The following is a 69979-nucleotide window of genomic DNA, read 5'->3' on the forward strand; positions in this document are numbered from 1 at the left end:
ATTAGACCTTTAAACCCAGTAGGAACACAGACAAAATTCAGAAACTCAGAAGCATTCTACTACTTGTAAAAGGCATTATGACCGAAAAGCCAAGGTCTGCTCGCCGATACCGCACAAGCTTTAGTCCAGAACACCTGGGAATTACTGAAGGATACATTTTTTTTTTTTTTTTAAACTACAATCTTTTTTTTTTTTATAATATATTTTATTGATTTTTCACAGAGAGGAAGAGAGAGGGATAGAGAGTTAGAAACATCGATCAGCTGCCTCCTGCACAACCCCCACTGGGGATGTGCCCGCAACCAAGGCACATGCCCTCGACCGGAATCGAACCTGGGACCTTCCAGTCCGCAGGCTGACGCTCTATCCACTGAGCCAAACCGGTTTCGGCTGAAGGATACATTTTAAAAGACCATGTACATTGGAATACGATGGCAGAGCTTACTCCAGCCACTCAACTTGATGAGCTAGTAATCAAGACTTGGTTCAAGAACCAGCGGGGTCAAAGGAGGAAACAGCTGCTATAAAGTCAGCCAAGTCTGGCACTAGAAGCACCAAACCAAACCATTTCAGCAAAGGAGGGGACTCCTTTACCTGTACCTTCTACAAACACTCGTCCCCTGAGTCCCAGCATTGTGAATGCTTACGACCATGAACCACCTAAGACTTCTAGTACCCAGCAACCTGGAGGGACTGGTGCCTCTGTGTAGAATGCATCATGGGGTTTCAGACTCATGACCTACAACAGATACGTCTGGGGGTCTCTTATCCTCATGGGCCTCCAATCCCTATGACACAGATCAGTTTGTAGAACTATAAGCCATACCTGGGAAGGATCGCCCCAGCAGTCTAGATCAGTACCTCTTCCCCAAGTGACCTGATTGAGGGGATATGGTTGGGATTGATCATCAGTGTGATGGCTGATTCATCCACAGATTTTAAGGTTTATGATCCAAAATCTTGTCAAAGAGACGTTCCCAAATACTTTAATGGGTCAACTCCAGTCTAAACAGACCCGTTATTTCTTTTTCTATAAGAAGAAATCCCTCTTCCTTTTTTATTTTTTTTTAATCCTCACCCGAGGATATTTTTCCAGTGACTTTTAGAGAGAGTAGAAGGAAAGGAGACAGACATACAGATAGAGGAACATCGATGTAAGAGAGACATCAATTGGCTGCTTCATGCATGTGCCCTGGATCAAACTTGCAACCCATGCACGTGCCCTTGACCGGGATCCTTCAGTTCACAGGCGGATGCTCTATCCACTGAACCAAACAGGATAAGGTAGAAATCTACCTTTCATCGCTGCCTAAAATTTCTGTCCTCTGAATCTCCTGAGCCAAATGTCAGTATGAAGGACAGTATTGGTGCCTTTGGAGGAAGCAGAATCAGCTAGTTTTCCTTGGATCCTCGCCTCTCCCAGTTAGCTTAGCACCATGAAAGCACCCCAGCTAAAGTCAATACCATTTAAAAATTCCTATTCCCCAATGACAATCATTTCTTAAACAAAAGAAAGAAACAACATTTTGATGCATATCATCAGCAAGATTGGTGGACTAGGAGGTCCTAGCATTTGTATCTTCTAGAAAAACAATGATTACCACTGCTTACTGATAAAAATAGCTCAGGGAGCTCTGGAGTACAATGCAGGAGCTACTGTAACCCAGTGGAACACAGATATCAAAGATGGTCACATAGAAAATCATAGGCAACATTTCCCTGTGTCAGCCCACCCCCAGTCCCATATGGCTTGTGATCCACAGGGATCCCCTCAGCTGTAACCTCCCATTTTGGAAGAAAAGGAGGACTGAAGACCCTAGCTAACTTCACCATCAACAAGCCAAGCAGGCCTCCTGGCTGTTAGGAACCCCAAAGCTATTGCCACTAAGGACTCTCTCAGTCTTTGCTTATGCTAATCTCAGCTGATGAACCTGCCCAGAATTTATGCCACTGAACCACCCAGAGAAGGAGCCCATGCTCAGACCCCAACCACAGTGGCCATCAATGGTTAGATATGAATAAAATGGACAATGATGGGGTTCAAGCAAAGGTTTGAATACAGTACTACCCAAGGTGGTGCAGGGCAAAAGGACCCCCCGACTGAACCCCCATACAAATCTGCTCTATTTGTCCTTGTTCAAAGATATGAGAAATCTAACCGGGGATTGCTTTGAGCAATGTCTAGGCCAGTGGTCGGCAAACTCATTAGTCAGCAGAGCCAAATATCAACAGTACAACGATTGAAATTTCTTTTGCGAGCCAAATTTTTTAAACTTAAACTTCTTCTAACACCACTTCTTCAATATAGACTTGCCCAGGCCATGGTATTTTGTGGAAGAGCCATACTCAAGGGGCCAAAGAGCCGCATGTGGCTTGCGAGCCGCAGTTTGCCGACCACTGGTCTAAGGAGATCAAGATGAAGGCTGACCAAAACAAAACAAAAAAAAACCAGAGTCCCTTGACTCAACCCCTCACTGGGGATCCTAAGCCTTTGCACCAGAGTGGGTAAAATGGTCAGGAGGTAGAGAAGTTTCTGGACTCCTTGACATGGGAGCCTCACAAACTGTGGTACCAAAACCATTTGTGAAGCCCTAGTTTGGGCCAGAATTAGACTGAGAGAACATAAAGGTTGCTCACCTAAAGGTTGCTCCCATAAAAGGTTTGATGGGATTATGAATGTGGGGATGTTTAAGCAGGTTTATGCAAATAATTTGTCTTTTTTATCTGAATGTTTTATGGGAATGGATAGTCTGTCAGTCAGGAGAATGCTTACCCTACCAAATGTTGTAAAACCAAAAACTGTTAATAAAGTCAGAATGGAGGCTGGGCGGGTGGGGGGGGGGGCAGGGGAGCCCCTTCCACATCCCGCGTGGTTCAGGGTTCCTGTTCAGGGTTCTGTGTTCTGGAGAAGGCCGCACACAAATGAAAAGAGACTGGAAAAGAGTTAATTTGGGAAATGGGGGGCCAGGCAGGAGCCCACCTCTAGTGGGAGGACTACCACTGCTCTGGCCTTGCTATCCCTTTTATTGAGGCTATGGGAAACACCCATATCCTTTAGGCAGGAAATTCCAATAATAGCCAATCAGCAAGAATTTACATATGATTAACAAGTGGAGCCGAAACCGGTTTGGCTCAGTGGACAGAGCATAGGCCTGCGGACTGAAAGGTCCCAGGTTCTATTCCCGTCAAGGGCATGTACCTTGGTTGTGGGCACATCCCCAGGTGGGGGTGTGCAGGAGGCAGCTGTTCGATGTTTCTCTCTCATCAATGTTTCTAGCTCTCTATCCCTCTCCTTTCCTCTCTGTAAAAAATCAATAAAAATATATTTTAAAAAAACAAACAAGTGGAGATTGCTTTAACTACCAATGTCTCAACTAAACAGAGTGAATAGCTCCGACCATTCAGAGCAATTAAGGTTGACCAGCCTTCCGGATTCCCTTTTCACATTTCTCTATTAGTGACAATGTTCGGTTTCCGGCAGCGGGGAGGAATTGTCAGAAAGCTACTGTACAGCAAGCCTCCACCATGACCAAGAGCAGGCACAGAAAACATGAAGAAGAAAACAGGTAGAACACAATGTTAATATCAAACCATCACCAGGAAGTGTAAGTCCACCCTCAGTGTGACATACCTAAGTGGCCTGCCTGCTCAGAGCACAGTCCACAGTGCACATGATGTGAAGGGTCATTCTTTAAAAAGGTCTACTTTCCAGAGGGCAAGATGACAAAAAGGAAGGAGGGGCACTGTTTGGCAATTGATCATTTTTTTCACTCATCACATCAGACTAAGGCATCCATTTAAGAGAAGAAGGTGCAAGCATGAGCCATGGCATGGAATGTGCTGATTACATCATATCTCCATCACTAGTCAGCTGATGGCTCAGTGAATTTGATGCTTCGAACACACCTTTGGCAGGCCATCTCAGAGGCGATGCTCTAAGGATGGGATGCCATCCTCCAGGATTAAGGATACATTTTGATTCCAGTACTTTCATGTGACACTAATCAAAAGAATGCCTGGAACCAAGGGACACACACAGGAGTAGCTCCACTTGCCATCACTCCCCCAAAAACACTCGAGGAACGTGTGCTTTCCATTCATGCACCTGTAGGGACCAGGAGCTCTCCTCCTGCAGAGCCCAGGTGAATGCTCCTTCCAGGAGACATTTGGGATTCTTTGTATCCTGAAACCAGTAGGCAAGAAGAGTCACAATCTTGTCATAGGAATTTGATCAGCAAGAAACTGTAGGGCTATTGCTCTTGCTTCAACAGTGTTTGGACGGCACAGGCCCAGGGACGCCCCTTCTTCCAGCCTCCAACCACCCTCCAACCTCTTTTCCAGTCTCCACCTTCAGAAACACCACAGCTATCCTCAACCTCTGAGACTAGCCAACACTGTTTTTCTCCTTAGTTTCTTATTGTGGAACAACCATGAGCTCCCAAATTCTCCAGAATTATTCCACCAAGGTGGAGGCTGCTGTCAACCGCCTAGCCAACCTGCGTCTGTGGGTCTCCTACCTGTCTCTGGGCTTCTATTTAGGCCACGACTATGTGGCTCTGGAGGGTGTTGGCCACTTCCTCCAGTTGGCTGAGGAGAAGTACAAGGGAACCAGGTGTCTTTTAAAGACGCAAAATCAGCAGGCGGCCACACCCTCCTCCAGGATGTGCAGAAGCCCTCCTAAGAGGAGTGTGGCAAAACCCAAGATGCCACGGAAGCCACTATAGTTCTAGCGAAGAACCTGACTCTTGGATCTGCGCACTCTGGTTCTCCCCACATAGACCCTCAGCTCTGTGACTTCCTGGAGAGCCACTTCCTGGGTGAGCAGGTGAGACTCATCAAGAAGATGAGGGTGACACCTGATTCATCTCCCATGGCTAGCTGGCCCCGACGGCAGAAATCTCCCATGTCCAGCTGTCCAAACACCGTGGGTCCCCTTTTGCCCTTGTCCTTCTGGCATGGACAAGGTTTTCAGGGATCACTATGCCCTAACTTATGCCCTGAGAGAGACATCTGGTTGACAGACCATACCTACAGGTTTGAGACTGAGTCAGCACAAACAGTGGCCAATGTTGGAAATTGGGGCGGGGGGGGGGGGGGGGGAGGGTTGGGGGGGGGGGGCAGAGTGTTTTTGTACAACTAACTGTACTTTTCTAAGTTTGAGAATTCAAGTCTTCATCAATTTTCTGAGTATTGTCACAAGTTGTTCAAGGACAGCTATTAGCAACGAGGTGGTTATGGTTCAGAGCAGTCAATTCGTGCCACTTCTTGGGCTACATGTCACCGTGGCATCAATAGGACAAGTGTGTTTCCCACTCGCTTGGCAGGGGCATGGGCTCTGGGATGGACACCTTGCTCATCAGCATGATCTGTGAAGAGTGTCTCGACTGCATCATGACCACCTCCAACGTGGTACCTTCACCCAAAGTGTCCGACACCGTGTCTGAGCCCCACAGCACCACCCTCTCTGTCCATCAGTTGGTGGAGAATACTGGCGAGACCTACACTGTGTTGACAATGAGGCCCTCTGACATCTTCCCACCCTTAAGCTGAGCACGCCAACCTTCAGGGACCTGAACCACCTTGTCTCAACCACCATGAGCGGTGTCGCCACCTGCCTCCGCTTCCCCAGCCAGCTCAGTGCCGACCTCTGCAAGCCGGTGCACAACACAGTGCCCTCCCCACACCTCCGCTTCTTCATGCCTGGCTTTGCTCCTCTAACCAGCCCTGGGGGCCAGCAGTATAGGGCCCTCACTGTGCCCGAACTCACCCAGCAGGTATTTTGATGGCACCTCACCGTGGCTGCTGCCTTCCATGGACAGATGTCCATGAAAGAGGGGGATAAGCAGATGCTCAATGTGTGAATAGGAATAGCACCTACTTTGTGAAACGGATCCCCAACAATGTCAAGACAGCTGTCTGACACCCGCTCTGTGGCCTGGAGATAGCGGTCACCTTCACTGGCAACAGCACAGCCATCCAAGGGGCTGTTCAAGTGCATCTCAGAGAAGCTCACTGCCATGTTCAGCCAGAAGGCCTTCCTCCACTGGTGCACGGGTGAGGGCATGGACGAGATGGAGTTCACCGAGGCTGAGAGCAGCACGAAGGACTGTCTTCGAGGACCAGCCATACCAGGCTGCCACCGCAGAAGAGGGGGAAGATTCGGTGAGGAGGCTGAAGGCCATGCCTGTCACTCGGGCTTCTTGGTTCCCTCAGCTGCCCTTCCCTCTCCTTCTAACTTACATCTTCTGCCTCTAATTTTTAGGGATGTTCTAGAACCGTGAATGGCACATAATAGGTACTCAATAAATATTCGTTGTTTATTGACTGTCTCCTCTCTTTCCCCTCCGGGAAACCTATATTTCTGCCACTCATTGCATTTCCTTCTTGTGCCCATTCCTCCTACCTGTCCAGTTAATATTTCCTCCTGTTTTTAACATAGTTTCCAAGATGTGGGGGTCTCGTCCAGATCCTATCTGGGGCTGTGCGTGAAAACCACATCCAAGTCCACATAGCAGCCCAGGGCAAGGGCACTGTGCTGGCTCCAGCCGGTAGAGGTCTCTACGGGATGGGTGGGATTTCCCGTTCCAGAGCAGTTGTGGATTCAGGCTGTTGAAGACCTGGTTCCAGGTATGTTTTCCTGCTCCTTCTGTTAAGAGTATTCTCTCAATTTCAGTCTCTCTCCAAGCTCTGTCCTGAGCTGTTTCCTTTGCAGCGTGTGCCCCACTCTATCAGGTGAGGTCCTGCCCTCCTGCACGTTACCTCCCTCTCACATGGAACCGCTTCCTTTCTCTGGATGGAGCGGGGGGATAAGGAGTAGAGTGACCAGCCTTGGTCCCTAAGCCTCAAGAAAGGCCCTCCCCATCTCTACCTTTTCTTACCCTAAAAGCAATCACAGTCCTGTCTAAATAAAACATTTGCATAAAATCCTAATATGCAAATAGACCAAACAGTGGAACAACCGAACAACTGGTCGCTATGACTTGTGCTGACCACCAGGGGGCACGCATGAAACATGGTGGGAGTCAGCAGCAGAGTGTGGGATATGGCAGGCATCAGCTGCGGTGGGATGGTGGAGCAGGTGAGCAGGGGCGCCAGACCAAGGCAGGGCACTGGTCACTGTCATTGGGGGAAGCCTCTGGTGGTTACTGAAAATTCTTTGCTCCCACGTGCCACAGAACCGCTGGGCACTTGCACCTGCTGCTGGTGCCCAGCGCCAATCCTGATCACTCAGCCTTGTCAGCAGGTGTGAGTGGCGGCTGCTGGCCCTGGTCACCCCTGAGGGCTTCTTCACCTCCCCCTGCTCCTGCGGGGGGATCGGGGCAGCCCATGTGAGCAGGGCTGGTGCCATCAGCTCATCAGAGCAGCAGTGGCAGGAACAGGGCTGCCAGCAGACAGGGGACCTGGGGCCGAGGCGGGAGGGGTGCGGAGGATGGGCTGAGACCCGCCCCTGTGCCCACTGCAGCCTCGCAGTCCACAGTTCCTTTTAAGGTGCACAAATTCATGCACTGGGCCCCTAGTATGTCTATAGAAAGGTAGATGCTGCCACCTAGATGGTGGGAGTCATTCCCGGAGGAGAGGGGACAGGACACTCCCCGTCTTTTGGCAACGCCCCTTTTCTTCTTTTGCTATTGCCTTTCCCCCCTACCCTTGGTTTTGTCCTCTGCTACACTTCAAGTGTCTGTTTTGTATTGAATTTGCTCTTTTTCATATTGAAAAAGACATTGCCCCAAGAGCCAAAAATAAATGGGAATTAGAAAAAAAAAAAGAAAACCTGTCACCAGATCAAAGCAGCAGCGAAGCGGAGTGTGGAACGGGAGGGAGGGAACCTTCTTAGAGCCACAAATGAGGAGTTTTAAGCATCCTATAAAGACACTATTTGAACGCCTTTTTGCTTGTCTGTATGACCTTTGGTCCTTATTCTGTCCTTACCTGGCTCACATGTGTATTTGGGGTGCCCTCTGGCACCACCTGGTGGCCGTGGCGCATCACAGCAGCAGACTGTGGATGTTGAACATTCCGGTCCTGACTCCACCAGGGAGACCCTGGCACCCTCAGACCTTAATCTCCACAGCTGAACGGATCCTTCCAGGAAAGGCACACAGACCGCCCACCATTCGCAGGGAAAAGGAACTGAAGTTGAGTTGTGAGAACGAGGCAGTGTGGCCACACAGGGGCAGCACGGGGAGGCAGGCTCTGGCTGTGGCTGCTCACGATGTAAGGGACGCACTTCTCATACCCTGGTCGCGGGGGGGGGGGGGGGGGGGGGGGGGGGGGGGGGGGGGGGTTGCCTCTGTCCTGATTGGTGAAGGAGATACTAAAACACCTACAATGAGGGGCCGGGGAGACTGATGCTCCAGGGTGGAGCCTCGCGCTCCCGATCTGCCCTCAGGCTCCAGCTCACTAAGAAGGCGCTGGGAGGCAGCCAGCACTGCCTCGCTGAGCAGGTTTCTCTGGGTAAATTCCATGCTCAGAGGTCACCGAGTCTCTCAGTGGGGTCAACCTCTGCAGGGCTCTGCACACGCGCGCGGCCGAATGGCCAGCAGCTCTCTGCTCCCCTCCCGTGCCCTCGGGTATCTTAACGTGTCTGAGTTTTCCCACTGAGCATGGCCCCAGCAAGAGGAGGCCGGCCAGAGGCACCTCGAGAACTGGGCCAGGGCAAGTGAGCAGCTGGGCTCCCCTCTGGGCCCCACACGCTGGTGTGGTGTCCCGGCTTCCCCCCCCCCCCGCCCCCACCCTAAGCCCCTTCAGAGCCCCGGAAAGAAGCCGGTCAGACCCTGACGTCTGCTGAGACTGAGGGTGCAGACAAGTGGCTTCGTGCATGGAGATGAGCCGCTTCAAACCCAGCTGGGCCTGTGCTCACCCAGGCTCCTCCGTTAGAGGTTCCCGCCCTCTACCTCCCGACCCCTCCAAGTAACCCAACTTCCCTCGCCTGGGCAGTCAGTCTCCAGCGCTAGGCCCCTGGTGGTCCCCACACCGCCTAAGAGCTACAAACAAGGACTGGGCCATCGGACAGTGCCGGGCCAATAACACAGATAACGACTGGTAAGACCAAGCCTACCTCAATTCGAGTCACGTGTGCACGGATGACTCAAAGCAGCAGCTGGCTATCAAGAAGTGCTGCTCACTTGGGTGGCTAGTATGTAGCGCGTCAAAGTAATGTGCGTCTCGGTAGTGATTTCATGGGCCACGTCTATGTTTTGACAGACAGATATCCCCGTATGTCTCCAGCTAACTTCCCAGCACGGAAGTTTATGTCCTTTCCCAGCACGATTAGCTCAGCCAACCCCCATTACACGAAGCCTAACTCAGCTCATTGGTGTCACTACCCGGCTAGGCACAGAGGGAACTGGCTGATTTCCGACGCAGTTAGATAGAGCTTTAGGGGACATGCCCTGGGGACTCCAAGTCCTCTTCAGCTTTAACTAGGGCTCAAGGCAGTTCTTTCTGCCCAGGTCGGGAGGGTTAGAGAGGCAGCTGTGCATTCTACATGCAGATGTTTGCATTGAGTGGGGACAACGCAAGACAGAGGGTGCTTGAGAGACTGCTCCATAGGGTGATGGCGGCCGGCCCGGGCCAGAGCAGAGATCGCTTCCCGTGAGCCCTCGTGGGGACCGATCTTCAGCAACATTCATCCTGACCCGTCAGCACCCGCTCCCAGCCTCCCACTGAGCCCCGGTTCCCCATCTGCTCAGCACGTGTGAGTCCCCGTAGGGTAGCCTTCAGGGACTCGCCCAGGACTATCTCCCCTCCACCCTGTGTCATTCGTTGGTGTCTGGAAGTGGTGCGGGGATCCCTCTCATCCTACAGTCACAGGAAGCTGCACGTTTCCCGTCATAAGCTGCCCATGGCCAGACTGCAGGGCCTGCGCTTCCTCGGGTCTCTCTCTGCCCTCCCCTTACCGAGGTAGGATTTCAGGCCTGGCCCTTCCCCCGGGTCTGCTGCGAATATGAGCACTTTGCAAGCCAGCCAGGGGACAGAAGCGATGGGCCTTGGAAGAGAGGCATCCGCAGGGGGAGTCCAGGGTTGGCCACCTGCATGTATGTGGGGAGGGGTGGCCCGGATGCTGGATCCAGTGGGCTGCCGCGGGAGTGTGGGGAGACCCTGAGAATGCGAGACGGCCTCGTACACTTGAGGAACTGTGCATTGCACGCCGCAACGAGAAGGAAGTTCACGGCCTGGCCCCTCTGGTGGGCGACTCAGGTGGCCACCCTCAGCCCTCCGGTGCGAGGCAGAAGCCAGGGGCAGAACAGAAGAACTGAAACTCCAAGAAATGATGCTGAGATGTCTACAGCTCTGTTAGCATCGGGACTGGCTGATAGAGTGGGGAAGCAAGACTAGCTGGAAACCGTAGCTTATCACTCTGCCAAACTGGGAGGGCGCAAGCCGCCACCACCTAAGGTCTGGACACTCGTGACTAAGCCAGGCTGGGACACAAAGCGACAGAACACAGAGAGTAAAGACAGCGAGGAAGAGGAAGGACATCGCCCTGAGCCATCCAACCTTGGATTCAGAAAAGGCAGCAACCGCCCCAGGAAGGGCAGGGCAGCCTCCACCCGGCACAGGAGACTTACATACCCAACTAGTCGACATAGCGGCCACTGGGAATAGCTGGCATACCTTTGGGAACAGCTGGCATCTATTTTAGTTTCCAACAAGGTTTGGAGTCTCATTCTGGGCAAGTCTGCCCCATTGAAACCCTAAATATCTCTGCTGTAGCTGAGTTCTCAGGAAGCTGGAAGTCTGTGTGACCTAGTGAGGGATTCCCCAAACTGGGGGGTGGTGCAGCGCGGGCCACAGCAGGTTTACCGCCGTGGGAGCGTGGGTCCTCAGGGGAGGCCGCCCTGCAGGGTAGAGATGACGAAGGCTGGGCGGCACCATTTGTGCACATCGGCCACGCTCCCAGTTCCTGCCTGGCGTGTGCTGATTGTTGAACAAATGACTCTTAGTCACTGCACCACAAGGAATCAACGGGAGGAGGTTAATTCCAAGAGTTGTGGAGTATTCGACACACAAAAAAAACTTTAAAATGTTTTTATTGGTTTCAGAGAGGAAGGGAGAGGGAAAGAGAGATAGAAACAGCAATGATGAGAAAGAATCATTGATCGGCTGCCTCCTGCATACCTCACACTAGGGATCAAGCTCATACTAGGGATCGGGCCCGAAACCTAGAAATGTGCCCTGACTGGGAATTGAACCTGTGACCTCCTGGTTCATAGGTTGAGGCTCAACCACTGAGCCATGCTGACCAGGCCACAAATACTTCTTGACCATCACACACACACTCCCTCAGGCTTCCACTCCAGTCATTTCTCCTATAGAACAGTGCCGGGGTTCTTGTTCCAGCATTCAGAAGGGTTCAGCAATCTGGAGAAAGGCTGTGTGTAGATTAAGTAGGAGTCCAAAGACAAAAGATAATTTTGAAAGGCATTGGGGGTCAGAGGAGCTGTAGCTAAAAGAGCTAAATTCTCCTTGTCTCAGGACCCCTTGCTTTTATTAACACAAATTGTCCTAAGGCAAGGTGGAGATACACACTTCAAAGGGTAGGGTACAGAAGCATTGTCAGATTGGGGAATATCCTACAGCTGTTCAGGTGTTTCACCAGGAGGAGGCAATAACATGTAGATTAAGATGCCCTGAGCTGTCTGGCAGTAAACAATCAACCTTTTCAGGTTTGGGGGAAATGCCTTTAGCCATTCCAACAGGTGATTACATATGTGACTCGGCCCTTGTTGAGTCCCCAAGTTCCATCAACTTTTTGATGAAACTCTTGCAATTATGACATGCTGGAACTGGCTCCCAGCAGAACAGGCCCCGATCTCCTTACAGAAATGAGGGAACACGTCCCCTCTTCCACAGCCCTGCCGCCCCGGCCTGTACCCGGCACATACAAGGCACTGCTCCATCTGCAGAAACCATTTCCCATCCAGCCAGGTCCCAGCAAGACTCAGTTTGGGACACTGAGCTCCAGAACGCCTTCCATTTGCGCCTGCCCTCTCAGCATGTGTGTCATGCATGCAGTGGGTATATGCAGCCTCTTCCTCCAACATGTAAGCCTGGGTCCATGAATGACAGTCCATGAAACTGAACTCCCTGATGTGCTGGCTTCATTTCTCCAAGGTCACGGATGATAGTTTTGGTAGAAGGTAGTGGAGTACTTGGAGGGGCACACAGAGGGTTTTGTGAACCAATACTGAAGTATTGTTTTGTTATTGCTTTCAGAGAGGAAGGGAGAGGGAGATAGAAATGTCAATGATGAGAGGGAAATCATGGATCGACTGCCTCCTGCACGCCCGACACTGGGGATCGAGCCCACAACCCAGCCATGTGCTCTGACTAGGAATTGATCTTCTGGTCCATAGGTCCACGCTCAACCACTGAGCCACACCGGCTGGGCCAATCCTGAAGTATTATAATAAACAATAAGCTGACATCCATTGAATAGCCGCGTCCATGTCAGCTCTGGCCAGGATTAAACCTTTTCGGTTTCTAAGCTTTAGAACAGGGGTCCTCAAACTTTTTAAACAGGGGGCCAGTTCACTGTCCCTCAGACCGTTGGAGGGCCGGACTATAGTTTAAAAAAACTATGAACAAATTCCTATGCACACTGCACATATCTTATTTTGAAGTAAAAAAACAAAACGGCAAAAACACCCGCATGTGGCCCGCGGGCCGTAGTGTGAGGACGCCTGCTGTAGATGTTGCCAAGAACACCGCTGAGAACGTTAGTCTTCACTCCACCACTCTGGGATTAGCCTCCTCCCGTTGATCCCTTGTGGTGCAGTGACTAAGAGTCATTTGTTCAACAATCAGCACACGCCGGGCAGGAACTGGGAGCGTGGCCGATGTGCACAAATGGTGCCGCCCAGCCTTCGTCATCTCTACCCTGCAGGGCGGCCTCCCCTGAGGACCCACGCTCCCACGGCGGTAAACCTGCTGTGGCCCGCGCTGCACCACCCCCCAGTTTGGGGAATCCCTCACTAGGTCACACAGACTTCCAGCTTCCTGAGAACTCAGCTACAGCAGAGATATTTAGGGTTTCAATGGGGCAGACTTGCCCAGAATGAGACTCCAAACCTTGTTGGAAACTAAAACCAGACGCCAGCTGTTCCCAAAGGTATGTCAGTGGTGCTGCTTGATCCATCATGTTGGCAGCAGCGGCTGAGCTCGCTCACCCCAACCGCACCTCTGCCATCTCCCTTCGGTCTATCGACTTGAAAATGAACATCGCACACGGCTCCAGTGGCCTGCAGACAGAGGCCCTTCCTGTGCAGTCCCAGCAACGCCCTGGGAGGGCCTGGAGCCCAGCCCGTCAGGGACGAGGAGCCTGTGGCTCCTCTGGGCCCAGATGCCAGCTGGGGGCACCGAGGCAGAGCGGGTCCTGGCCTCTGTGGCTGCGCCTGGACGCGAAGTGTTTCCCGCCAGCTGGGCTGAGGCATTGTGCCCACAGCCCCCAGGGCACCACCAGAGCCAAGCAGCCCCCAGACATAACACAACTGCCCCAGTGGCTATTTAAAGGCATTTGAGCGATTTAGAATAGAAGCCAGATCTGGAGGCGGGGCGGGGAGTGTCAGGGTCGCTGAAGGAGGAACGCACAAGGTCAAAAGGGGTCAAGAATGACACGTTTATGATTACATCTGCTAGCAGAGGGGCCGAGGCCAAGATGGCATCAGCGGGGCCGAGTAGGGGGAGCGGGGTATTTACGCCCATTGTAATGGTCAGAGAAAATGGTCGGACCAGGCACAGGTGGGGCCAGGTGTAGGCGGTCCCCTGGAAACGGCGAGGCGGTTCATCGTGAGACCTACAATGAGAATAACAGGACAATCGCCAGGAGGGCCGAGAGTCCCAAGCAGAGCCTAAGGGAGCTTAGGAATGTGTCTAACAGGGAGTCGCTGCTCCATCATCACCCCCTTGGGGAGTCTTTGGTGGGACGCCTGCCTGTACTCTCCCTCTGTGCCCTGGTTGGGCTTTTCCCAGAGCAGGTGCCCAGAAGGGGTGGCAGACCTACAGGGCAAGCGCCTCTGCCAAAGCGGATGGCCGCCAACTGCAATGTCGGTGTCCTTCCCTCCAGGGGCTCGGGCCAGGGCTGGGGCTCCGGGTGGGAGGGTGACGGAGGTAAAACAGGCAAGCCCCTCTCACTGGCTGTTACGGGTTGAGTTGTGTCCCCCACAATGGCACAGTCAAGTCCCAGTACACAAGACCTCAGAGTGGGGCCTTATGCAGAACAGGGCTACTGCCGTGTCATTAGTTAAGCAGAGGTCGTACTGGATAGGGTGGGCTTATTCCAACATGGCTGGTGTTATAAAAGAGGGGGTGTGGTTCACAGACCCACTCAGGGAGAACATCATGTGAACATGGACCGAGATCGGGGTGATGCCCCCGGAGCTGGGGACACGGAGCCCACTCTTCCTCGCAGCCTGCAGAAGGCGCCGATGCAGCTGAGGCCTTGACCTGATGGCCAGCCTCCAGCAGGAGACGGTCTGTCGTTCCGGCCCCTCAGCTGTGGTCCTCAGTTACGGCAGCCCCAGCAAAGACATCTCTCCAGCCACGCGCAGGTCTGGGCAACAGGCTCCCGCTTACAGGGAAACATGTGACCCCTTGGAGGGGGCAGACTCCGTAGAAGGTCAACTGTGTCTGGCCAACTCCCTGGGCTGATCTACCAGTCAGATCACCTCTCCCCCCATAAGCGGAGGAAAAACCAGTGTGTCCAGATCATCACCATCCTTGCCTCCAGGGAAGCAAACCGGCAAGAGCCCTCCTAGGCCAACATACCTCGCCTCTCGTCTTCTGCTCTTGCGGCAAGGCCCTGGGCCCTCGTTCACCTTTTTTAAAAATCATTTTTTATTGACTTCAGAGAGGAAGGGAGGGAGAGAGATAGAAACATCAATGATGAGAGAGACCTATTGATCGGCTGCCTCCTGCACGCCCCACACTGGGGATGGAGCCTGCCACCCGGGCATGGGCCCTGACCGGGAATCGAACTGTGACCTCCTGGTTCGTAGGTCGATGCTCAACCACTGAACCACACCAGCAGAGCACAGAAGACCAGGAGTGTGAAAGGGGTTTGGAAACAGGAGGCAGCGGTCAGGAGGAGCTGGGTGGATTTCTGGAATGCTGCGACACTCCCCGAGTGTCTGGGCAACAACAGGCTCCCGCTTATAGGGAAACATGTGACCTCTTGGGAAAGGGATTGGAGCCAGGTCCGCAGGATCGCGGCTGGAACACACCCTGTCCTCAGTGCGCAAGATGTCGTGCCTACAGCAGCCACAAGAACCGCCCGCTGACCAGACAGAGAGCAAGGGCAGGCCTGGCGTTGTACGGGGCTGCTTTCTGCAGAGAGCAAAGCACCTTGACCCAAGTCTCAGGTCATCTGCAAGGGCACTAGCATGGCCCTCAGACCTGCCCCCACCACACAGCTCTGCAGGATGCCCAGGGTCACGTGGCCCACGCTCCTGCTTCCTGGGTGCACCCGGGACACGTCAGTGCCAGGGTCGAGCAGTCACACAGCGAGCAGAACTGGCCAGGTAAAAACAAACAAATAACACTGGCCAGAACATTTTCTGAGATCTCGTCAGGAGAGTAGACAGAAGGACTGTATTCTGAGTGTCTGTCCAAAAGGGACACAGCTCTTCAGCTGGAGGGTGGCCACCATCATCCTTGAGCTGAACTGGACCAGCCACTAGGACATGACAGAGGAAGTCACCCCCTCAAGAACATGACACCTCACAAAGGTCCGGCCCTTTCTCACGGAAGGACAACAGCTTGGGCTCTACTTCTGAACTTGAGCCGGTGGTAACCTCTGACCCGAGGGAGAGCACCCTCACAGAGTGTCCCCGGTGCAAGAGCAGGGTCTGCTGTTCCAGCAAGGTCCCTCAGGGAGGCCGAGGGCAAGACCCCTCACCTGTCCTCGGCCACCACCTGTGCCTCGTTAAGATGAGCTCATACTGGAGGGTGGCCCTTAACCCGATGCAGCTGTGTCTTTATCAACACGGGGTTTGGCTCAGACACTCAGGAGCTCAGGCAGCAGGAGAGGCGGACGAATGGGTCCATTTCACAGTTCATGGGAGGCGTTTTGTGTGTTTTTTAATAATAAAAGTTTTAATTTTAAAAATTCAGTGAGGTAACTGGTTAACAACAAAGTCTAGTCTCTTTCTATTAACATACATCTGACCCTCTTTACCCAACCACCCTGTCCCTTCTACTCCCTTCCCCTCTGGTACCCACCATTTTGTCGTCTGTATTTAGGGATCTGTTTTGTTCATTTGTTATTTGCAACAACATGGGTGGGTCCTGAGGCTGCTATGCTAAGTGGAATAAATCAGGTGGAAAAGGACAAAACCCGCCTAATTTCACTCACTGGAGTGCTTTGTGCAAAATGAAAAGAGGGGCAGAGGGTGGCAGTGACTGGGCCAGACCCTTGCTGCTCGGTGAGGATGGTGGGGGCTGGAGGGGGGAGGGCGGGGTGCAGCGCAGAACACGGGCCGAGGGCCAAGTCTCTGAGGCAGGTTTGCTGGTGACAGCAGTTAACTCTCACCCGGACCTGAGAGGGATCAGATAGCGCAGGTTTAGCTGATGATGACATGCTGGTTTAAAGAAACAAGTCAGGAACTTAAGGATGTATTTCCCTGAACTGTTCAAACTAGCCTGAGGCTACTAGGTGTACCGGTTAATAATACAGATTTTTTTTCAATAGAAGGAGTTACACATCTGTTGATATATATGCGATTTGATATGTATGCAATGTTGTATTGACAGCAAGCTTCAAAACTTCATATGTCAAATTTTCTGAAGGTGTTAACATCAGATATTTTACGCTTAAAAATGTTGAATTTCATGCCAAAAGAAGCATTTGCGGGAAGTTTTAATTCATTATTTTGAAGAAAAGTGCTGCTGAAAGTTAGTGTATACTTCGGGAAGCTTATGGTGAACATGCTGCATCTCAAGATACTTGTGAACGCTGGTTTAAACGCTTTAAAAGTGATGATTTTGATGTGAAAGACAACGTCCAGGTCAACCGAAAAAGTTTGAAGACCAACTATTACAAGCATTATTGGATGAAGATGCGTGTCAAACTCAAAAACAACTTGAAGATTAAACGTTGCTCAGCAAACAATTTCTGGTCGTTTACAAGCAATGGGAAAGATTTTAAAGGAAGGAAAATGGGTGCCACATCAACTGAATGAAAGACACATGGAAAACCAAAAAGTCATCAGTAAAATGTTGTTTCAACGGCATGAAAGAAAATCTTTTTTGCATCGAATTGTGACTGGCAATGAAAAGTGGATTTATTCTGAGAATCCCAAATGCACAAAATCATGGGTTGATCCAGGTCAACCAACATCGACTGCAAGGCCAAATCGCTTCGGAAAGAAACAATGCTCTGCACTTGGTGGGATCAGGAGGTGTATTATGAGCTTCTAAAACCAGGTGAAACCATTAATACTGATCGCTACCAACAGCAAATAATCAATTTGAACCACACTTTGATCATGAAACGACCAGAATGGGCCAGAAGACACGGCAAAGTAATTTTGCTTCATGATGATGCACCATCACACACTTCAAAAGCAGTTAAAGACACCTTAAAAGATCTTGCCTGGGAAATATTAACCCACCCACTGTATTCACCAGACCTTGCTCCTTCAGATGACCACTTGTTCTGATCGATGGCACTCGAACTTTCTGAGCAGCACTTCAAAACGTCCGAAGAAGTGGAAAATTGGGTCTCTGAATGGTTGCCTCAAAACAAGAAAAGTTCTATTGGGACGGTATCCACATTACCTGAAAGAGGGGGGAAATGTGTAGCTAGCAATGGACATTACTTTGAATAAAGCACTTCAGATGTTTCTCTTGAAATTACCGTGTTTTCTTTGATTACAAAATCCGCATTATTAACCGGTACGCCTAGTACGCAGTGGTAGCGTCCTCCTGGAGGTCCAGCTTCTGGAGACAACCTCGAATGGGAACGGGAACTCAGGGACACGGTCCACAGCTTGCAGGGAGGGAGCTGAAGACCCTCACAGCGCTGGTTACCCCTGCCACACATTTGCCTCTTTACAAAGCACAGCGCCCTCTTGTGGGACCTTGTTAAATACCATGTGTTTTCAATTGAGCAGCCCAAGGAGGGACCCAGCCCCAAGTCTGCACCCAGGGTTGGAGAGAGCTTACTTGTTCTCACGTTGGAAGAATTGTTCTCACGTTAACCAGAGGTTAACGCTTTTGTTTGGTTTATTTTGTATATTGTTATTGATTTCAGAGAGGAAGGGAGAGGGAGAGAGAGAAACATCAATGATGAGAGAGAATCATTGATTGGTTGCTTCCTGCACGCCCCAAACTGGGGATCAAGCCCCCAACCCAGGCATATGCTCTGACTGGAAATCTGAACTGTGACCTCCTGGTTCATAGGTCAACGCTCAACCACGGAGCCACGTCAGCTGGGCTTTTTGTACAGATTTATCTAGTCAGGCCAGGGTTTTGTTTCATTAATCCTCTGACAGAAGCATGGAGGACAAAAGCAATAGAGAGCTCTTGGGGTGATGGCCCAGCCCTAAATGTCTCCCTTCTAGTAGGAAAGCCCAAAGCCCCACCCCAGCTTTTCAGGATCAGCAGGCGGTACCTTGGAGCTAAGTTAGCTCCACGCGACATCACACCACCCCACTTCATGGCTGAGTGGACTAGGAGCGGAGCCTTGATCCAACCTGGGACCGCTTCTGGGAACTGGGAAGTGAGGGGCCACTCCCGGTGAGAACTGGAGGTGACGGAGGTGAGGTGAGTGTAAGGAAGTAGAGGTGGAGGGGATCTATTCCAGGGACACTTTGCAGGTGGTCCTTAGTGTGGCTTATCTAAGCTGTTTACAAACTCCGGGGAAGGACCCAGGAGAGAGACTAAGATTCCTAGAGGGGGAAGGACCCTGTCCTTCCAGGACATGGACTAGTCCAGACAGGAGCTGCCCGAGGGAGCTCACCCGCCATGCTTCCTGCTGCTCCTGGCAGAGTCCTTTGCCCAACACTCTTAAACAACAGGAAGGAGGAGGTCAAACCAACAGGAAGCCCGCACATGAGAACGTGAGGGTTGCAAGTGAGCAAGTAGGTTTAAGTTCAGAACTCCTGTCCCATCCCTCCTTTCTCTTCGTTCCTCCCCGAAGCTGCTGAGAGCAGGAGCCGCACAGGCCTCTGGTATATCCCCATTTAAGGAAGAGGAAACAGGGCTGAGGCTATGCATGCTCAGGGCGAGGTGGATTCCCATAGAGCCGTGGTCGGCAAACTGCGGCTCGCAAGCCACATGCGGCTCTTTGGCCCCTTGAGTGTGGCTCTTCCACAAAATACCGTGGCCTGGGCAAGTCTATTTTGAAGAAGTGGTGTTAGAAGTTTAAAAAATTTGGCTCTCAAAAGAAATTTCAATTGTTGTACTGTTAATATTTGGCTCTGTTGACTGAGTTTGCCGACCACTGCCATAGAGCTGCGTCCCCAGCCCTCATTTCACTGCAAAGCATCAGCAGAATTGACCAGAACCCACCTCCCTCTGCAAGGGGAGGCTGTAAGGCCGTCTACACACCTAAAACCAATCCTAAGGGTTTCGTCCACGTTATCCAGTCTGAAACCCCTTTACCCAAGGCCAGCCTCCGACTTCAAGGAAGAGCTGTTTCAGCTGTTGCCTGAACAGTATGTTTTGAAGCCACACTAACTTACGCTTTGGAATTTAATGCAAATTCAGGCGATGCTCTTGTTGGTCATTCCCTCAAGGACACATATCAGCAAAGTCATTCAGCTCACTGGGTGGGCCCTTCGCTAAGTGTTGAAAAACACGTGGTCCCTGTTCCCATTGCTGTTTCCCAGGCGGTGGACAGGGAGGCTGATCAATCCAGCAGGCCTAGGAGCGCATGTGGAACAAATACTACTTGAGAATTCAATTGAAGAGACTGGCTTTCAACACTCCCACCAAGATGCAGGGAGGCAGTTGGTTATAGAAGTGTACAGGCTTACACGGGCAGGTCAGGGTTTTGTTTTAACAAAAGCATGGAGGATAGAAGACGTAGAGAAGTGCCTGTGCTAACATGTAGAGCAGTGAATCGCTGGGATAGAGACCTTTCAGGGTCCACACTGAAGTCTGAGGGCACCCTCTGTTAGGGACCTATATATATAAAAGGCTAATATGGGAAGTGTCCCCTCGGGAGTTTGATTGGCAGCTTGAAGGCCCTGATCGGCTCTGATCACCAGCCAGGCCTAGGGACCCTACCTGTGCATGAATTTCATGCACTGGGCCTCTAGTTCTATTATAATGAAGGTGCATGTGGCGAGTAGGAAAACCCAAGAAAAAAAAGTGCTGGAACCACAGTCAGGCAGCACAGCTGACGCCAGTCAGGTGTTACTGAGCCCTTACAGCTGAGAGATCACCCAGCAGAGGAACCAGGGAATAACCCCTGCCCTCTCCTTTCAACCCCAGCAGCTGCCTGCCAACCTTGTTTGCAGACATACTTATTTTTATCACCATCATCCCAATCCTACCCCGAGCTTCTTAAGCCCCAGACCAACATATAACTTACACAGAGCCTAGCATGCGCCCAGGGGTTTGGTTTAGAGTCTCATTTTGAACAGCGTTAAGTCCAACAAGGCTTTGCACACCTGCATACAGGTTACCAGCTTGCAAGAGCTGGGGGGGTGGTGCCTTAGTTTTACATCCCAGTCGGTCTGGCCATCACATAAATGCTCTAGGGGTGAACTTCAGTTGTCACACCTGCTCTTAACCCCAGTCCCATTAAGGCCTGGTCATTAAAACCCCGTTTCTCAGAACAGTCACAGCCCCACTTGTTTTTCATTTCTGCTTTCAAAATCACACCGCTTTGCACAAAGTCAACATTTCTAGGGTCCCTTTAGTTCACAAAACTGCCTTCACAACCCATTGCTTTTTGATTGAAGGTTGCATTTGGGGTGCTGGGTCATCCATGGGAGCCAACTACCATGTGCCAGGAATAGACGTACTCCAGACAGAAGCCAGGGAAGGGAGTATCAGAAGTGTTTAAGGGCTGGAAGGTTGCCATTTAAAAATTAGGTAGTCAGGGTAGGTGACGTTCACCAAGAAACTGTTGACACTTAAGCCTAAGTAATTTTGGACAAAATTCCAGGTAGAGAACAAATGTCAGAGGCCCTGGGACGCCAAGGTCACCTTGCAAGAGAAAAGCAGGCAGGGAGGGTACAGCTGAGGGTAGAGGGCTGGTGTAGGTGAGAATCCCCGAGACCTCTCAAAGGGCCAGGTAGGCCATCTCAAGGACTTTAAGGTTCTCCTTTGAGGTTTGGGAGTTCCTGTAGTTTTTAAACTAAGAGTGAGATTTAATTTTCAATCTAACACACACCCAGGCTGTAATCTGGAAAACAGACTGAGATTGGGGGGGGTGGGGGGGGGCGGGAAAGAGACAGGAGCACAAGCCAAGAAATCAAATTGGACACGCCTGCAATGAATAACCCAGCAATAGCCGAGGGAGGCCAGGAATGATTAACCTGGATACATTTTGAAACGTAATTTCCCGTCAGATTAGAAAGTCAAGGAATTAAGCCCAAGCTAGAAAACAGTTAAGTAGAGAGAGAGGTACTTTTATATGCTCTCACATTTACCCTGTCCCCCACCTCCGAGAGATATAGGACCCCCTCACCCACCCCAAGGCGAGGCTCCAAGGAACACACCTCAGAGCCCTTGATTTTCCCCTATGGAGCCACTGCCTCGATCTTATAAGATGAAATCCCCCTTTTCCTTCCGCTTTCTCGATGAGGAAATAAACCCTGGGCTTCTTAGAACCGACACCCTTCCCCCCAGCCCCCACCTCTTGCTTTTCTTGGCTTCTTAGCTTTCTAAAATAAACTTTTGAGAAAAGTTCCTTCTGCCAGCAGCCCTTTTCGGGGGAGGGCGACTCCCAATGACTCACGCTTTTTTTAGAAAAAGAGAAAGAAAGAAAGAAAGAAAGAAAGCACTATGTTTGCAAACCCCCCAGCGGGCGCCTCACAGCTTCTGCAAACACAAGGCGCCCACAGGGCCGGAAGCTAACGGCTGGGGAACGCCAGCGACACAAACACGGCCATGAAAAAGCCTTCCCGAGCCCCCCCAAAACCACGCGCTGGTGCTTTCGGCGCCCCCAAAGCTCCAGCACAGAACACCCTGGCTTCGCCCCGCAGCTGCAGAGCCCCCGCCCACCCGCTCCCGGGAAAATTCGGACGCAGACTGGCGCCCGCGCCGCTTTTTCAAGGGGCCGCGCGGTGACGTGTTTCCGGGGGCGGGGCGTCAGGGCGGGGCCGGCGCGCGGGTGGGGGGGGGGGAGAGCCGTCCGCGCATGCTCGCGGGGCCGCCGCGCCGAGCCGAGCGCTTGACTATATATGGTCAAAGCTGGGGGCGAGCCGCGCGCGGGGCCGCGCTTCCGGGTTCGGCGCGTCCGCTGCGGCAGCGCGCAGGGCAGGGCGCGAGCGGACCTTGGAGCCGCGGCCTCGGACCGCCCCCTCCGCGTCCGGCACGCCCGGCGCCGCCTTTCGCTCCTTTCCCCGGCTCGGCCTCGGCCAGGTCTGATTCACGGCGCGGGCGGCGGTCCCCGAGGGTCTCGGCGAGCGCGGCGCGGTAACAAGTGGGCGAGGATGCCGTACGAGATCAGTAAGTGCCGGGCCGGGGGCCCCCGGGTGGGCGCCCGCGCTGCCTGCCCCCTCGGCCATCGGCCATCGCGGGGCGTGGGCGGCTCGGCGGGGGTCCACGGGCGCGGGGGAGGGGCGCGGGCGCGGGCCCACGAGCGCCCCGCCGCCCTCGGGGGCGACCCCGGCCCGGGAACCCCCAAAGTTGGAGGTGCGGGCCGGGCCTGTGGAGCCCCCTCGCCCCCGAAGGGGCTGGCGGGGGATCGTGGACCAGGAAGTCGCACGGTCCCCGGCGCTCCTTCCAAGTGGCGGCCGGCCCTCCGGGTGGAGGCAACAGGTGACCGGCTGAGACCGGTCCTGAGCCCCCGCTCGCCTCCCCTCTGCCCTCAGCCGGGCGGGGTGCCCGGGCGGGGCGCCCCTAACGTGCGCCGCTGCGTTTGTGTCTCTGCAGAGAAGGTGTTCGCCAGCCTCCCCCAGGTGGAGAGGGGCGTCTCCAAAATCATCGGCGGCGACCCCAAGGGCAATAATTTCCTTTACACCAATGGGAAGTGCGTCATTCTAAGGAACATCGATGTGAGTACCCCTGCCCCCCGCCAGCCGCCCGTCCCGTCCCCACGCAGCGCAGCTCCGGGGTGGATTCCCCTTCCCCTCCCACCGGTTCCTCTCCGGCCCTGTGGCCTGGGAGGAGGACGCCACGCCCCCTCAGCTCTGGGACCACACCTCAGAAGCCCAGGAAGACTGTTTCAAGTTTATCCAGGCCGGGTTCTCTCTCTCTTCTTGTGGAAACTGAGGCTCAGATTAGTTCAGTCCATAAGCATGAGGGCTCTGGACTTGGGGGATCACAGGCCGATCCCTGCTCCTTGACCTTGGGGAGGGGGGGTTGCTGACTCAGGCCTCCCTGAGCCCCAGTTTCCTCATCGGCCAAGTGGAGATGATGAGATGAGGCTCCCCCCACTTCCCCTGGCTGCCCTGCCCCTGAATGAGAGGAGGCCTCCCTGCAGCCCAGCATGCCTGGCACACACCCAGCGCTTGGTAAATGGCACTTACGTTTAATCACCATTAACACCCAGGGTCTCCCAGTGTCCCTGAGCTGGGCAACTGCACTCCAGCCTCATCGTCCCCCTGCGGATCTGAGCCCCAGGGCAAAATCAGACACCCCTTCATTCCCATGAGTCACTGGCACAGGCTGGCATCCTGTCCCCAGGCTGAGAATGCTTCCAGAGCCAATTCCCAGGGAAATCCTCGCACATTCCTGCTGCTCCTCTGTGATGATTGAAATGACCAGGATGGCACACTGAAATGCTGCTTCTCCCTGACTCCGCTGGGGGGGGGGGGGGGGGGGGGGGAGACCCAGACTGGGGGAGGGAAGCCAGAGGTGCCAATAGGACCATCGGGGTGGGGGGTTCTCCTGAGCTGGGCTTGGGCCTTTTGCACAGTATGCAGGTGGGTGGTTTTGCCTGGCAATGCTCCCCAGGGTGTCAACTTCAATTCACACACATCGTGGTGAGCGATTACGCTCTGTGGGTTGGGATTGTCACTGGTCAGACGTGCTTACCTTCAGGAACCTCACCACCCGCTGAGGGAATGAGGGGCCCTGGGCCTCGGCTTCCTGGTCTGTAAGAGGAGGGGCCTCTCTTGGGTCAGGTGCTGCTGGCTGCCCCCACCTCTGGTGAAGCCAGCCGCTGCTGTTGCTCTGCTGCAAAACGGAGCTCCGCTGGCAGTGTCTGCCCAGGGTTGCTGGGCACCTCGAGCGAGGGGGTGGGTGGTTGTGAATGTGCTTTGAAGGTGCTAACAGCTACTCTGCTAGTCACACGGATTCCTAGAAAGCTGATCTGGTCTCGCTCAGACCGAGGGGAAACATTGCCAAGGGCTTAGATGGTACTGATCCCGAGGTCTCCAGCGTGAGGGCCTCACGTTTGGAGAAAAGTGGAGATGGCCTGAGTAGATACTTGAGGTTTGGCAAACAGACCGTGCACCCCCTGGACTTGCCCCTGACAAGGCAGGCGCATCGTGGCCGTTTGTATTCAGTCCAGATGCAGGCCTCACATGAGGGGTACCTACTGTGTCTGGTACCATGAACGATTCTTACACTGCAGCAACTCCTCCAACCCCAGCATGGGCCCCTCGCTCTGAAGGGTGTCAGGCTCAGTAAGGTGAAGGAGCTGGTTCCAATGGAGAAGCTGGTCACAGCCATGGACAAGCCACGGAGGCGTCCCCTGGCCTGGGAACGCACACTCTCTTCTGACGTCTTCACTTTTTACACTACATCCTCTTGAGGATGCCTTAGCTTTCACTTCCCATCTCTCTGTAAGGTTCTGCAGGACCAGGGCAGCACGGGCTGCTGCTGCTGTGGCTATCCCTGTTTGATTGGTGGGCCATTGGCTGTCCAGTAAAGTGGTACAGTGGTTATTAGGGCAGAATTACTCCTGTGAAAAAAGCCCTCATCCACCTGCACGGACCAGGAGGGAAGGCGGCGGCGGTTAGAGTACAGGCTCGGAGTAGAGAAGAGATGGGAAAGAAGGCGTGGACCAGACCACGGAAGTCTGATTGGCATCTCACCCGTAACACGCCTGAAACCATGTTAGGGTTTCCCATGTGTCCCTCCCCCAGAAAAGCAATGCAGTTCCCCAGCCGTTCAGGCCTCACAATGTGCACTTGACTCCCCCTTCCCTCCCACACCGTATTGAATTCCTCTCGGAACCCTCTGGAGGCTATTCAGAGCAACTTCAGAATCTGACAAGTTTTCAGGGCTTCCTCTGCTGCCCCCCTCATCCAGGCCACGATCTTCTCTCCTGGGGTACAGAAACACAGCCCGGCCTGGGCTCCCTGCCGGCGCCTGGCTCCTCCGGGCTGCTCTCAGCGCCGCACTGGACTGGCTGCCTGAGAGCCAGCGCTCCTGCGCTCTCCCGCCCTGTGGCTGAGAGGCGTGGGAAGAGGCTGGACGGTGAGGCCCTCACACTGCTCCAAAGGCCCTAAGAGCCTGTCCTCAGTGCTCAGTCTCGCAGGGAGAACCATCTCAGGGACGAGTTCAGACTGACAGGGAAGAAGTAGAGGCGCTGTGGGCCACTCGGCACAGGAGGCTCTGAGCGCCTACGGGCTCCGGAAGGCACCTGGAGGGTCCCGCAGTTTCGGGGCCTGGAGAGCCAGTTTGGCTGGAGCACTGGGTGTGAGGGGAACGTGCAGGACAGGTGTGCAGGGCTTTGGTGGTAGATGTCAGGCAGCCCTCCAGAGCCCGGCTGTGGTCCAGAGGGTACAGAAGGTTCTGCAGTAGACGGATTATCCTGTGTCTGAGATTTGAGGCAGGGTGACCAATGAGGAGGCTGCTCACAGATTAATGCATCCCTCAGCAAGTGCTCGTCAGCTTCCTGATGGTTCCCACACACGTTCAGCCCCTGGCTTGCTGAGCCCTGCCCGTGGCCACAGCGCCCAAGATTGAAATCAGTGGTTCTCGGGCAGTTTTGCCCCCACCCCCTGGTGGATATTTGGCAGGGTCTGAGGCATTTTTGTGCTGCGGGTATCTAGTGGGTAGAGTCAAGGGATCTTGCCAAACATCCTACAATGCACAGGCCCTCCCTACAACAAAGACTACTCTGGCCCAAAGTGTCAGCAGTGGCCATTGAAGAACCCTGATAGAGAACATTCTAATGCACTGGGTTAGGCACTTGGAAAGAACAGTGTCCATACCGATTTGGGAACAAGAGGGAAGAACCATCTGTGCTCCAGCAGCAAGGAAGTCTTCTGGAGCAAGGGCATATTTGAGTTGGGTTTTGGAGGATGAGTACGAGTTCTCCAGGAAGATTGAGACGGCAGAGATGGGGAGGATCTAGACGGGATTACGTTTACGCCGAGGTTGGAAGAAGCTTGACTGCGTCCTCTTGGCACCTTAATGGGCTCCTGCAGGGTGGTTTCCTACGTTGCTTACTCTGCTGATGGAGGTGTGGAGAGTGCATCAAAGCCCTTTGAGATAAAAGGACAGGTTGCAGCCACTTGCTTTAGGCCAGTGGAGAGCTGTCGTATTTCTGGCTGTGTTGCGGAAGTTGACTGCCTGGGAATGGTTGGAGATGCTCACTCAAATCCCCATCCAGTCCCAGCCCTTGGAAAATGCCCTTCCCCGCCACCCAGCTGCCCCACGCCCTTCCCCATGCAGGGCCTTCTTACAGATGGCGTGCGTGAAGTGCAGAGGGCCCTTTTACCCGCAAGGTCTCACTGGTGGAGTCTGCCGGCTTCATGGTGGGGCAGCCCTTAGGAAGACCTGGATTTCACGCTTTGGTTACTGGCTTGTGGCGGCTTCTTCCGCTTTCCAGAGCCTCACCCAGAAAAGGGCCGTCCCTCCACCATAGCCTGATGTGAGTGTCACACACTCAGGCCCGTTCTCCGGGAGCACTGGCTGATTCCAGTCCAGCGCAGCCCCGTGCAGCGCCTTCTTAGAACAGTTTCCATATCAGTAAGAATCATCTATAATTAAAAAAAAAGGCATAATATGCTAATTAGACCGACAGCCGAACAACCTTCTGGATGACCTTCCGGACGAAACCGGGGCTGCAAGGGCCATGCCCCTTGCACGTATTTTGTGCATCGGGCCTCTAGTGTTATAGCATTAGTGAGATTTAAAACCCTTTGCACTCGCTTGCTTTTCTCGATTCCTTTATTCTACTGCTAACCGTGTTGAGTCACACTCGACATCCGAGTGCAAAGGGTTAACTGAGCTAATTCACAGGCATCTCTGGAAGGTTGCCTGGGCTGTGACGGTGCATGGTCTGCCTTCGTCTTCACAACCCCCTATTGGGTGACCGCTGTCTTCTTAGAGACAGGCACTGAGGCCCAGGAGGTGTTGGGATTTGAACCAGAGCAGCCGCTCCATTTTCCGTCCTGACTCAAGGCCCAGGGCAGGCAGAGGGATGGGAAGACAGGTGGGGAGATGACAGTCTTGTGTCCAGAGGGTCATGCCCAGGTCATGGCTCAGGCTTGGTTTGCTTCATTGGGAGGCAGGAAGGAGAAGGCTTTCAGGGGTGGGAGGGCAGTGCTCACCAGGTCCCCAGTGCCAGCCCAGACTTGATCCGGGGAGGGAAGGAATCCATTCTTGTTGTCCTTTGAGGTCACGTGGTAGGAGGGGCTTAGCCTCTGGGTTCATGCCTGTGGGTCTAGAATCACAGGTTTGTGTGTAGCTGCTTTGGAGCTGGGTATAGGGCAGTAATTTGAACTTGGCCTTAGTCACCCGTGGACAGAGAGAGGGCCCTGCGGATTGTTAACTCGCAGGTCCAGCTACCCGAAACTGCTCTCAGGAGCTGGAGTGTTTAGAAAGCCAGGACTCTGGGAACTCAGCCCTCCTGGACGCATGCTCACCTTGCCTGGCCAGAGTGGAGGGCGCCCAGGCTTTCCCTAGCTGCTCCCGGGAACCAGCAGCTGCAGGAGCTCAGACACCCCTCGTGAGCTGTGTCGTGTCAGACCGCTTCGGCAGCGGGTGGTCCATCGGCCTTCCCCACCTCTCACAGCCCATGTGGTTCACCGGCCAGGAGCTGAGGGAAAGGCTGCCATGCCCTGTGACCAGGCTGTCACTCAGCCGTACCTGTAAAATGCTCCGGTGACCTCTGTCCCCTAGCTCAGCACCAGACAGAAATGTGAAAGGGGTGCAGGGGTGGCTCAGGACGTGGCGTAGCCGCTCTCCTGGGCAGGGCAGGGCAGAGTTCGCGTGGGGTGCTGCTCCTGGGAAGGCCCCTGCACAGGTTCAAGGCAGGGACAGGCTCTGAGGTGAGCCTGAACCTGCCCTCCAACCGCGTGGTGGAAGCACCCTCACCTTGTTCGTGAGATGGGGTGGACCAGGGGCGGCCCGTGGTCCTGCGTCTCGTCACATTAGTGACTGCTCTGGCAGCCTTCAGCATCGTGGCTCCAGCCCAGGGATTTAGGGAAGTGGCTGAACGTCAGGCCCTGAGCTGGGCCCTGAGTTCAGCAGGGGGAAACCTGTGGGATGTGGGGCGAGGTGTGGGGGCAGGAAGGGGCCTCAGGGTGTCTGAGAAGAGTGGGCTCAGGTCCTGCAGCCCCTGAAGGAGGGATTCTAAGGAGGGAATGAGGTGATCAGAGTTGGGACCCAGAGACCACGGTGGATTGACGGAAGGAAAGATCGGTTTAAAATATATTTTCATGGTTCCAGGGGGAATGGGAAGAAATAGACAGAATCTGGGTCGGGTACAAAGAGGAGGTGGGCTTGGGAGCTGTTAGAAGACTGGGCAGGGCTGCGGAGTGAGGGGCAGGGCTGGGGAGTGAGGGGCAGGGCTGGGGTAGCAAGCTAGGCAACAGCTTCTAGTGGCTCCGTCAGCCTCTGCCCACATCCACGTGGCACCCGCAGAGCCTCTAGTGCCGGGGCTTCTGACTGCGAGAGCACAGGAAGGAAGTCCCAGGGGAGGGTGCCCAGCCTCCGCACCCCTTGGTGGACACTAGAGCCCTGATCTGGAGGTCTCCTGAGGATGGGAGAGGGAGCCTGGCCCCAGCGGAGGGCTCCAGGTGCTCCCAGACTTGGCTTCCCTCCCCCCGACTCATTTTCTGTGGTTCAGAGCTCATCCTCAAATCACTACTCATCCCAAATCCTGTTTTTGTTCCTCCAGACAGCAGGAGATGAGGGGGAGGGAGGCTGCGCCTGGAAGGCTTGAGTGGGCACTGCTGATGTGGAGTGAGCCTGCCCTGCGGCAGGACACGTTGGGGAGGGGGGGGGTGTCATTTCTGCCTCCGGTGGCCAGCTTCCCTGTGCGGAGCAGTGGCCGCTGACTCAGGCAGTCATATTCAGCCTGGTGACTCCTGTGTCCCACTCCCCACCCCCACTGGCCGGTGTTACTTGGAAGAGGGATGTCTCGTCCAGCCCAGGATTCCGGTGCTGAGCCTGCCCGGGACAACCTTGGGAGTTTCACACGCCCTGTGCTCGCAGATGCCCTGCCCATTTAGGGGAAGGAATTCTTAGGACAGAGCCTCCTCCCAGGGGCGATCCTCCCTCCCCAGAGGCCTCTGCAGAGCCCACCCTTTTTAAAGGCGGTGCGGGTGGTGGCCAGGTCTCCAGGCTGTGGGTGCCAGCGTGGGTGGGTAGGTGCCCACCGTGTGGGTGTAAGACCTCGGTCATCCTAGCAGCAGACACCTGAAGGAGGCCCTCGGTGGTGGTGCTGGTGGTGGTGGTGGTGGTGGTGGTGATGGCTGTGCACACAGCTTGGCGGCTTCTTTGTGAGGGAGCCTGTCGGTGTCGGGACGTGAGTGAGGGCTGACAGGCGTGAGTGAGGGCTGCTCTGGCAGGAGCGGGTTGGAATAGGCAGACATCTAATGGAGACCAGGCATCTTAGTTTCGTTGAGGGGTGATTTAGATGCAAGAGACATCCCTCCATTTTAAGTATGTACAACTTGAGTTCCGTCAACTATACATAGTGATCGCCCCCAGAATCCATAATCATAACATGGAACATTCCAGTCATTCTACTAAGCCCCTTCTGCCCCGTGCAGTCAGTCGGCTCCCTCCGCCCCCAGCCCCTAGCAGGGACCGGTCTGCTTCCTGTCGCTTTAGGTTTCCTTTTCTAGGATTTCCCAGAAAGCAGTCCTGGTTGTGTTTGGGGTGCATCCTCGCAGTTGGGAGAGGTGGTAGCTGTTCCTCTTGATGGCCGATCAGTTCGTTTCTCCGGGAGACCTTTGAGGGCTTTCTAGTTTCCACCTCTGACTTCATGCACAGACTTTTTGTGGACGTGTGCGTCTCTTTCTCTTGGAAGTGGATTGCTGGGTTTTTGTTGGTGAGTCTATGTTTAGCTAGAAGTAACCAGCCAGGCTATTTTAAATTCCCACCAGCTATAATTCCAGTGCTCCCCTCCCCCGCCCCCTCATGCTTGCTAACATCTTTTAACTTTATTGGTTCTAGTGGGCACATAGTAGTATCTCATTGTGGTTTTGATTTGCATTTCCCAACGGACTAGTGTGATGCTGAGCGCCTTTTCGTTTGCTTTTCTGCCATTCATGATATTCTTATTGGATACCTGATGTCTTCTAATTTCATTAGCAAATGTTTATTCCAAGGCTAATTAACTTATGAGCCACATATATCAAGTGCCTATTTCATCACATAATAATAAGTATTAAGTCTTAGGGGCAGACATGGGATCTGAGGGAGGGCTCTCAGAGTTCCTTTCCTTCAGAAAGCATTGATTGAGTACCAGCTGTTTGCTGACTGCTGTGATGGCTAAAGAGATAAATGCACGTGGACGTGAGGGACCGTTGTGCATGTCATAGCTGCCTCCGGACATATGGAATACTTGGGAAGCACAGAAGAGAGGGCAGGCCATCACAGGAGGCTTCATGGAGGAGGCGGCTCTTCAATTAGGTCTGATGCATAAGAGTGTTAGCAGCCAGGGAGAAATGTTGCTGGTCAAGGGAACAGCAGTTACAGAGACTTGGGGCTGCCAAGATTGGTGGAAGGTGGCCAGTGGTTGATGGGGCTAGAATTTAGGGTGTTCTTCTCTGGCCTCTGGTTGGGTGGGGTGGGGTGTGTAGGGATCCTGTGGCCAGGAGGCTGAGCAGAATGCAGGCCTCTGATCTTGCAAAGAGATGAGGGAAGGGAGATTACCAGGTGGTCGGAGCAGGTGGGGGGACAGTTGGGGGCGGGGGGCCAAGTTAGTAGCACCTGCAGCAGCTGCTTCTGGATGGAACCTGTGTCCACAGCCTGGTCTGTGGGAAGCTGCCTCTTTTCAAAGAGCACGTGGTTCATAGAAAGCTGACAGCGGGTGTCAGGGACTCAGTGACCGAGTCTTTATTCCTCCTGAAAGCAAGCACAGCTGTGGGGACAAATTGGGAGCATCTCAGCGTGGTCCAGGTTTGCTGAGGCCTGGATGTGTGTGTGTGTGTGTGTGTGTGTGTGTGTGTGTGTGTGTTGGGAGTCGCGGGGGGGATCTACTTTCAGTAAATCATATGTTAAGACCTCATGTTGAGTAGTCCAGCTGCTCCTAGTCCCAGGTGCTGGCCATCTTCTTGCTGCAGAGCCCAGCCAGCCTTCACTCTGTGCTACTCAGGGGGTGGGAATCTGCATTTCCCACCCGAGGGCTTTGACAGGAGAGCCTCCAGCCATGTGCCCCGCTCTGTTCTCCTTCCTCAAAGCCAGAGGCCCTGTTTGGGTCCTGCCCTGCGTGGCAGACGGGGCAGGGCTGGCTCTGAGCAGGCGGGACCAGAAGAATGCAGCTGCAGCCTGCATAAATAGGGGGTAATTAGGATCCGATTTTTAAAAATGAAACTTCTATTTCATGTGCATATTTCACAGATGCACAGGCGAGAACACTACCTTTACTTCCATAACCATAGACAAAAGAGAGGTAAAATGACCTAGAATTCTGTCACCCAGAGAGAGGCAGGCAGTGGGTGTGTACACTTGTGGGATTTTCTTTGTGGTGCTTTTGACTTCCTAGTAAGTTTTGTGGGTGTGTCATTTCCCCCCACATCCATCCATTGGGAGAGCGGAAAGTAGTTTGACTGCTTCTACCTGCCTCATGTTCACTCGGGTCTCCTCCCTGCAGAACCCAGCCCTTGCTGACATCTACACGGAGCATGCCCATCAGGTGGTGGTGGCCAAGTACGCGCCCAGCGGATTCTACATCGCCTCTGGAGGTACCTGTGTGCGTGTGGCTGGTGGTGGCCCTGGGGCCAGGCTGGGCTCCTGCCTTGGAAGGTGGCGGGGAGGGTGTGGAGGAATGCGGGGTGGTAGGGGGGACCCATGTGATCAGTTTCTGGGGGCTGACAAGAAAAGTAGAAGCCACTGAAGAGCCCACTCCACTGCTTTCTAGCTTGCAGCCTGCCGGCTGGTTCCAGCCTCCGAGGTCAGCAGCAATGCTTTTGTGAGGCTGGCCAGGGCCTTTGCGGTGGCTGCATCGTGATCACTGGAGCCTGCGTGCGTGTGTGTGGTGTGTGTGTGTGTGTGTGTGTGTGTGTGTGTGTGTTTCTGAACTTAGCTTTGTCTGTGTTCCCTTTCCTCCGGCTCCTTTCCTGGGACCGAGCGCAATGCCGGCCTCTGCCCCCGCCAGAGCTCCTCTCATTCTCTGACCCTTTGCTCTCCAGCTGGGCGCCGGCTCAGGGAGCGGCTGGGCATGCAGATCCGTGCCTTCTCGGGTGCTGTCTTTATTCACCTAACCCTTTGAGGTAGACCTCTTACCAGATGAGAAAGGGAGGCACAGAAATTACAGTGAGTTACCCTGACCCCACACCCCATTCATTCACACACTCAGCAGCTGTTTACTGCCGGCCTGGCCTGTCTCAGGCCCCAGGGAGAGCCAGGTGAAGGAGCTGATGTGGGCCGCCTCCCGTCCCCAGAGAGGGACAGGCAGAACCAAAGTGCTGAAGGAACTGACGGGCGAGTAGGGAAGGGCCAGGATTCAAACACGCTGATGGCTGTTTTGTCTGCACTGCCCTTGCTCTGGGCATGGCAGGCCAGGCATGGCCCTGTCCCTGACGGGACCACCCTCCCTGGCTGCGCAGCCTTCCTGGGCCTTAGTGTTCCCTTCTGTGAACGGGGCTGCTGGTACCCACCAGGCCGGTTGGGAAGGGTCCAGTGTGCAATGTATGTAAAATGCTGGGACAGCTCTTGCGTAGTGGGCACCTGACAGCAGTCTGTCACCGAAACCGGTGCGCACCAGTGCCGGCCGGCCGGGGTTGTATGTGGAGGGCTTGGCCAGGAGTCTGGCATGTACTGGGCTCTGAATGATTTCTGTGTTTTGACCTACTCTTAACTCCATCTGTAAAACTTGCTCTAATTTCTATCCTGTGATTTATTTTAGCCCTGTGAGGTTTTTTATTCTGGCCTAGCTTGCCAGCAACGTGTCTCTTCGTTAAAACCCCAAGATTTGGCCCTGGTACCTTTTAAAAGCATGTCTTCTCAGGAGAGAGATGTGGTTGGAGGGCCCCCACTGCCTGTTTGGCACAGCTTTCCTCCCTGGTGCCTGGAGCCTGGAGCCTGGCTGCTGAATCACTGGCGAGGCCAGGCCTGCCCTGCCCCGCCCCGTGTCCCCAGGCGTGGTGCTCAGACAGTAATCAGTGGCCTCAGATGCTAATGCCGAGTCAGCGAGGACAGTCTACACAAGAGAAGGGTCAGCTGGACACTTTCTTACAAACGCCCTCATTGAATGGAGGACCCAGGGGCTGCCCGCGGGTGCAGGTGCTCTTGGGCGGAGATCACATTTACTCTGCAGCGCGCTGGTCCTCTGCCCAGCTTGGAGACAGGACACGTTTCCTGCAGAGAGGAAAGGAGCGTCCTGGGCTGAATTAAACCGGGTGGGGGTGGGGGTGCAGTGTGGAGGAGGAGGAAGCTGGGGGAGCGCTGTGCTCTGGCTAGCGTTCCTGGTACCTGCTGTGCCTGTGTGGGCCGGGGGGCCAGGGCCTGGAGAAACCTGCCGCTCACTCCCAGATGGGGTGCCAGCCCTCTGCTGGATCCTAGGTTCCTGTAAGTCTGGCTGGTCCCCATTTGCTGAATGTTTGAACCCTCCAGAAGGCCTGTTGTGTGAGGAAGCCCACTCCAGGGCCCAGGCCCCAGCCCTGAACAAGGCGGTCCATGCCTGCCTTCAGGGAGCACAGTGCCACGCGGTGCTCCTCAGTGTGGCGCCATCTTCAGGGCAGCTCCAGTGCCCTCCTGGAGGTGGTGGTCTGTGCCCGTGCTCAGTCCCCGGGCACCCAGGCAGTGATTCCCAGGTGACCTAGGCTGCATGGGGCAGGCTTTCGGGAGTGGGGCCCAGAGCCCAGAGAAGGATGTGAGCGTTGCTCAGGGGAGGGACGTGGAGACCAGGCTGCAGAGCCATGGTGAGCAGAGGATTCGGGGGCAGCCCATACATGGTGGCCGTGTATTTATTGTCTCTCCCCCTTGAGACCCAGGCAGGTGCTTGTCCGCTGTGCTCCCTGGCTAATGTTCTGGTACCTGCTGTGCACTTAGTATGAGGCTTGGCACCCATGGCACTCCGTTGTCCTCTGGTGACCTCACCGGGCTGCCCTCGTCAGACGGAGCCTGGACTCCTGGTCTCCAGCCCGATGTGTTTTTCTGGCTGCAGTTGCTCCTGAAAAGAACTTTATGAGCAAGCAGGGCTGATGGAGGAGGCTGCTGGCCTGGCCGGGGAGGCGGTGGGGAGAGGACTGCATGCTTGGAGTGGAGCCTGGGCTGTGGAGCACAGGCCGGCCACGTGCGGAGCCCAGGGAGGTGGGGGAGCAGGATGCAGCCTGTGCACAGGTGGGTGCCGGGGTCTGTGCTGTGGCTGTGTTCTCCGTGGTCAGCGCAGGCGCTGGACGGCCTGCTGTTTGGGCCCAGAGCGGACCAGGGCCCATGGGAGCCCCTCAGTGAGCGATGTGCCTGAGGCGGCAGTGTGTCTCCTCTCTGTCCCACAGCTGGACCAGATGCCAGATGTTTGCTCCCAAGTGTGGGGCCTCCTGTGGAGCCTTAGCCCACTCACTGACTGGTTGTGACTATCCCCCAACAGGAGTCTGTGGTGTCCCGAGGGCTGGTTTGATGAGACTTTACGCCCGTCCACTTGTTCCTCTTCGGGACAGCCCTCCCCTGGCACTTGCCCCCGTGGTGGCAAGGTTATGGGTGCCTGTGGGCCGCAGAGTCGCACAGGGCAGGGCTGCATGTGGAGTGTGCGGCTCTCTCCCCCAGGGCCCCACCTGGACAGGACAAAAGCTGTCTCACGGAACCGCTGTCCAGTTAGTCAGGTGCTGAAATGTGTCCTGGGAGCACAGCGCCTGCTCACCTGCTGGGAGGGCTTCCCAGACCCCTCCGGGCTGAGGAGTTAAGCCTCCAGAATTCGCATCAAGTCCTCCATTTTTCCTGCGAATGTGGGAATTCAGTGCTCATGAGGGAGGGGCGTGTGGGGGTTGGTGCTTGGAATGTGGTGGTTGGCTCGTGGCAGGGAGGGAGGGGCTGCTACTCTATCACTGATCCGAGGCAGATGCTCCGAGGCCTGGCACCCCGTTCTGTCTGTAGTACCCCTCCTTCCCGCACCACCCTGTGCGTCTCCCATAAGGCTTACTCACACTGCAGCTGAGTCATGGGGTTGGGCTATGCTGTGATGAGTGAGGCTGCTGACTGCCTGAGGTGCAGTGGGGCTTCGAGGGAGTGGGGTCGACAGATCCCCATGGGGGCCACCACGCACGCCTGGCATGCACCGGGCTGCCCAGCTGCGCACTTTGATTCTGTTAGTAACGCAGCGGCCATGTAGGAGAGAGGCAGGTGCCACTGGTATACTCACCTTGTGCACTGGAAGAACTTCCGGTCCCCATGTTGAGGAAGTTAGTTACCGAGGCTCGTGTGCCATTAGGTCCCCTACAAGGAAAGAGATGGTCATAAAGCGAGACTGCGTCTGGTGCCTGGGGTTTGCCACCTGTGTCCCTGGGCTTCCAATTGCCTGTGCAGATCTTGGAATCTGGTGATCACGGAATCTGGTGAGGGTCACACACCCAGCAGCGGGCCCTGTGGAGGCAGCAGGCGCTGGTCAGCGAGTGGCTGGGGATTGGTGACCTACACCACACCCCTCCTCCCAGGCGGGCTTGGCCAACTGCCGGAGGCCTGTGCCCCAGGCTGCACAGCTCTGCAGCCCTGGACCCGTGGTGACCGGGGCTCCCGCCACCCGTTATGTCCGCAGATGTGTCTGGGAAGCTGCGGATCTGGGACACCACGCAGAAGGAGCACCTCCTCAAGTACGAGTACCAGCCTTTCGCTGGGAAGATCAAGGACATTGCTTGGACGGAAGACAGTAAGAGGATCGCCGTGGTCGGGGAAGGAAGGGAGAAGTGAGTCTGGCCTTGGCCCTCCCCTCCATGTCCCCTGATCTTCTTTCCGGGTGTCCCTGGTGGGAGGGGTGCAGTGACTTCAGTGTGCCAGCTGGGACGAGTGTGTGTTCAGTCCCCATAGGTGCTAGGCTCAGCCTCCTCACAGAGGTGTGAGCGGCCCGGGCCACTGGCTCCTTCAGGGTGGGCTTCAGTGACATGGACAGTGGGGGAGCTCCTCGGGGATGTCTTAGGGCCCGGGCACCTCTGCCTGCCTCTGGAGTCCTGGAACTCCGCCATCATCATGCCACCTGCCAGCAGCAGGAAGCAGCAAAGGGAGGAAGTGAACGAGCTGCAGCTCTTACCGAGCAGGATTGGGTCCCTCCCTCCCAGCAGCTGCAAGGGAGACTGACATTTCCCCAGCTGGGCACATCACCCCAGGGCCCCTCACTAAGGAAGACGGGGTGAGTGGACCCTGAGTAGGTGGCCCTCAGTGGCTGCTGCACTCCCAGGTCTAGTGACCAGAGAGGAACCCTGGTTTTCTTATTCCCAGTGCAGTCAGGGTTTCCTCTAGGATACCATGGCTGCCCTCCAGGACTTGAACTTGGCAGGCATATGCCTGTCTCCCTTATTGGGAACCTCTTTTTAATGCGTATTGTGATAGGTATCAATTCTTCCGTAGAGTTTCAGGTCATTCTTTTTTTTAAACGTTTTTATTGATTTGAGTGAGAGAGGCAGGGAGAGGGAGAGGGAGAGAGCGGTAGAAATATCAATGAAAGAGAATCATCGATCAGCTGCCTCCTGCACACCCGTATGCAATTCGGGCATGTGCCCGACCAGGAATTGAACTGGCAACCTTTTGGTGCGTGGGTCGATGCTCGAACAATGAGCCACACCAGCTGGGCTTTCACATCATTCTTGTTGGTCTTAACTATTTCTTTTTCACTAGATTGCAAATAGTAACCAAAACAAGACATTTTCACAGCACGCCAGCCAAAAGCAAGGCATCGTCTCCTCTCGGAGGGGATGGCAGGTGTATTTCGTGTCCTGCCCAGTAAGGAAACTAACCATAAAACCGGTCCCTGGCGGATGCTTTCTTAGGGAGGCTTGCTGGCCCTGGGCCACACAAACACGGACCTCCAGCCCCTTCCGCAGACACGTGGTCTCAATGCTTTCGACAAATACTGCGTAGAGCCAAAACCGCAGTGTCATCAGTGTGTGATTTGGATGAGTGTGTGAAGTACGGTCATGAGCCGGGGCTGAATTGGACACTCAGCTGTCCGTGTCACATCCAGCTTCTCGGGACTGATTCTTTTTCCTGTGACTCCTCTCGTTGGATAAAGGTTTGGAGCCGTCTTCCTGTGGGACAGCGGCTCTTCTGTGGGCGAGATCACGGGACACAACAAAGTCATCAACAGCGTGGACATCAAGCAGAGCAGGCCATACCGGCTGGTGACGGGCAGTGACGATAACTGTGCCGCCTTCTTTGAGGGGCCACCATTCAAGTTCAAGTTTACCATTGGCGTAAGTGGGCTTCTCTCTGGAGGGGGGGCTTTGAAGCCAGTGGAGCCTAAACCTGTTAGATGCGGATGGCAGAGGTCACGGGCACACACCATTGGTATGTAGACAGAAAGCAGGGTTTGTGAGGGGACGCCACACGGTCCCCAGTCCTCCTAATCCTGCACTAGGCCGGTGTGGATGTTCCAGTTCCAGCAGGAGGGGCCCTGCACAGGGCCGGGCTTCGTCTGGGATGCAGTGTGCATTCTGGGGTGGGAGTCCCGAGCACCTACTAGCCATGTGACTAAACCAGCATCCTGGTCTGCAGTTGCTGTGTTAGCAAGGGAGCCCAGGGCTGGCGTCAGCCTGCTCTCTGGTTGTGCCATCTTGAGACCAGCTGAGCCACCAAGGTGACAGGAGGTGGGCCTCCAGAGACATTCAGGTTTGTCTCCAGTGCCTTCCCGGGAAAGGTGAGGGGTAGGGACACGCCTGTAAAGTGGCACAGGAGAGGAATTAGATGCAGTAAATGCCCTGGTGAAATGTCCCAGGTTGTGGGGTCGCAGTCCCAGCTTTCCACGTGCTCCTGGCTGACACAAAGGCTTGACCTTGGCTGACAGCAGGTGCCTGGCTGGACAGCGAGTGGCCCAAGGAAGATTAGAACAAGCCTTTGTCCCTTTGGTGCCGGGAGAGGCAGGTGGAGGGCGGTCTCCTTTGTTCTCGGCGCAGCTGAGGCAGGTGAAGGGCGCGGGGCTGCCTCTCCAGGTGCCCTACAGGGGGGACCTGGCAGAGTGAGGGGAAGCCAGGTGTGGGAGGGGCAGCGGCTGAGGGAGGGCCAGGCGGCATTCCCAGGTCAGGGCGGAGCCGCGTCTCGGAGCCCCGAAGGGAGGAGGTGATGGTGGGCACAGGTGTCGGAGCCTGTTTCTCCCCAGGCGCTCCGGACCAGGGCACAAGGCAGGTGGGACCAGGGAGGGCTCCCAGCGGGGACACCTGTGCACACTGGAATCGGGCTGTGGAGCCCGGGGTCTGTCCTGTCAATGACACGGACTTGGGTGCATGACTTCATCGTCACCTAATTTGCTTTACGCCTCCGCTTTCTCAGTGGTGAGAGGGAGGAGATGGGGGCCGGAGGCAATGGCAAGGGAGGATTTGGGGAGCTTCAGTAAGTGCTGCTGTGACTAAAGGTCAGCAGGAGGGGACCAGCCACCCAGGACCTTCCGAATTGGGACCGCGGAGGCTGAGCCAGCCCACAGGCTCGTGCTGTGACCCCAGCGGGCTGATTGGGGTGGGACAGGGCCACAAGCCCCAGTGCAGTAGGTGGCGGCCAGGTTGGGCAGCTGTGAGATGCTCAAGTTTGGAACCCGCCCCAGATGCTGCCCAGCCCGTTCCTCCTCTGTCCCGGCCCCTCCCGCGGGAAGGGCTATTTTTAGCCCCCCTCTTTGGTTAATGGGCTGTGGGGCTCCCTCCCTCTTTAGGTTAGTGGGCTATTTCAGGAGCAGGCAGCAGTCTCCTGCTCTTCTGGACTCCTGGCTCCAGATGCAGGGAAGGCTGAGGGGATTTTAAAGCCACCCAGCACCGGGACTCGGAGTGGGAGTGGCACTGGTCTGTGGGGCCCCTCCCGGGAGCCTGCATCGTTCCCGGGCCTGCAGGGGCACGTAGGCACCTGCCCTGGACCGTGTCCCGCCGCGTCGGGGCCAGCTGAGTGCTGTGACTGAGGAGATGGGACTGGTGCTGGGGGACAGCCTTTCGAAGGAGAGGCGGTGGCACCCTAATGGGATCACCAAGGGCGTGTGGAATCAGGAGGGGAGGGCAAGGGCCTAGTCGCCGGTACTGCCTTTCAGGAGGGCGTCCTGACTTCAGTGAGCCAGGTTGTATGGGGGGCGCTTCGTTCTCGGGGAACCAGTGAAAGTGCAGTTTATGACAACCCATCGGTGGCTCAGTGCCTCTAGTCCACAGCCTGTTCCTGCGCCCAGGGCAGAGGGGCAGTGTCCACGGTGGCACCCCGAGGCCCGCTCCGCTGTGGCCAGCTCCCCGTTCTTAGGGAGGGAGCCCTGCCCCCTCTTCCCCGCCTGCCAAGCCTCTTAGTCACAAGGTCCCGAGCCCCCTGACCCAGCCCCCCTGCCTTGTCCACTCTATGGAGGAAACCTGGAGCAGCAGGGACGAGAGAACTGGCTGTCTGGCCAGATGTCCAGGGTTTGAGCCGTGGTTTGTTTTCAGAGCTTGCTTTTCACCTCGGGGCTGCCCTGAGGACTGGGGGGAACGAAGAGGCAATGTCTCAGACCCTCCTGGCCCTGGCTTCGTGCATCGCTCTTCCCAAGGGAGGGCGGGTGGACCCTGCTGGGTGGCTGGCTTCCTTCCAGCCTGGAGTGGACAGCAGAGTCGTTGCAGGTGGCCTGAGTAGTTAAGAATCTGACCTCAGGTGGCTCCCCGCCAGGGGCCCCTGCCTGCCAGCCTCCTGCTCGGGGCCCGGAGCTGGCTCAGCCAAGAGCTCTGGACGGGAAACTGGAGACCGGCTCCTCACAGCCTGGCCTCTCGGGTCTGGTGTCTCCTGTAACAGGTGCCTGGAGGCCCGAGGCCCTCGCAGTGGTAGGATGGTGGGTGTGGCAGTGAAGGCAGGGTAGTCAAGGCCTGAGAGTCCGGGTTGGAACTTGGACTCAGTTTCACTGTTGTTCAGTGGGTGGGTGCCCCTGCTGGGAAGCCCTGTCCTCCCGCTCCGCGTGCCTAGGACTGAAGGGAACAGCACACACCCTTAGAGCAGGGGTCAGCGGACACAGGAGCCAGGAGCACAAACCCCACAGCTGAGCTGGGCCTGGGCCAGGCCTGGGGCCTCGGGCAGGAGGCCTCACCGTCACAGCACACGGGCTTGGGCTTGAGCTTGCTCCGGGGGAGAGGGAAGAGGGTGCTTCTGCCCCAAGATGAGGGAACGCGGCGTAGCAGACGGAGCCTTGGCCGGGGTGTTCAGGGGCCCTCCAGGCAGAGAGATGGGCCAGGGCGAGGCAGGAGCTGAGCCAGCCCTCGCTGACAGGAGCTCCGGGGTCCTCCTGTGGCTGTGGGCTCGGTTAGCAGCAGTAGCTGTGAGGCAGGCTGTGTGCTTCCCAGAGAGCTCTCCTGGACCCCCGTCCGCGGGTGGATAACGGCCCCCTTTCCACAGGACCACAGCCGCTTCGTCAACTGCGTGCGCTTCTCCCCCGACGGGAACAGGTTTGCTACGGCCAGCGCTGACGGCCAGGTGAGGGCCGGGCCGGGCTGGGGGCCGTGGAGGGGGGCTCCTCTGACCGTCCTCGGTGACTGTTCAGAACAAACTCACTAAAGCCGGTCTCGGCGTGGGAACGTAGGAATCTCCCTCTTTCCCACCGGGAAGGGGCTGTCTCCAAAGCACCCGAGACACGGCTCTGACTCCCCTTCAGTGGAGCAGAGCTTTAGAGTAATTCTCTGAGCGTCGGTCGGGAACTGACAGAACAGTGATCAGGAAGAGCACTGAGCATGCACACAGTAACCCGCAGCCTCCCTCTGTTGAAAGATACACATCTACGACGGCAAGACGGGAGAGAACGTGTGCGCCCTGGGCGGGAGCAAGGCTCACGACGGAGGCATTTATGCTGTGAGTATGGGCTCGTGTTCCGTGGCTTCGTCTGTGGTCGTGGTCGGGCCGGTTTGCATTCACCGAACAGATTTGCTGTTAGAAGCTTCAGAGTCGGGGGATGGTCCAGAGCTTCGGGGTCACGTCCATCGGGTGACGTGGCCTGGACACTCGTCCTGTCCCTGCCCCGGCATGCCCCCCCTCTGGTTTTGCTTCTCCCTGCTCGGCCGTGGGGGCTGTGGCCGGGCTGCTCTCTGAGGCCACTTCCCACTGAAATGTGACACGTGCACACCGTTCTGTTCGAGTAGATTAGTTGGAGTCCTGATAGCACTCATTTGCTTTCTGCTTCCGGAGACAAAACCTCGAAAATTTGGGACGTCAATGTGAACTCGGTCGTCACCACGTTCCCCATGGGCTCCAACGTTCTGGACCAGCAGCTGGGCTGCTTGTGGCAGAAGGACCACCTGCTCAGCGTCTCCCTGTCTGGGTACATCAATTACCTGGACAAGAACAATCCCAGCAAACCCCTGCGGGTCATCAAGGTGAGGCTGCCCGAGGCACCTGCTGTGGAAGGCGGAAAGGGAGAGGCTGGGGGGCTGACGGGAGGCGGGCCCGGGGCTCTGGTAAAGTGGCAGGATGCTGGTTGTTTGGGGGGAATTTGGAGGGGGCCTCACCCCTCCTCCTGTCTCCTCCTCCTGTCCTGAGGGGTTCAGCCTCCCTCAGTTAGGGGCTCATGGGCTATGACCCCCAGAGCCCCAGACAGGGTAAGTGGAGCACCGTCACAGACCTGGGGAGCCACGAGAACCTCGAGGAGGAGGACCAGGTGGCCTAAGGCAGGCCTGGACTTCATGCGGGATTTGAACACGCGACTGCACATGGGGAGCCCCCTGGGCATGAGGGGCTGGAGGCGGGTGAGGAGGTGAACTCGGAAGTGATGGAGCCTGAGGTGTGGAGGCCTCAAGTGCCTGGCCAGGGGTCAGGGCAGCAGGGAGGAGCAGAGGGGCGGGAAGACGCCACCCGGATCTTGTCCCTGATCCCCAGGGCCTGCCCTCTGCCCTCTCCCGCTGTCAGCCCCAGTGATTTTGTCATCTCGGGAGACTTGCAGCCCAACCAGGAGCTCGGGCTGACCTGCTGCCACCCGCTGCAGACCCGCCTCTGCCAGGGCACTCGGGCATCGTCTGGGAGCTCGGGGTCGGGTGGAGTTGGTAGGGAGCACTTGGAAGTCGCAGAGGCCGGCTGGCGTGTCCTCAGCTCCCCGCCCTGCCTCCTCCACAGGGTCACAGCAAGTCAATCCAGTGCCTGACGGTGCATAAAAACGGCGGCAAGTCCTACATCTACTCCGGGAGCCACGACGGACACATCAATATCCTTTGACTCGGAGCTGGCTCGGGGCCGCTGGCGGGTGAGGTGGAGCTTCCTGCTCGGGTGGTGCCAGAGGCAAGGCCAGCCAGCTGTCAGCAGCCACTGGAGCGCCATGGCCGTGACCTGGCGGGTCACCTCTCACTCTGTAGCCTTGAGTGGTGCTCCCCTGTCTGACTAGTCCTGGCCCATCCCTCTCCCAGCAGTCCACTCGGTGAGTCTCAGGTTCTAAAGGACCTGGGACCTCTTAGTAGAGCCCTCTAGTTTAGAAATGGGAAAACCAGCTTAGATTGCTGAAGCGTCTTACCCAAGGCCAACAGCCCCTTGGGCAGCGGGGCTGGAACCGGAACTGAGCCGCCATTCTCCAGTCAGCACTGATATAGACGCGTGTGTGACCGCCCTTTCCTCCCCTCCCACCCCACCCGGTGCTTGTGGCCGGGGCTGGGAATCCCACCTCCCCCCCCACCCGGTCCCCCCCCCCTCCCCCCCCACCCAGTGCTTGTGGCCGGGGCTGGTAATCCCACCCCCCTCCCCCCACCCGGTGCTTGTGGCCGGGGCAGGTACTCCCTCCTCACCCCCACCCGGTGCTTGTGGCCGGGGCTGGTACTCCCTCCTCCCCCCCACCCGGTGCTTGTGGCCGGGGCTGGTAATCCCTCCTCCCGGGACCGTCCTGAACATTGGAGCAGATGTCTGTCAGGTGCCCCCCACAGGTGCCCATACCCAGGCCTGGCCCCCAGTTGGGGGCATCATTGAGCTGCCCTCGTGTAGACAGTTTCCCAGTCTCTGTGCTGCAGCTGGAAGGGGCTGACCGGGACTCCCCGTTTCTCACGCCTCCACAGACCCATCTACAGACCTTCGTCATTTTCATGAGATCCAGGGAGTCTCCCCACGGTCCCAAGAGAGGGAGGCAGATAAGTCGCCCTCAGCCCCATTACATGTAAAGAGATGCAGGGGAAAGGGGGCATATGTCCAGGGGGGAGAGAAGGTGCTAGAACCTGCCTCTCCTGGTGGGGTGTGCAGCCACTGCCTTCAGATGGCCTGGGTTCTCCCCTCCCGGCACCCACTCATCCCCACCCTGTGTCAGTGCACACACGTTACCCTCGACCCTTACATGTCCTGCCGGGTCCCAGGCTGGAGTCCCCGTCACAAGGAGGGTCAGCGCGGAGCGCACACCAGCTTCCCAGCGGGAACTGGAACTGCATTGGGAATGAGAGGCTCACTCGCTGATGTGAAAGAAGAAGCTCGTCATTTAAAACCACCTCACACCCAAGCCCCTGGCGCTCACAGGGCACGAACATGGCCCCCTGCGATGGGTCGGCCCAGGCTTTACCTGGGGCAGCTTGGTGTCCATCTGCTGAGCAGCGGGCACGGCCAGCCTCCTGCTGGTGGACATGGGCTCCACAGCAGGTTCCAGAAGGAGCAGAGCACAGCGCTGGCTGTTACACAGCAACGGCCTCCGTAGTTGGGTTGTGATCTGTCGGTGCTGCTAACTCCTCGCTCGGCGCAGTTCTGTGACCTCAGCTGGCCTGTGCACTGCTATCGCAGGAGGCTCTGACCGGGCACGTTGGGTTATGAATGGCCCACTGGCCTGCCTCAGTCTTGCTGGTTTACCTGGACGGCTCTGAGATTGAGGCATGGATGAGCTCGGGGAGCTCGCCTCAGGCCCTGTGCTTACTGCCCTGTCCCTCATGCTGCCTGGGACAGGGATTGGCTGTGGGCACCCCCGCCCCCCATTCTGGAGGTCCGACTTTTCCTTAACCGCCCCCCACATTACTGGGATTCCGAGACCGGGGAGAACGACTCCTTCACTGGGAAGGGCCACACGAACCAGGTGTCCAGGATGACCGTGGACGAGTCCGGGCAGCTGGTGAGCTGCAGCATGGACGACACGGTGCGGTACACCAACCTCACGCTGCGGGACTACAGGTGAGCTGCCCGCGGCTCTGGGACGCGCCTCCGCCCCGAGAGGGCGCTGTGCCTGCCGCAGTCACCGCTCCCAGCGTCTCCTCCCTCTTCGCTTCATGTCCTGGGCACTCACTCTGTTGTGGGCTCTTGGCCAGGAGCTGGGTTAGAGGCCAGGTGTGCGCAGACCGTGACCAGGTGTAGCCTGGGAGGCCCGGGCGCAGGTCTCACCGCGCCCCCTCCTCGGCTGTTCCCCACCGGTAAGGTGAGGTGACTGGCGTATGGCAGGTGCCCCACGGACAGACGGGCACTGGGAGGTGTGAGTGAGAAGCAGTGTCGCATTCGGTTTGCCCTGGGGTTTGATTGGCAGTCCAGGGAGCGGGCTGGTTGCTCTAACAATCACTCTGCAGTTTCCCGGGCTGGGCGAGGAGGAAGGGGGGTCCTGGCCCTGCCCGCAGGCAGCCTCCACCTCCAGCACCCACTCCCCAGACCTCACTCTGCGGTTAGTTGTGTAGATGCCACCATCCTCCCAGAGGCGGCAGGCTCCGGGGGTCGTCTTGGTGACCCTCACTGGGCACGGCACCCATCGTAGCGGACATGCGTGCTGTGGCTCGCTTTCCTTTCGGGACTTTGGTCAGTTAGGCCTCAGGATGAGCGCAGGAACCACCCCAGAACCTGGACCTCCGGCCCCAGTCCTCTTCCTGCTGCCCAGTGACCCCAGCATTGCCTTCGCCCGGGGCCGCACTGCCCCTGAGCCTCGGTGGGTGAGAGAACCCTCGGCGGGCGGAGCCACAGCCTGGCCGCCTTCTCACGGGCCAGTTCCCTGAGCCTTTGGGACCCCACGCTTGGCCCAGTTACGTGGAACTTGCCTCGGTTTATTATTTTCAAGGAAGTTCTTGTGTGTGCAAATTTTTCTAGAACGTGTTTTCATAGTATCAGCTGAAAGTAAAAACACAATTTTACCCATTAAAAACAATGGATTATACAGGGTGTCCCAAAAAAATGTATACACCCTTGAGCAGCTGACAGCTCAGTTTTGAAAATGAAACGAATTTTAATAATCACGGCCTTCATAATTATTCAGAGCGCGTGTATGCATTTCTGGGGACACCATGTATTTTAAAGTGAGTTGCTGAGTAGACTGGTCACGGCCTGGGATGAGGGGGGCAGAGCTCAGTACTGTCTGCACCCAGGAAACAGGGTCTTTGGACAGGGAGCCAGAGCAGTGACAGGGTGCAGTGGGGTGGTGGGTACTTAACCGCTTTAAATAGCAGCAGCAATTACTCCCTTTGTTCCTCTCGTCACCCTTCCCCAGGCCCCCACCCTCCACCCCGCCGTGATTTCCAGCTTTCTCCCAGACTGAGTCATTCCCCCGGGTTTAGCCGACCCCCCCACCCCCACCCCCACCCCGTGGGTTACAGCAGCACGTCCTCCGGAGCAGCCAGAGCTGCCGCGCGTTCACAGTCCGTGTGTGCGCACCTACCTGAGCCCCCAGGCATGGCCGTCACGTGCTCTCCTTCTCTCCGACAGCGGACAGGGGGTGGTGAAGCTGGACGTTCAACCCAAGTGCGTGGCTGTCGGCCCTGGAGGATACACGGTGGTTGTGTGCATCGGGCAGGTATGGCCCCGCGGTGTTGGCTGGCAGGGCGGGCAGCTGGGCAGCGTCCCATCTCTGAATCCCATCCCGTCCCGTCCCATCCCATGGCTCAGTGGCTCGAACAGACCTTTTCCTTGAGCTCTTTGCCCTCGCTGGCCTTCAGCATGTTCCCTCAGCAGTCCTGTCAGTTACGTGTGGGGTCGTCCGCTTCTTCCAGGTGAGCACACGGAGGCAGAGGGCAAGTTGTTGCCCAAAGTGTGCACCTGGCGAAGGGCAGGGCTGGGATTTGAGCCCAGGCAGCCGGTCAGATCCTGCACTCGAGCGTCAGGCCCCGTGTGTCCATTGCTGTGAGGCCTCCGAGAGGCAGAGCAGGGCTGAGTCTTCACTCATGTTCGTGATCCCAGCCCTGCAGGGGCGGCGCTGTGTGACCTCAGGCATTTCCCTCACCCCCCCTGGGCTCCGTTTCCTCCTCTCTGACAGCTCACAGGAGGGTTATGGCCCCTGTACCTCTGTCAGCCCCTTCCTTAAGGAGGAGGCTGAAGCCTGGGTGATCTGGTGACTTCCCAAGGCCACCTGATGGCAGGGGCACGAGCCAGGGAGGAGTTTGCGGCTGTAGCTCCCCAGCCTGGTCCTCATTCATTCTGGTTGAGGTCCCTACATACTGTCTCTCTCGGAATTTCCGGAAGGAAACGCCCTTGCCTGAGCCCCAGGCCTGACCCACTTTGTACAGCATTCTGCTCTGTGGCAGACACCATCTCCCAGCAGACCTGGGCATCCCAGCGTGGGGGTCAGGAAGGCAGGTGTGACGGGGCCCCAGCCGGCAGGAGTGGCCAGGCCCGTGCTGGCAGGAGTGGCGAACCCTGCTAAAGAAGCTGCCATTCCGCATCCGCAGCCCCTCCCCGTTCTGTGAGCTTAATTGCTTCGGGGAGAATGGATTCTGTGTCCTAGATAACACGACTTCCTGCCAGGCAATTACTGCCACGGCCGGTGGTCAGTGGCGGGCAGAGGAGTAATGCCTTGGAGCGCCTGAGCCGCGTCGGGGAGGGACTGGAAGGCGAGGTTCTTGGGTGGGCGGGCGGATGCTTCCTCGAGAGGGCGCTTTCCAGGCCTCTGAACCCCTGGCCTTTGCAGGAGGGATGGGCTATGGGCCGTGGCAGGTGCTCTGTGTGCACGGGCGATGATCCGCGGCCTCCCAGGGACTCAGGCCTGCAGCTCTCAGCCAGGTAGTGGCTCGCTCCGTGGGCATGGCTGCTGGTTGGTTGGCTTTGTTAGGCACTCACCTGTGCCCTGGATCCTGTCTTACCCCGAGGGGGCTGAGACTCAGGCTTCGGGAGCTGCCCCGCAGGCAGTGGTGGCTGAACCGGGATCAAGCCCCAATATGTCTGTCCCCAGAGCCCTGCCGTAGGGCCCAGGCACCCGGGCACTCAGCCCCCTCCTCCCCCTCTCCCCACGAGGACTCTGTCCCCATCAGAGGAGGAGGAACGAGGCTGGGGTGGTGTACCAGAGAAGTGCACAGGGAGCCCGAGGCCGCCTCCTGGGAGCCGTCTGTCCCGGGCTCCCCTCCTGGGGCTGCACTGCGGGAGGGCAGAGCCTGTGGGCTGGACGTTCAGTGCTGCTGCCCGCCTGCTGGCGTCAGCCTGGGGCCCCGTTTCCTCTGTAAGATGGGGTGCCAGCTCTGTCACTCCAGGCCGTGGAGACGCACTGAGGACATTGGACGCTTCACAGTGAGCAGGTCAGACTCACGAAGGGAGTTTCCTCAGGCCTGAGAGACCAGAACTTAGGATGCTCGGGGGTCCTGTGCGTCCCCAGGGCTGCGCAGCCTCGGCCTCCCGGTGCTTCGCCCTCTGTCGGGGGAAGTAGGTGCTGTGGTGGTGATGGCGGCAGTAGGGGTGGTGGCGTCACGGCCAGTGTTCCCTGCAGTCCTGTGACTAGGACCCGTCGCTGTCCCATTGACTGACGAGGGAGGAAGCATCATCGGGGTCCCAGGCCTGAGGCTGGCCCGCACGGTCCGCCCGCAGCAAGGCCAGAAAGGGAGCCCCGACCGGAGCTGAGCCGTGTGCCGGGCTCCCGCTCTGACCGCTGCCTGTGTCTCCAGATCGTCCTGCTGAAGGACCAGAAGAAGTGCTTCAGCATCGACAGCCCCGGCTACGAGCCCGAGGTGGTGGCGGTGCACCCCGGCGGGGACATGGTGGCTGTCGGGGCCACGGTAAGGCTCTCTGCCCTGGGTGCCTGGGCTGTGAGTGTGGGGCTCTTAGGCCAAACAGGAGGGAGTGGCACTGGGCCCCTGGGAACCAGCCAGGACACCTCCATGGTGACCCTCAGTCCCCAAGGTCTGCCCAGCCCCTGGCGAGTCTTGTCCTGGTTCTGTGCACAGGGCAACGAGGAAGGGACGTTTCAGACCCACCCGGGGACCTTGAACCGCCTCTGGGACCCGGGCAGCTCAGCTGCCTTGAGTGCAGGCTGGGCCCTGGCTTGTCCCGGGGCGGCCTCAGGCGGTTGCAGGGACACCACCTACCCCGGTTACGCCTTTTCCTTCTAGCTCCGCCCCGTGTGCTCACCCTTGCCACCCTCGCCAACTCATTCCAGTGAGTGTTGCACTTCTCAGTGCCAGGCCCCGGGGGCGTAAAATTGAGGGCTCCCTGCCCCGAAGGGGAGGCACCTGAGGTGCATCCACCCTGGTCAGGCTCCCAAGTGCAGGCAGAACCACCCACAGATGCCCAGGCCCCTCGGAGGCTCCGGCTGTTGGGAGCTGGGCAGAGGTCGGCCATGGGCATCCCTGACCAAGGACCCCTGGGGCTTAGGGGCAGCGAGTGGGCTGAATGGCAGGCACAAGCCCTTTGAAAGAGCTGGGCAGAGGGAGGTTTGCCAGGGAGCAGGTGCTGGAAGGCGCTGCTGAGTGCTGGGAGCACAGAGAGCTGATGAGTGTCCGTGTCCTCAGAGCCTGGCCTGGGAGCCCTCGCTGGAACTTACCAGAGTGTTTGTAAAATAGACTCCCGAGCACCCAGACACAGAATCAGAATCGGGGTGCCTAGGGCCCCTCCCTGCAGCACCTCCCCGAGTCACTGCCCCGTCCCTGACCCCTGCAGGACGGGAACGTCCGCCTGTACTCCATCCTGGGCACCTCGCTGAAGGACGAGGGCAAGCTCCTGGAGGCCAAGGGTCCCGTGACCGACCTGGCCTACTCCCACGACGGCGCCTTCCTCGCCGTGTGCGACGCCAGCAAGGTGGTCACGGTCTTCAGCGTTGCCGACGGCTACGCGGTGAGTGGCAGGCTGTCCTGTGTCCCCGTGGCGGGCCGTGCGGGTGGGGGGTGGGGGCCACGGCCTTTCCCTCCTGTCACCAACCAGGTAGGTGCATGGGAGCAGGTGACTTTGCTCTTAGAGCGTGACCGGCGTGGGACAGGCCCTGCCGTGGGAACTGTGTTCTGGGCAAGATAGGTCACAGTTCCGAGGAAGCGAGGGAGCTGGGCGGCGGCGGCTGTGAAGGTGCCGAGGGCTTAGCCGGGCCTGGCTAGGTGCCCGCCTCGCCCTGAGGCCTGTTCTCTCTGTCAGAGGGCCTGGGCTCGGCTTTTCTCTCGGCTCATCGCTGTCTGGGTCCAGGAAAGACGCGCGCTGGTTGTCCCAGCACTGCGTGCGCTTGGGGGACACTGGGAGGTGGTGGGGAGGAGGACCCAGTCGCCAGGGCACCTGGCAGCTCATCTGCTCCCAGCAATAGGGCGCAGGGAGCAGCCGAGGGCGCTTTGCACGTGGGAGTGAGTTCCTGTTCACAGCACAGCTGCCCTGGGCGGCGCCCGTCCTCACAAACGGGGCCGTGCTTCGGAGAGACCTGGTCCCTGGCGGGGTGAGAGGCAGGGGGCAGCACAGGACGGGGGCGGGTCCCCAGTCCCTGGGCCTCCCCACCGCCAGCGACCCCCCACCCCCAACACGGACAGTTCTGAAAGCTACAGCAGAGTAAAAGAATTCACCAGCTAGACTCTCCCATTAACATTTTATCCCGCTGTAAAATGTACACATAACAAGAGACACACGTGAACAAGAGTACATGTTTGCTGGCATTCACCTGTCAAGATAAACACCACCCTACCCCACCCCCAGGAGGTGCCCTTCCGCCTGGTGCCGCGAGATCACGTCTTCAGTGGTCTGGTTTGCCTGTAAGGAGCCTTGAGACCCCTGAGTAACTCACGGGAGCAGAATCCACAGAGGCCGCCATAGGCAAACGAGAAAGACAATCCCGGGCCATTTCTGGGGGTTGGCAAGATGGGATGTGCTGTTAGCAACCCCTTGGCGAGAGGGCTTCGGGCCGGGGCACGCTCTGGAAGTGGCCGCAGGCAAAGCCTCCTGCTCTGCCCAGGCGGCCTGGCCCCGCGGAGCGGGGCGGGGGGGCCTCATGCCTCCCATCTCCGCAGTTCCCTGGCCAGGCCCTTCCGTGTCCCCTCGCTGGGCTGAGGGCTCGGACAGAGCCGGTGTTCGATGCTGGGCTGCATCTTCAAGCAGCAGGGACTTCGTGGGGTTCTTACAAGGAGGCCAAGAGCGGGAGGCGTCGCCTGGCGCTCCTGGTCTCTGGGAGGGTTGGTGAGGATCCATCCCTGGCCTGACCCCTGACCTCTGCTGCCTCTGTTTTTACCCCGCAACTAGGAAAACAATGTGTTTTACGGGCACCATGCAAAGATCGTCTGCCTGGCCTGGTCACCAGACAACGAACACTTTGCCTCTGGGGGCATGGACATGATGGTGTACGTCTGGACCCTGAGTGACCCCGAGACCAGAGTCAAGATCCAAGGTGACTCTCACCCCCATCAGCTCCCAGGCAGCTGGCCCCGGGCTCCAGTGTCCCGTCTGTCCTTGCAGGGAGGCCCCTGGTGAAGGCGTGTCTCCTCCTTCCCCATCCAGCCAGGCTCTGCGGGCCGAGCTGGGCCCTCGGACTGACAGCAGGTGTGGTAGCGGGGGGTCTCCATCCACAGGCCCCGTGCTGAGTCGGGCCTCTGACATCTCTGTCGGAGTCCATTCGGCTGCCGAGTCCGTCCACACGGGCTTACCCGTAACAGAAACTAGTCGCTCACCGCTCTGGAGGGGAAGCCCGAGGTCAGGGTGCCGGCATGGTCCGTGGGGCCTCGTCCACGTCAGGACTTCTCGCTGTGCCCGCGGCGGCGGGGCTCTGTGACATCTCGTAAGAGCACTCCCGTCCGTGGCCTGAACTTCTCATGCCGTCACCTTGAGCCAGATTAGCTTTTCACCTTAGAAACGTTGAGGACAAGCATTCGGGCCATCGCCTCCTCCCTTCCCCTCCCACCCACCCCCTCTGCCTCGCACTCTCCGACAGCAGCCTCAGGAGAGCCATCCTGGGGGCTTTACATTTTTCTAGCAGCCACGTTTAAAAAAGAAACAGGAAGTTATTTTTAATGGTTAATTTTATTTACTCCAACACGTCATTTCCACATGAGGCAGCAGCCCATGTCACAGGCGCTGTCGTCCCTCGTGGCTCACGTCCCGGGCGGGGTCGTCCTGTGTAGGTCAGTTTCCTGAGTGTCAGCGCCAGCGGAGGGGACGCCCGCTTCTCCTCCCTCCCAGCCCCTGATCCTTCTGCAACGAGGGGAAGGGGATTCCTTAGCGATCGAGTCCGGGGCCCCCACAGGCTGCTTCGTCCTCCCCGTGCACGGTGTGCGGAGGAGCCGAGCAGCTGGGCTCTCCTTCAGGTGTGTCTTTCTCCTCAGACGCACACCGGCTCCACCACGTCAGCAGCCTGGCCTGGCTGGACGAGCACACGCTGGTCACCACCTCCCACGATGCCTCCGTCAAAGAGTGGACAATCAGCTACTGAGGACCCGCCTCCGCACGGCCGAATCAGGGACTAGAGTTCAAGCGCAGCAGAACACGGCCTTTCTCCAAACCTCTGTACCGCCCCAGCCCGCCCGGAGCAGGGGCCCGGCTCCCGATGACCCTTGTCTCCGCAGGGTGTTCGTATCTATACACGTCCTTCTGAAAGCTTTAGACAGTGACAGTTTGCACATGAGAAATAAAGTGAGCACTTAAACAGTGTGTGGAGCGTAACTCAACCCACCCCAGCCAGCCCGTGGCACATTCCAGAGGCAGCGCCTCCAAAGCACACAGCCTGCTCCCGGCTCCGGGGCTGCCGCTTGGGGAGGCGTGTCCCAGCCCACCTGCAGGCAGGGCTGCGCCGGGAGGGGGCGCACCTGCGGCTCCAAGGGGCCGGGGTGCTGTGGCCCAGGTGTCACGCAGTCACTGCGTGAGCCACGCTGTGCAGTCGCCCCCAGAAGGCCTCGAAGCAGACGGGCACGCGGGACCTCGTATCCACTATCGGGTTTTTGTGCTTGATTTTAAGAATGAACCGTGATGGGTTTTTGTTTTTCTTTTTTTTTTTTTTTTTTAGTTTTTTTAATGTGTCTTAACTGTTGCCTGTCTTGTTGACTAGCTCATGGGTTGAGGGCGATGTCTCCAGGAGCCCTTGTTAGCAGACCGAGGTGTCCTGGTCCCCATGTCACTGTCACCCTCCATGTTTTCCTTTCTCTCCCCCTCCCGCCCCCAAAGCGAAGGTTAATTTAAAGGTTAAGATGCGTCACTGTAAGCTGTCGTCGGTGCACCTTCTCTTTCTCAGTGCGGAAATTAAAGTGAGCATCAACACGGTGACTTGGCGTTTTCTTGCGTGTGTCGGAATCACTGGTAAATGCTGCTGAGAGCAATCCCTCCCCGCACTTGTGAAAACAGCGCTTTGTGAGATTAGAGCGAGAGATGATTAAATATCTTTTCTCTTCACTGTGGATCGCTGACTCTGTGTGGCGGGCCCCTGGGGCTGGGGGAGGCGCTCAGGCTCAGACTCAGGCACTGGGACTGTGAGGTGCGCCCTCCGATGGGCGCGAGGCCCCGGGGAAGGGGCTGACACTGGGTCCTGTTCCTGTCCGACCACCACGTCACTGTGACCTGGGCCACCTCTGAGCCTCAGTGTCCTCTGTGAGCTGGAAGCACTGGGCCTGTCCCATCCGTGCGCTGAGCTGTGTTAGCCTTTCCTAAGCTGACGGACAGAAAGGGGTGGGGCGCACCTGGGGCATTGGCAGAGTCTACGACTCCATCAGTTCCCGCATCTGTAAAGTGGGGTGATGGTGGCACATCTCGGGGCTGCACAGGGACTGCATGAGATGCCCAGGAATCCCACTAGGAATGCAGGAAGTGTGAGGCAGAATCGCCATAGGTGTAAAAGGCAATTAGCAAGCGCACATGGTAATTACACTGTGGAAGTAGGACGCAGTTATTACCCAGCTAATGATACTATACAACAAATAGTGCCCGTGTCCCGGGGGTAAGCAGGGTAGGCCTCCTGGAGCAGGTGGCCCCTCAGGTCGGGGCCGATGCTCAGAAAGCCAAACAGGACTGGGACGTGACCGTCCTGGGAACCAGCCAGGCAGGGTTCCATGCCACCCAGCGTTCCTGCTTGGACCCCTCCCCCCTCTCTGGAGATGAATAGCTACAACCTCACACTCTTGATGTATATTGAGCCCTAGATTTCTAGGAGTCTGCTTTTCTGGTCAACGTCCCTACTAGGAATGGTTGGCACTGCGTGGCGGGCGACTGTACCTTGCAGGAGGCTGGGCGGTGTCCCTGTCCTCTGCACACTTAGGTGCCATAGTGTGACAACCAAAAACATCTCCAGACGTTGCCAGCGCAGACAAGAGGTCCCTTTGTGTCTGGAAGAGCTGGGTGGGGGTGGGGGTGCAGCAGGTAGAAGAACTGTGATCCTAACAGCTTAGTTCTCTTCAAAAGTCCCTACATGAGCCACTCGCCTTCCTCACTTTATTCCAAGTCCATGCCAGTCACTTAGTCACTCATGTTCATGAACTACTCACTGATTCTCTCTTAGGAGCCCGACACCACAGTCAGCTCTGGGGACTCAATCAGCTGCAAGATGCGGTGTTGGTGGTGAGCCAAAGGATTTAAACACGTGATTCTGTTAGGAAGCTGTGGGAGGAACCCGAACCATGCACAGGAGACCAGCCTGGGGTGGGTCGGGGTGGGGATGACAGCCCACCGGTCAGGGCTCAGGATGTAGTCCCGCCTCCACTCCCTCTCCGCCTGCCTCCACGTGAGGGCCTCCCATCCCTGGAGGCCTGCCTGCTGTTTGGTTGCGCAGGCCCCTGGCTGTAGTGCTCAGCGACAAACAGCAGAGAGCAGCGTGCGACCAGGCTGGGCAGAGGCTGAGGCAGGGCCCGCAGCCAGCGTGGCCAGCACAGAGCGGGGAAGCCGCGCCCCCCCACCCCCTCCCGCCGCCCCAGCGGGAGTCCTGTTTCCCCGGCCTGGCCTCGGAGAAGCTCTGCATCTGTGTTAAAGTGGCCAGTGGACCAAGGAAGACAGTGTCCCCACCACTGGCCTCCGCTGTCACCCAAAGAGGCGCCCTGGGATAGTAACGTCTCATTCTCTGCGGCTCCCACATCCCCCGCCAGCATCTCAGAGAAGCGAGCCCTTCCCTGCCGGTGGCCCGAGAAAGGGCGAACTGAAATGGTTTGCTCACATGATCGGGTTTTTAGCTTTGCGGTGTTTCTCAAAGTGCAGTCCAAGACCGCCTGCACCAGAAACTCATAAAAATACAGATTTTTATACATGGCCGTGTCCACTAGAATTAAACACATCGTGTCCTGGTGCTCCACGGATGGAGGAGAGAACAAAGGGTGTCTGTCCAGCACGACATTCGATAGAACATCTGAGCAGCACGGTGCAAAGAGCCTCAGCCAGGGGTCAGCCCAGGTGCCCACTGACGGGAGGACGGAGGAATGTGGGCTCATCCCCACTCGGCCGCCCAGACAGACTACACCGAGGGATGCAGCTCGTGAACAGAACCTGGACACAAAGGAGTGGTTCCCTCCCTTTCCACCAGGGGCGGGGAACCGTTTTTCTGCCAAGGGCCATTTGGGTAGTTATAACATCACTCACCAGCCATGCCAATTATCAACTTAAAAACTAGCCTGCTATCATTTTGAATTGAAGGTCAGAGAAGGAGCTTCACAGACAAGAAAAAGCTAAAGGAGTTCATCACCACCAAACCAGTATTACATGAAATGTTGAAGGGTATTCTTTAAGAAGAGGAAGAAGAAAAAAAAAAGAGAAAATATATGAACAATAAAATGGCAATAAATACATATCTACCAACAACTGAATCTAAAAATCAAAGCAAATAAACAAGGAATCTAATGAATAAAATAAACTGATGAATAAAATAGAACCAGAGGCATGGAAACATGAAACAGACTAACAAATCTCGGAGGGAAGGGGGGAGGGAGGGCAGAGAGAGATTAACCAAAGAGCTTATATACATACTAGCAGCCCTGCACACGAATCCGTGCACCAGTAGCTCACCAGTAGCTCACTGCCGCCCTCCAGTAGCTCTCCGCCCGCTGCTCCACCCTCCTGTAGCTACCCCGCTTCCCCTCATAGCTTGCTGCCCTGCTCCCTCCTGTAGCTCTCCACCGCCCACTTGTAGCTCGCTGCCCCACCCTCCTGCTGATCTGTGGTCCGGTCATTACGCCGTCGGTCATTACGCTTCACGGCATAATGACCATTTGCATATTACATCTTTATTATACAGGATATGCATTACCTATGACACAGACAGTAAGGTGATGAAATCCTGGGTGGGGCGGGAACTGGATGGGGGCTGTCGGGGGAGAAAAGGACATCTGTAATACTCTGAACAATAAAGATTTTTTTTTAAAAATCAGCCTGCTGTATTTGGTCAAACATTTAATTAACTCACCCCTAATGCCTTGGCAGGGCCAGACCACATGATTAAGGCCCTAGAGCGGGACGTTCCCACCCCCGCCTTATCCAAAGTTTACGAACAGACTCAACTAACCTGTGTGACAGAATAATGGTTCCCTGGCCTGGGGGTAGGGGTTCTGGCTTAAGGAGGGGCCTTCGGGGTGTTGGAACTGTTCTGTATCCTGGCTTACTGGGATGATGCTCTAACCAACTGAGCTACCCGGCCAGGGCCAGACTGTCCTATGTGTTCATCTGAATGGTTGCTACACAGGTATGTACACACGTGAAAAATTACTCATATCTACACTAATAAAAGGGTAATATGTTAATTAGACCGGATAGACCAGACATCATTCTGGACGTCCTTCTTGACAAAGCCGGGTGCCTGTGGCCGGCCAGAGGGAGGGAAGCTCGGGTCCCGGGTGTGGGGGCCGAGGCAGAGGCGGTTAGGGGCAATCAGGCAGGCAGGCGAGTGGTTAAAGGTGATCAGGCAGGCAGGCAGGCGAGCGGTTAGGAGCCAGTGGTCCCCGATTGCGAGAGGGATGTCCGACTGCCAGTTTAGGAGGATGCTTAAATAAACGAATCCACTTGTTGGGTCGAGGGATCCCTGCAGGGATCCCTGCAGTCGGACATCCCCTGAGGTGTCCCGGATGCGAGAGGGTGCAGGCCGGGCTGAGGGACACCCCCCCATGCACAAATTTCTTGCATCGTGCCTCTAGTACAGATATATATATATCTAGGTATATTCCTACACATTAGTATACCATATGGTAGGCATACCATATATGCACGGATATATACATTGAGTTCTGTATTTATTAACTTGCTTTTTTTTAAGTATTTTTTTTTTAAAAGGAAGGTCCCCTGGTTATAACACCTGGGGCACATTACTTTTATTTTTTTTATTCTTTTTTTTTTTTTTTTTTTTTAGCGAGAGAGAGTGGAAGAGAGAGGGAAAGACAGAGAGAAATATCAATGTGAGAGAAATACATTGATTGGTTGCCTCCTGCACGCACCCAGACCAGGGCCCGGGGCCGGGGAGGAGCCTGCAACCAAGGTACGTGCCCTTGACCGGAATCCAACCCGCACCCCTTCAGTCCGCAGGTTGATGCTCTATCCACTGAGCCAAACCGGCGAGGGCTGTCTTTACTAACTGCCCTACGTTTCACACACCACACGTTTCCCAGCTTCACTGCGGAGCCTCTCAGCCTGGGGCCTGAGAATCTGCAGGGCGCTCCGTGGTGGCGATGGTGCGATTGAAGGCCAGTGTGGCAGGCTGTGTAGACTGGGAGAGGTGCTTTTGTCATCCCCCAACCTCACCTCTGTAGTCACACCAGACCCCGCTGCCCACCTGGGTAGAAGTACTAGGCGCCCGTCACTAGGGGCCAAGATTGGGGTGAGATTTCCCACCTTTCAGCTGAGGCGGGACCTGGGAACAAGACTGTCACCCCTGGGACGGAAGCCCTCGCGGGAACACAGGCACCTCTTTCCGGCTTGTTGTTAGAGAGTGGGAATTTTTGAGCATGCTTCCAGAGAGGCCGTGGACTATGCCCCAGATAGAGTTGTCAGTGCTGACACCAGGCCAGGCCTTGAGATATGGTCTCATGGCCCCTTCCAGCACGGAGGCCTTATGTCATAGAACACTGTCAGCTTTCTGGAGAACAGGATGACCCTGTGAATAACATGGTCGTCATTGGCATGATCCTGACGTTGCTTGGGAAAAACTGTTTTGTCTTGGGTTACTTGTTCTGTAAAAACCGGATGTGGTTAATGGGCTTAAAAAGCGGTCCTACACAAAGGGTCGCGGCTGCTCTCTGGTCTCCCGGTGTGGAGAATGGCAGAGCAGTCGCCGGGTCTCCCGGCCGCCCGGCTAATAAAGGCTCCCTAAATTTTAATTTGTTCTGGGCTCCAGTGGTCATTCACTCGCATCTGCTCCACAACACTTGTCTTTAAAAATTGAAAAGGAAAACAAACTGTTTGCATCCTTCTAGGTCTCAGTGGAGAAAGACATATTTTTATTCTTTAATTTATTTTTCATACATTCTATTTTATTTTTTTCCACCACCATTCATCCCCTCTAGGCCCGCTTCCACCTCCATCCCGCCCCCAACTCCCCCCCGCCCCCGGCCCCCACAATCAACACGCTGTTGTCCATGGCCACGAGCTCTCTCTTTTTTTTTTTCTTTTTTGCTCAATGCCTCCACCTCCCCCAACCCTGTCCCGCCACCCGAGCAGGTTTCAAGCTTACAGTCAGTCTGCAGGTGATTTTTTACTCTGTCCCCTCCTCTCCACGTGCTCCCTGACCCCCACCGCACTCAGCGTGATGAACCGAAGGAAGAGGCCGGTGGCGTTCCTCGAGTGTCCGGAACGCACAGGGCTGCTGTGCTTGTGTGATCGCACTGGATCCTGAAAACAGAACTGTGAGCGGACCCGAGGCTCGGAAGGACTCAGCAACTTCCCAAACATCCACGGCGTCCAGGTGGGGTCGCTGGGACTTGACCCCAACCTGCCCAACGGCACTGAAGAGCTGCTGTCGGTGGGAAGCGTCCGCGACAGGGCTGCCGGCTTGTTTTTGTTTAATTCACAGCCACAGAACGTATGGCTGGTATTCAAAGCCGAAGCAAACATCCCCTTAACGATCAGCCTCGACCCAACAAGTGGATTCGTTTATTTAAGCATCCTCCTAATATTTACTCGGTGTCCGTCTTTGCCAGTGCAAATGTCTTGCTGAACATGTTTTAAATCCACCATTGCATTTAGGATTATTATTTGAGATAAACTATTATAAACGGGGTAACTAGAACAAATGTACACTTTTTTAAATGTACTATATTGATTTTTTACAGAGAGGAAGGGAGAGAGATAGAGAGTTAGAAACATCGATCAGCTGCCTCCTGCACACCCCCCACTGGGACGTGCCCGCAACCAAGGCACATGCCCTTGACCAGAATCAAACCTGGGACCCTTCAGTCCACAGGCTGACGCTCTATCCACTGAGCCAAACCGGTTTTGACACAAATCTACATTTTTAAGATGTCGGACGTTTTGCCAAACTGTCCAAAAGCATCCTGTTAATTTGCTTTCCTCTTAATGAGCTACACCTTGCCAAGGATGGGTGTCATGACTTGAAAACCAATTCTGCCAGCAGGACATCCCAATTCAATCTGCGTGAGTGAGGGGATCATTTTAGTGAATTTATTCTTTTTTTTAAAGTATATATATTTTTTGCTTTCAGAGAAGAAAGGAGAGGGAGAGAGAGAGATAGAAACATCGATGATGAGAGTCATTGATCGGCTGCCTCCTGCATGCCCCCTCCCAGGGACTTAGCCCACATCCCAGGCATGTGCCCTTGACTGGAATCGAACCTGGGACCCTTTAGTACCGATGCTCTATCCACTGAGCAAAACTGGCTAGGGCAGTGTATTTATTATTTTCACTTCTTCTTGTATGAATTTCTTAGTCTTTGGCATGTGGTGGGAGCCCTGATCTACATCTCAGCAAGCTGACATCACCTCACGTTGGTTTAAGTATGTTTCACCGGTTTTTCTTAGTCTTCTCATTTTGGGTCCAGGCAACTACTGGAGGCAATCAATCAATGTCCCTCTCCCACATTGATGCTTCTCTCTCTCTCTCTCTCTCTCTCTCTCTCTCTCTCTCTCTCTCTGTCTTCCTTCTGAGTTTGTCTATCATGCCCTGACCAGGTAGCTTCTTTCCTCTCTAAAAATCAATTTTAAAAATCTATATCCTTGGGTGAGGATTTAAAAAAAAGTTTGTCTGCCAAGGTAGTTACACAGGTGTTGATACAATCATTTGTTAAATTGTATATGTATATACGTATATAAAAAAGATATAAAGATTATATATCAGGTTATATATAGATTATGTATAATACATATATAAATATATTTTTGTAAAATATGATATATTTATATAAGTATATAACATTGTATAATATATCCTTGTAATATATAATAAATATATAAATATACTAGAGGCCCGGTGCATGAAAATTCATGCACTGGAGGGGAGTCCCTCAGCCCGGCCTGCCCCCTCTCACAGTCTTGAAGCCCTCAGGTGCGGGAGGTGACCTGGCAATCAGGGGAAGGTGACGCCCCCACTTCTGCTGTTGCCACTGCCGGCAGTGCAAGCCTCAGCTGGCCCTGGTTACCTGAGCCTTGGGCGGCCCTGGGCGGCTGGGCAGCTGCCATCTGAGGCTTGACTGCACCTCTGGCTGGCCCTGGGCAGCTGGGGGGCTGGAGGGGCTGGGCACTGCCATCCTGTGGCTGTGGGCGCCGCCATCTTTGAGGGCATGGCAGTCAATTAGCATACTCCCTCCTTATTGGCTGTGGGCACCACTATCTTTGTGATGATGTGAGGGTCAATTTGCATATTCCCTCTTTATTATATAGGATATTTACATATTTTATTGCTATTTTAAAACCTACAATATGTTTCACGATTTAAATTTTTTTAAAGTGTGAGCCCATGTGAATGAGTCTGGAAATGAACGTGCCGGGGACAGCAAGCAGAAGGCGCCTCATGCCCTCGGGGCGGAGTCTAGAGGGAGCCTGCGGGACTCGGTGCCCAGGCAGACGGACGCCTACGTCTCAGACGCTGGCAGTTGCCAGGAACCCAGAGTCACTCGATGTGTTACACTCTGAAATCTTTGAAACCATTTAGAGATGACTTCAATGCCTAATTTTGACTTGAAAAAAGAAAGGAATTGTGTTACCTGTCACTGATTTGCAGAGTGGACGTTTGGGCGCTGTCTGCCCTGTGCACAGGCCCGCTCCAAGGCCACGCCTCCTTCCACCCCCTGGGGAAGCCGGCCGGGCAGGTGCACTGCGGGCCTCGCCTTTCCTGTAAAGGGGGGTTGCATGGCTGCTTCCTGTGGTGAAGGAGCCCTTTCTTTTAAAGCACGGTCCCCACTGACGGCTGCTCTTTTCCGGGAACGTGCTGGCTTTGGCCATGCACCAGGTCTCAGGGAACCGCACACTCCTGAAAGAGGTATTGTTATTTCTCAGGCGTCCTCGGCACACGGTGTGACATCTGCAAACCATGCGGCATTTGGGGCTTCCTCCTTCCCAGGGGCCATCGCTCGGACTTCTGTCTTCTGGATGCGAGATACTCAAAGGCTTTAACCTTGAGCATCAGCCAAATCCAGGACAGTCGGCACCTGCCTCGGGCAGGTCCCCTAACCTCTCTGAGCCTCCAGTTCCTTCCAGAGCCTGGGTCTGCCATCGGGTCTTCCTCGCCGGGTCGCTGTGAAGATGAGACCACGCCTGCCTTTAGCAGTGTCCTCTCCCAGCTCAATCCAGGTGAGAGAAAGCGGGAGTGTTACTAGAGTTCAACAGGAGCTTCACACGACAGCAGGGACACCAGGCTGTTCATGCCAAATGGGAGATGGGAACAGGCACCTATTGGCATGGGACACACGTCGCCTCCCTCCGGGGATTGTGCTCGGTGCTTTCCAAGCATTTTCTTCTCAAACCACCCCCCCGCCAGGCTGAGGCAGGCACAATGGCCATCCCAACACCCCATACTCCCCTGAAGGGAAGGGGACCTCAAGCCCAGTCCGCCTCCTGCAAAGTCTGTGCTCATCTCTGCTGGTCCGTCCTGGGGCAGGACGGGTCATGCAGTCATTCATTCAGTCCAGCGGCTCTCCACCCTGGCCGCAGGCTGGGACCACCTGAGGATCTCCCACGATGCATCGCTGCCTGAGCCCTGCCTCACACCAAATGCACCTGCCTCTCCAAGGGCGGCTCTGGCACCCGGATCTTTTCAAGGCTCCCCAAGTGACTGCTCTGACCAGGCTGAAGAGCCGCTGGTGGCCCCGGTGTGGCATCTGTAGCGTTGACATTTCAGACAGTAATCACGGAAGCCTGGCCTCACCGCCCTCTTTGTCATAAAGTAATTCGTCATCACTGCCCGTGATGATTAGTTGTTTGTATCAGCTTGGCTGGGCCACGGTGCCTAGATATTTGGTCAAACATTATTCTGGCCCTAACCAGTTTGGCTCAGTGGATAGAGTGTCGGCCTGCAGACTGAAGGGTCCCAGGTTCGATTCCGCCAGGGGCATGTACCTTGGTTTCGGGCACATCCCCAGTAGGGGGTGTGCAGGAGGCAGCTGATGGATGTTTCTCTCTCGTTGATGTTTCTGACTCTCTATCCCTCTCCCTTCCTCTCTGTAAAAAAATCAATAAAATACATATTTTTTTAAAAACACGTTATTCTGGATGTTTTGGTGAAGGTTTTTTTGAGGGGTGACATCAACATTTACTAGTAAATCTGCGGACTTTGAGGAACGCAGATTACCCTCCCTAATACGGGTGGGCCTCATCCGATCAGTTGATGGCCTGGAGAGAGAAACGACTGACTTTCCCTGGTCTAGAAGGAATTTCTCAGCAGGCAGGCTTTGGGCTCAGAGCAACTCTGCCCCGGGTCTTAGGCCTGCTGGCCCGCCCTGCAGATTTTGGACTTGTAATCTCCATGAATCGCATGAGCCAGTTCCTTAAAATAAATTTCTTTTTATACACACACACATCCTGTTCGTTCTGGTTTTCTGGAGAACCCTGACTCACACAGTGCCACGAGCAACACCGGCCTCTTGTTGAACATGGTCATACATAAACATCCCACTCACATTCCTCTATGGACACCACGCCTGGAGAAGGAGGGGCTAGAAGCACAGGGCTCCCGGTCCAGGGCAGATGGCTACCCGGCACTTGGTCTCGCTGACATAGAAGCACAGAGATGGAAATACGATCTCCTGAAGTGACTCCATCAACAGGGACAGGACTCAGTGGGATTAACACAGTGGCTCCTGCCGAGGGCGACTTGGCATCCCAGGGGACAGTTGGCAATTATGGAGGCATTTGTGGTCTGGTCATGGCGCAGTAGACAAACTCAGGAGACCTTGCCGCTGGCATCTAGCGGGTATCGGCCAAGGATGCTCTAAATACCCTCCGAACTAAAGCACAGGACAGCCCCTGGATCAGAAACACCTGCCAAACGTGTGGCAGGGCCAGGGTTGAGAAAGCCTGGGTTAGGATGGGGAAACACTTGAAAGGAAATTAACTTAGGGAGGAGCGAGGAGCCTAAAAAGGCAGCAGGAACCTGATAGACGGACTGGAAGAGCAGGCTGGGGGAAAACATTGCTGAAAAGGCCAGGGAGCTCCGGGAAGTTCGTAAGAATCCAGCCCGGGGGAACGCCACGGCGCCACGTGTGGCTTGAACTGCGCTCCTCCCACAGGGAGTCCTGGCCCTGAGTCTTAGCGGGAGACCAGAGGTGGTGAGTAGTGTCTTGTGTTTTTAATTTGGGGAGCAATCTGTTAAACTCACGTGGGGAAGCTAGGAGGGCAGAGGTCTGGTCCTCCCTCTGCCAGCGATGGCCTTTGGTACCCTCGGTGGGGATGTGGGTGTGGGGAACTCTGGGGCGCACTCTCCCCAGCGAAGCAGAGTCATTATTTAAGGCCTTATCCCTCTGCTTCTGGAGACAGGAGCGAGCGGGACACACTGTCCCAGGCCCCGAGGGGACAGGGGCAGGTATGAGGGCGCTCCTGCAGGGCGGGCGGCAGGGCGGCTGAGGGTCAGGGTCTCCATCCTGGTGGAACGCTCCCTATGGGGCGTCAGAGGTCCTGCCCCCCAGCCCAGCGACGCTGGCACTCTCCTCGCCGTCTGACAGCGGAATAAACAGATGTTTGTGAGGTTAAGGAACGTGGTCAAGGTCATCCTGCTTGTACACGGCGAGGCTGTGAGGCCAGCTCCGGCTCTGCCGAATGCCTACATCATCCACTAGCACCGCCCCCCACCATAATGAGAAACAAGCGGGAAAGCGGGAGAAGACCCTTTCCCATCACACTGACGAGCCTTCTGTTCTACGTTCCTTCCTTCTTCCTTTGTAGAGAAGAGCAACCAAACAGACAGGCGCTCCTGAAAAAGGTCAGCGGTGTGGGCCGCGGAGTCAGCCTGACCTTCTAGAATTCTGACTGTAGTTAAGGTCTCACCTGGCCCCCATGATGCGGGCTGCCCATAACAAAACTTCTTAAAGAAACAGAGCAGCTAACCTATGTGAAGCCGTGTGCCAGGCACCGGTCTGAGGACTTCTCATGTCCGTGTTGGTAAACAACCCTCAGGGCGACCCTGTGAAGCAGGGAGGGTGTTTACCGTCTCTACACCCCAGTGGAAGGGCGAGAAAGCCAGCAAGGGGATGGGACTGGCCCAAGGTCACGCAGCCGGAGTCGGAGCCCAGGCCCTGTGAGTGTGGGCCCACTTCCAGCCATGGGAGCTACGCTGAGTGGCCAGATTATTATGATCTCTGAATGCATAACAATCTGGCCACTCAGTGTATAAATATATATATATATTAGAGGCCTGGTGCGTGAATTCGTGCGTGGGTGGGGTCCGGCCAGCCTAGCCAGGGGGAGGGGACATGGGCAGTTGGCCGACCTGCCTGCTGGTCGAACTCCTGGTTGGGGGACAATTTGCATATTAGCCTTTTATTATATAGGATATATACTGAGTGGCCAGATTATTATGCGTTCAGAGATCATCATCATCTGGCCACTCAGTGTCTAGGAGGCTTGGCCCGACTCCAGCTCTGCTCCCTGCTCACCACGTTTTGGGTGATCTTGTCCTCAGTTGTTTTCATTGTGAAAACACGGATGAAAATCGTGATTCCCTCCGGGGGTGGTTGTGAGGTGTAACATCTGCACAGGAATCCAAGTTTCATCATCGCTGGATTGCTCACCTGCTCCCTTAGGGATCCATGCTAGGTGCCCAGACGACCCTGGGGCGCTGTGATTGGCACAGGGTCAGAGTGACCCAAGGAGGGGCTGTTGGCTGGGGGTTGGGGTGGGTGTGACTGCATTTAAGAGGAAAGAGGAGGGCTAAGATCCCGGGCTCCAGCAGGGGGACAAGGTGAGCTCAGCCAACTGACCAGGGGCCTGGAAAACCCAGCCAGGCGCCTTCACAGGGAGAGGAAAGGGGAGCATCTGGGAGCTCGGATGGGGGAAGGAAAGACACAGGAGAGACCCCAGGCGTTGGAACAGACAGACCTGAGTTCAAATCTCCCCTCATCTCTGTCCTTGCAGTGTGACCTTGACACAGTCCTCAAGCTTTCCTCTCTCCGACATGGGCTCCTGGTGTCCTTTGGCTGAGGACCTGGGGAGAGGAGCTGGGTTTTATCTATGTGGTCACTTTTTTAAAAAAAGAATAAAGCCATATTTTTCTTAACTTGACTTTTCTAAGACCAAAATAGGTTTCTCTAATGAACAGTTAAAAATAAGACTCGGAAGAGAATGACATCAGATGAGAGAGGTGAAGGCGCACACTTTATTCCTTTGTTTCTCTGCGCTCGCCCGTCTCCAGCAGACAGCCAGGGCCGACACGTGATGGGGGGGGGGGGGGGGGGCGGGGTTGCCACTGGCCCTAGAAATAGAACCACTGCTCTCTGGGGCCCTGGCCACCTCCCCCTCCACCCCGCACCCCCAGAGGCAGCCAGTCTTCCAGTTTTACACGTGAACGTTTAAATGGGCGGCGGGGGGGGGGGGGGGGGGCGGGGGGGCAGGAAAAGGAAAAGTGGTGACCTGAAGCATTGTGGGAGGGAAGGTGGCCTGGGACGGGGCATCATCAATGAAAGGTGTCAGGCATTAGCCAGGTGGCTGAAGGGGCGCGGAGTGGACGTGCGTGGAGGGGTCAGGACCGACCCCTGGCTCCGCTCCTGTTTGCAGGGTGAGTGTGCGCAGTCCGTGACTTACAGCCACGCCTTTGAGCAGCCCCTGGCATAAGGGTCAAAGGTCGCCTCCACCTGGGGGGCCTCTCCTTCCCGTGCCCTCTGGCACTGCGCTCGGTGATGTGTGTAACTTCGCCAGCCGATGTTTTAGCAACACGGGTGAAGTGCTTGACCCCCACGGCACGGCCGGAACTGTCCGTGTCCGGGTGCCCTGTGAAAACCTGCCCGGGTGCGGGTCAGCCCGCCGTCACGCGTCACCCACGTTTCACGGAGCGCTCTCTATGAGGCAGACACCACGCCGGCTGCTGGAGGGACATCGGTGAGCGAGGCAGAAAGACAGCAGGCCACCAGTCCACAGACAGGAGGTCGTAAGGAGTGGCAGGGACCAGGAAGGACAAAAACCAGGAGCGGATGGGAATGGAGGGCAGGACACAGTGCCCTCCAAGCAGGGGAAGCCGCAGAGCGATGGCCCTGCAGGAGAGGAGCCGCGAGCGGGGGCAGCGGTCAGAGGAGAGAGGGGGCTGGGGGCCGTCTGGTCCAGAACCAGTAAGTGTTGCCGATGCGTCGATGAGGTTGAGAGCGAGGCAGCAGGGGCCCAGGACACTGGCGTGTCTTTCCCACGCGGGCCCCAGCCTGGGTGCCTTCTCCCACGCAGAGAAGGTTCGCTCCTCCTTCCCGACACCTGCCGACCCTGCGGTCCTCGGCCGCCTCCCTTTCCCGGAGGCCTGCCTCAGCCGGTCTCTCTGCATTTCTCTCTCTCCTTTCCAGCTTCCTTGGCAGCCAAGCAAAAGGAAAGCCTGTGTTTGGAACAATTAGCCTGGTTTTCAGTTCTGATTAAAAAAAAACAAAAACACAAAACCTCCAGCAGGTGTGTCACCAAACGGGGGCTGGCAGCATCGGTGCCGATGTTTGCGTTGGGCCAGGAGGTCGACAAGCCACGGTCACGGTGAGAAGCAGAGGTTCTGCGCGGCGGAACCCAGGGGAGGGTCACGGGTGCTGACGCTCCAGCTAAATGTCTGGCTGGAGACCCAGGTCCCAATGCCATGGAGCTAAGATTTCACTTCATAGGCGCTGCCTTAGAGGAGGGACTCTTGTCTCCTTCCCACTCAAGCCACAAAGGTAGGGCGGCTCGAAGTCAGGTTCACACTGCAAGGGCCAGGACGGACTGCAGTTCATCCATCACAAGGCCAGCAGCCACCAGATATGTACGTCACGAAGCTTTTCTTTTTTAAATATATTTTTATTGATTTCAGAGTGGAAGGGAGAGGGAGAGAGAGAGAGAGAAACATCAATGATGAGAGAGAATCCTTGATCGGCTGCCTCCTGCACGCCCCACACTGAGGATCAAGCCCACAATCTGGGCATGTGCCCTGACCGGGAATGGAACCGTGACCTCCTGGTTCATGGGATGCTCAACCACGGAGCCACGCCGGCCGGGCACGAGGCTTTTTGCTTAAAATGCGTTCAGATGGCTTCTAACTAGCACAGAGCAGCCGATCCCACCAAGAAGGCATAGCAGCTGCAGGTGGCTCTCTTGTCTCGGGGGGCAGCTCCGTGTGGGGGACGACAGGGCAGTCGGAGCCCATTCTGGCTGTGTGACCGCAGGCAAGTTGCCTGACTTCTCTGAGTCTTACCTGGGAATGGCATGAGGCTGTATCACGGGAGCAGATGAGATGGAGGAGGAAGCGCCACAGAGAGGGGCGGAAGGCCGCTTTCTCCCGGGGAAGCGAGCACACATCCTGGGAAGCCTCACTGCTCGGCAGGGTGAGGAGCGTTTCCCGGGCAGTTTCTTCGCTAGGCGTTTGGTTCTGATGGGTTTGCTCAAGGATTAATTTTGAAGAGTCATGCAAACAATCACCATTAGGTCCTGATCAATAGCAGTTCTCCCTAATAGACGCCGACGGCCAGTTAGTCTTTCGCCGCCGGTCGGCTGCGTGTCCTCCTTGGGCCCGGCCCAGGGCATTGGGATGAAGCATTCTGGATTCCAGCGGGGAAGCGAACTCTGCCCGAGACTGCCCCCTGCAGGCTGCACGGGGAAATTTGGGTGGGGGAGGGGCAAGTCCTAAAACGGGGTGGGGATTGGTCAGGTGAAGAGTGTGGGCGCAGGGCACTGCTGCCCGCATGGGGGACACCCCCGCAGAGGGAGACGTGAGTGAGGAAGGGCATCGTTCTCATGCCTGGGGCGGGCTGTCTGCAGGGCACACGCCGGAACTGAGGTGGGGCAGGGGCGGGGGCAGGGGCTGGGGCAGGCCCCGCTGCCAGGGCTCTGTGTGCCCCGGGTGGGGCTGGGAGTGGAGAAGCTGGAGGCTTAGCCGAGAAGCAGCTGAGGCCGCCGAAGGCTTCTGAGCAGGCTGTTGGCCTTTGAGACCAGTAAGACTGCAGGGACCGTCAAACCTATGGGAAGGCAGGGGAGGGTGGGGTAAGGGGGAGAGATCAAAGGACTTGTATGCATGCATATAAGCCGAACCAATGGACACAGACACCAGGGGGGTGAGGGCATGAGTTGGGGGGATGGAGGGGTAATGGGGGAATAAAAACACATGTAATACCTTAATTAATAAAGAAATTAAAATTTAAAAAAAGACTGCAGGGAAGCCGGGCCAGCTGGCGTGGCTCAGGGGTTGAGCGTCGACCTACGAACCAGGAGGTCAGGGTTCAATTCCCGGTCAGGGCACGTGCCCGGGTTGTGGGCTCGATCCCCAGTGTGGGGTGAGCAGGAGGCAGCCAATCCATGATTCTCTCTCATCACTGATGCTTCTATCTCTCTCTCCCTCTCCCTTCTTCTATGAAATTAATTAAAAAATATATATTTTTAAAAGACTGTAGGGAACTGGGTTGGAAGCTGGAGGTTGGAGGCAGGGAGACCGGTCAGAAGGCTGACGTCCTGGCCCAGGACAACGGCAGGGGGCTGGGGCGAACCGGGTGAGACCCCTCCCAGTGAGATGGGACACCTGGATGGGGGACCCAGGACAGGTCCACGAGCTGTTCCCTAGGGGAGCTTGGTGGTGCTGTTCACGCAGATGGGGCAGAGGAGGAGGAAGTGAGAGCCTGAGGGTTTCGTGGGAGCAGACTGCTGTTTATCGAGGACGTACAGTCATTGTCCACTCACTCAGCCACCCGCCCTGGTGGCAGGAGGGGGCGGGCGCTGCCCGGGCCCTGCTCGGTGCCAGCGGCACTGGCGCTGTCTGAGTTCTTAGGAAAGCGCGGCTGAGACCTGCTCCCAGACAGCCCAGCCCTGGTGTATTGAGTCGGAGCTTTAGTGAGCCCACACGGAGGTTCCGGGCGGAGGGCAGAGAACTACTGCCCGCCTGTGTAAATAAAGTTTTATTGAAACAGAGTCACAGTCATCGGAGTACGATGTCTCTGGCTGCTTTCCGCTCCAGTGGCAGGACTGAGGGTGGCAGCAGATCCCACGGCTAGCAACGCTGAAAACCCTCCAGAAGCCGTCAGCCGGCTCTCGGCACCCCTCTCTCTCTCCTGCTGCGGGTGGGCGGTGTTTGTTATTGGGGGAAGGGGTGCTAAAATCTCTCCATGCCTACCGCAGACCTCAGGAGTCTCAGCTCGTCCTCCGAGGCTCGCTCTGGGGTGAGGGAGACGCCGCCCGCATCACTGGGTGCCACCCGGTGTGGAACATGGGCAGACAGGAGGCCCGAGGCTGCGTTGCCTCTGCTCCCCGCCTTCACTGGACTCTGTTCCGAGGGAGGAGTGCCAGCGCCCGAGCATCTCTGTGCTCCGTGACCGGCCCCCGGCCTCACCTGTGAGACCCTCGCACTCACACGGCGAATCAACACTCAAGGGGCTGACCGGTTGATCCAGTTTAGGAAGAAAAATAATGTGGGAAGTGGGCCCAGGGCGCCACAGGCTGTGTTTCAGAGAATGTGGGATTATACACTGAGTGGCCAAATTATTATGACCTCTGAACGCATAATAATCTGGCCACTCAGTGTGTGTGTGTGTGTGTGTGTGTGTGTGTGTGCATGTGTATATATATATATATACACACATTAGAGGCCCGGTGCATGAATTTGTGCATGGGTGGGGTCCGGCCAGCCTGGCCAGGGGGAGGGGACATGGGCGGTTGGCCAGCCTGCCTGCTGGTCGAACTCCTGGTCGAGGGGACAATTTGTATATCAGCCTTTTATTATATAGGATATACATTGAGTGGCCAGATTATTATGCGTTCAGAGATCATCATAATCTGGCCAC

General features: G+C 56.2%; 1 protein-coding gene and 1 pseudogene across 1 annotated transcript; both read left to right on the forward strand.

Annotated features, from left to right (window-relative positions):
* Positions 1-5310: 5310 nt before the first annotated feature.
* LOC103294534 (tubulin beta chain-like) lies at positions 5311-6255 on the forward strand (annotated as a pseudogene).
* A 16202-nt stretch (positions 6256-22457) lies between these two features.
* Positions 22458-53049, forward strand: WDR1 (WD repeat domain 1). Its single transcript, XM_054708164.1, has 15 exons — positions 22458-22626; positions 23053-23174; positions 32126-32216; positions 36224-36371; positions 37691-37871; positions 40993-41070; positions 41362-41442; positions 41730-41963; positions 42697-42784; positions 44550-44706; positions 46213-46300; positions 48375-48485; positions 49366-49539; positions 50914-51058; positions 51990-53049. The coding sequence occupies exons 1-15, from the start codon at positions 22611-22613 to the stop codon at positions 52094-52096; spliced, it is 1821 nt and encodes a 606-aa protein (XP_054564139.1). The 5' UTR covers positions 22458-22610; the 3' UTR covers positions 52097-53049.
* The last annotated feature ends 16930 nt before the right edge of the window (positions 53050-69979 follow it).

This window comes from Eptesicus fuscus, chromosome 2 (genome assembly GCF_027574615.1).
Source record: "Eptesicus fuscus isolate TK198812 chromosome 2, DD_ASM_mEF_20220401, whole genome shotgun sequence".
NCBI lineage: Eukaryota > Metazoa > Chordata > Mammalia > Chiroptera > Vespertilionidae > Eptesicus > Eptesicus fuscus.

Coding starts and splice junctions, on each gene's coding strand:
- WDR1 (XM_054708164.1), top strand. Junction 23,175..32,125: donor TCATTCTAAGGAACATCGAT/GTGAGTACCCCT, acceptor TCCTCCCTGCAG/AACCCAGCCCTTGCTGACAT. Junction 44,707..46,212: donor CTCACGCTGCGGGACTACAG/GTGAGCTGCCCG, acceptor TCTCTCCGACAG/CGGACAGGGGGTGGTGAAGC.